This window comes from Gossypium arboreum, chromosome 11, assembly GCF_025698485.1.
Source record: "Gossypium arboreum isolate Shixiya-1 chromosome 11, ASM2569848v2, whole genome shotgun sequence".
In the NCBI taxonomy this organism is placed as follows: domain Eukaryota; kingdom Viridiplantae; phylum Streptophyta; class Magnoliopsida; order Malvales; family Malvaceae; genus Gossypium; species Gossypium arboreum.
Window position 1 is genome coordinate 72,554,656 of NC_069080.1, and position 72,089 is coordinate 72,626,744.

The following is a 72,089-nucleotide window of genomic DNA, read 5'->3' on the forward strand; positions in this document are numbered from 1 at the left end:
GGTGACATTCAAAGTGTATGTTTTTTGTTGGCACAATTTAGTATGTAATCATTTTTAAAGTGTTCTTAAGCATTAAAAGAAGATAATTTTGTATATAAAAGAAATTAGATATGATAAAAGGTTAATCTTTTCTTTTGGATAATATTACTGAAGAGAAAAAGAAAAGTTTTAAAGGTAAAATAGTTTATTTTTGTTTGCTTCAGGTTACATTTTAGTCATTTATATTTGAAATGTTACATTTTAGTCATTTACGTTAACGTATTGTAATATTTTAGCTATTGAGTCGTTAACTGCAATTAACGGTGTAACAGTAAGTTGGCGTGGCACGTTAAATAATCATTTCAAACAAAAATTTTAGGTTAAATTATACAATTGGTCCCTATAATTTTTCGTTTTGAGCAATTTAAATTTTTTTATTTTCTTTTAACTTTTCTTTTTTTTCTCTTTATTTCCTATTCTCTTATGCTTCTCCTTATGTTTTCCTTCATTCTCCATCTTTTTTAACATAAATTTTCTATATTTTTCATTTGTTAAAATTTTTTTATATTTATGAAAAAAGAGCAGGTGAAAACTGAAACCACAATAAACTTATTTTGTATATTCTCACCCCAAAATTACAAACCTTCATTGTCCATTATTGCTTTAACGAACCAATTTGGATATCTCAATGACCTAGTCCACAAGCTCGCCTCACTCGAAGACCTTGGTAGTCGTGACTTATAGCAGTCCACCCTCAACAAAGTTCTCAAGTTCATTCCCTTAACCTCCTAACCAACCCCCATGACCACCTTATCTATCTTACCTACAACATTCTTGCCCTCTAGAAACTACATTGTTTTACGGATTCTTTAAATGAACTCTACACTCTCAATGACTAAAGCGACTACCATTACGAAACTTACCCTCAACTTTAACCAAACCAATTTGGTTCCATGCTCCCTTTCTTTCTTGAGTTCATTCATGCTCAGCTTCCAATCAAGCTTGCTTGGAAATATCCAAGAGGTTTAGATCAAATTTATCGTTTATTTAATTTTATTTGTTAGAAAATAAAATAAAAGAAAAGGAATAATCTACACAGATTCGTAAAAGTTTGGAAATGGAAAAATATATGTTTTGAATATAAAAATTCAATTTATGTTTAGATTTATTTAAGGATATGAGTTCTTATATTGATTAGTTAGATCTAATTTTAGTTTCAAATTTAGGTTATATTCAAATCAATATTTGATTAAGAATGATTGATATTTGGTTTTATAGTGAAATTTAATTTAGGAATTATTTGAAAGAAACAAAGACTTTTTTTTTTTTTGGGCAAAGATTATGTTTCTGCAGTGGAAAATATGAGAAGAGAGAAAATAAAGGGAAGAAGAAAAGGAAAATAAATAAGTAAAAAGAAAAAAATAAATTTTTCAAAAAAAGTATAGGGACTAGTTTTAACAAATGGAAAACATAAAAAATCAATCTAAAAGTTCAAAGAACATAAAAGAAAAGAATTAAATTGCTCAAAATAAAAAAAATATAAGGACTAATTGTATAATTTAACCTAAAATTTTATTTGAAATGATAATTTAATGTGTCACGTCAGATTACTATTACAACGTTAATGTCAATTAATGCTTAGTGACTAAAATGTTACAACTCGATGACATAAATGATTAAAACGTAAAATTTTAAAAATAAGTGATTAAAATATAACCTGAGACAAGCAAAATTAAATATTTTAATAGTTTACCCAAGTTTTAAACATGTTGAACTTTATCGTTATCTTTCAAGGATTTGATCGACTTTAAATTTCTTGGAGATGAAGCTCTATTTCGAAGATTAATAGAACAATTTGTGAAGTAATCTTTCACTTTAAAGCTGATCCATTGAGGCATATAAATAAGCAATATCAACGCACAAGAGGGTGTGTTTTTGGAATGTTTTCTAGTCAACTAGTTGACTATCTTTGCTTTATATGTTAGGCATTCCTTGGATAATTTACGTAGATGGTAAAGTAAGGTTATTTAAAAAAGTGATTGTAATAATTTGAGTTTGATATTAGAAATGCAATTATTTATATTAGATTGAGCTTAAGCTAATAGTTATATAGAGTTAATTATTTTGTAAAATTATTTTTTGAGTGAAACTCTATAAAGTAGTATTAGTAGATCCTATTTGATCTTTATTATCTCATTACTTTGTTCCCTACTTCACTTTTGTAATAAATTATTTTGTTCCAACTATACTTTGCTCCAACAATGGTTGAAACATTGAGTTGGAACAACTACAAACAATGCTCTTTCAATTGGTATAAGAGTATTCTATGATCAATTTGTAACCATGAGATTTGTGAAGAAAAATAGTTTAATTACTTCCCATTACTACTCAATTTGTTAACCTAAAATTTTAAGATATTACTTTAAAAGAATACTCTTTAAAAGTTAATAAATGTCTAATTGAATGATAAAACAATTACTCTTATTAAAAAAAGAGTTTGAAGGTTAAAAAAAAACACTTTTCAAAAAACCATTTTTCAAAAATAAACTAGCCCATTCATTTTTCACAAATTATGGTGTCTCCTATTTGTTTCTTAAAAAAAGTTGAAGTTAGAGCCTTCAAAATTCAAACTTCAAACCCGATTTATACGGGTGCGTATTATTCTCACAAATCAAAAGCTAGCATATATCGCTTTTTAAAATTTATTATTATTAATTTTCATTTCGTTTGGTTCGTTACAGTTAACTGTTAATCACACATTTTTCACATTTCGCACTCTTTCCCGGAGATTGGGAACCTGGGAAGCTCACAGCGGTTGAAGGAAGGAGAAAATCCAAGGAATAGGAAATGGCGAAATCGAGCGCAGACGACGCGGAGCTAAGGCGAGCTTGCCAGGCCGCCATCGAAGACACCAAGCAGAAGGTCGTGATGTCGATTCGCGTCGTTAAAAGCCATGGGATGTGGGGAAAAACTAGTGTTAGTAGTGTTACTAGCAAATTGGGACCAATGGCAATGGGGCGCCAAAACATGGCTAAACCCAGAATCATTGCTATCTCCAGTACGCCCTCTCCTTAACCTGGATTTAGGATGTATTGAATATATATATTATTTTGCTTCTTCTCGATCGAGATTTCATTCATTATGCTGAATTACATAACGCGATAGTGGGCTACCGAACTAACCTTTACGATGGTGTCATTGTGCAAAACCGGTAGAACAATTCAAATTCACGAATATTAGCTGTGATTTGCAACGGTTCTTCAATTAAAATAATATCATTAGATCTGAAGTGAAATGTGTTTCCATATTCGTCTTCTGCGGGGCTCTTGTTTTGTTGGATGCTTGAAATGTTCTCATATTCGTGCAAGGCCCTTTATTGCTTGTCCTCATGAAAGCCTATGGCTTATGCAGCTAAAGCAAAAGGTCAGCGGACTAAAGCTTTTCTGCGAGTCTTGAAGTATTCTACTGGAGGCGTTATTGAGGTAATTGTCCTTATTATAGTCTTTTAAATTTAAGTTAACAGGTCTTAGGCAAATAAGAATTGCCTAGAAAGATTATCTTACGAGTTCATGGTTCTTTATTGAGTAAGCATTGCTACAGTGTTACACTTAGTAGCATACAAAAACTGAACTCGGAATTATAACGGTGGCCATCGCATGGTTGAATTTGCTTTACTGTGATAGATTGTGATCTCTGAAGCTGTGGTCCTCCATCATTTTTTTGCTAGGACTTGGTGGTACCGTTGCTTGTGTCTTTCGCTTTATTATGCTAACGTAGTTGAAAATTGTTGGTCATACAAGGTTGACATGCTACGAGAATAAATTATCAGCGTGTGATTTATTGTCTTTTCTGTGCGTTATTGCTGAATCAAAAATCATAAGATGGCCATGATAAGGTGGGATACAGCTTTGTTTATTGTTCTTATAGATCATATATTTCCCTGTTCTACTGAAATATGCTATTGATAAAAAGTAAAGAGTATTATTACATATAACAAAAATAGAGCTTAGCCATGTCTACCTTCTCATGTGAAACATACAAGCATTTATGAAATCACTTTTGCATTACTGAGTAGAGAATAATTGTAGAATAAAAAGAAAGCAAAATTCATTAATGTCCAACACAAAGTCAGGTAACCATTGGGTTAAAGATGAGATTCTTTAGTCTTAACTAATAGGTATTCTAGTGTGATTGATTGTTAGATATGACATATGAAGTTTTGAAATTGTACAGGCTGCTGAGTTATACAAACTGAAGCATCTTTCGAAGGTGGAGGTTCAATCTAATGATCCTAGTGGATGTACTTTTACATTGGTGAGCTCTTTCTTTGGTTCCTTTTCTTTTGGTTGTCTGAGTAACAATATTCTTTTGAGTGCTGTATGTTGTTCGATCTTTTTCTACTCCTGTAGGCCAAACACTGTTTAGTAACTAGGTGACTTGATGAAGCAATTGAGCAGAAGTAGAATGTATTTTTCCCTTAAACTTCTTTTCCATTCTCTCCCTTAGACATTGCAGTTGGGCAGTTTGAACGGGGTCATTTAGGCTTTCAGTCTTTTTGGGTTTGAGTCACTAGTGGGTTAAGCTCTTTGGGTTCTGGTCATTTTTGGATTTGGGGTTGTGTTCGGGCAAATTTTGTTCCATTTTTTTAGTTTATGTAAGATATAACCGTTCTTACATAATTTAAACGCTCAGTCTAGAAATAATTTACTGTTTCTTTGAATAGTCTTTTATATTATATGGCATTCTTTTGTTGTATTTGTATATTAACATCAATATTTTTAGCACCAAAAGTGATAAAATTTTCTTTGTTAATAATTGATTGTAAAAATACGATATATTATTTTTTGATATTTAAAACAATTGATTCAATGGATTCTAATATTCAACATGTAAATACATTATGATTTATATTGTGCACGCATTCTGTCTGCTTTGGATTTTTTCTTCAGCATATAACTAAACTTCTTATAGGGATTTGATAACCTTAGAAGTCAAAGTGTTACTCCACCTCAGTGGACTATGCGCAACAGTGACGACAGGTGGATTGAAATAGCTATGGACTGAAGATATCACCTTTTTTTTTTGGGATGTTTCTTTTTGCTCATTTTACGGTTCTTTAACAAAATTACACTTATCTTCTTTTCGTAATTGTTCTATTTACAGTTGGCTATTGTTGCCTATGATTATTTATTTCTATGTCCTTAAATGTTTTTGCAGGAACCGCCTGTTATTATGTATCTTAAACATTTGCAGAGATGTACTTGGTCGTATACCGAAAATTGTTGGTATAGATGTCGTGGAAATGGCCCTTTGGGCTAAGGTGAATTTGATGACTTTATTCTTCCTAAATCCTTCACTGTTGAGTGATACTAAATCATTTCTTTATGCAAGTTATAGATTACTTGAAACTCATAGAGAACAGAGCGTAAAATAAGCTTTCAGTTGCTGATGCCTAGTGGCCAAGATTAAGGATATTCTAAACTTCTGGTCCTTGTGGCTTGGTGGTCATTATTATAATTTCAATGTCAAATTATGATTTTGCTTGGAATTTTAAGTACATTAACATTAAATTCAAGAAATCTTATTTCAATTTTTCTCTTTTCGTTCATGGATTGGACTTGTATATTGTATCTAGGAACATACACCCTCGGTTACTACTCAAAAGAATCAGCAAGATGGTCCAGTTCCAAGTACAGTAATAGACGGTGACTTGGATGTGACTGTTGAAAAGGAACTTGTCTCTCAAGCCGAGGAAGAGGACATGGAGGCTCTTTTGGGCACGTATGTTGTTCCTTTGTACAGTTCTAAGGTTCTTCAGTGAAATTCAGATGTTCTTCACCCTTAATCGAGTATTCAGATACCTTTTTAAACTATGAAATGCTAAAATGCTAATGAAAATTGAGTGACATAAGGCATTGAGTGTTCAAATTATATATGTTGCATTTAGTTCTTTTAAAAAATAAAATTTCCAAGAATCATTTATCCAAAAAAAAAAAAAAAGAAAATTACATGTATCATCTGCCAAATTGCTGAGATGGTTAGATCACAGGTGAAGTCACAGTTCTATTCTTCATGGTGATATGTGTGTATGAGTGCGGTCTTTATCTTGGGAGTCATATCAATTATTTGAAAACAGAGCAAAAAGCTTGAAGATATGATTCTAGTCGTCATGGTTCCTTGATAGTCTATGATTCTTGAGCTCTTTTCCTTCATCGTCAGTTTCATTTGCATAACTGAAAAGTAATATACTGTTTATTTTATTTTTTTATTTCATATATATTTTTTGTGTTTGGTTTGTAAATGTTGAAGCACGTAATGCTATCCCAATGCGTTTGATCATAACATGGTACACAGTTATGTCATGGGCGTTTGTGAAGCAGAAGCATTTTCTGAGCGGTTGAAGCGAGAGCTTCTTGCTCTGGAAGCTGCAAATGTGCATGCTATTTTGGAAACTGAACCTCTAGTAGATGAGGTATTCTCTTCTATTTTCTGTTTTGATTGTGTTTTCCTCTAGTTTTGCTCTCAAATCTTACTGGTTCCATGTTGGTACTATTAAGAATTGAAGAAATCATTTTTGTTTCTTATTTCAAATGATTGCTATGTGCTTCTATTTAGACAAAGATACAAGAAAAATTCTAGGAATGAAATCAGGATCCTATCCCGAAAATCAGGCTATCCCTACAAATCTGGAACAATAATATATCTAAATAATAGGAGTTTACAGCAATTCAGTACTTATAACTAAATAATCCATGAGATTCTCCAACAGTTGCCCCCAAGCTGGTGAAAAGATGTTCTCCTTTCCCAGCTTGCTAGTAATCTCTTGAAATGAAGTATAAGCTAACCCCTTAGTTAATATGTCTACCAACTGCCCCCGTGTAGGAACATAGAGCATGGGAATTAATCTACTTTCTAACTTCTTCTTTATGAAGTATTGGTAATTGGATTGTGGGTGATATTAATAGTGTTGTTACAATACCTCATTGGCCCATTCCATTTAACCTTAAGATCTGGAAAACTAATCTTTATCCATAAGAGTTCACAAATGCCTTGGTCCATGGCCCTAAACTTTGCCTTTGCACTTGATCTTGCTACCATTGGCTGCTTTTTACTCTTACATGTCAATAAATTCCCACAAAGTAGAGTTCAACACCTGGTAGTCAATCTCCTGTTGGCGATAGAACCAGCCCAATCCACATCTGTATGGTCTTCATCAATTTGATTTGTATTCTTCCTAAATGTAATACCTTTTCCAGGAGTAGTTTTGAGATACTGAAATATCCCTAGGCAGCTTGAAGGTGAACAATTTTTCGATCGTGCATGAACTGACTTATCACACTTACAACATATATATATATATATATATCTTCCTTCTGGTATCTTTCCTTATCAAAACTTCGTCATATTTTGCTTCACTCAGTTTGTGGTTCTGTTCTATGGGTGTATAAATTGTCTTACATACCAACATTCTCGTTTCTCGAAGAAGGTCAAGATTATATTTTTGTTGAGTCATAAAAATTCCTTCTTTTGACCTAGCCACTTTAATTCCCAAGTAATATTTGAGTCTTCTAAGATCTTTAATCTCAAACTCTTGTGCTAATCTGTTTTTTAGTCTCAATTATGTTACTTACATACACAATCAATAGTATAACTATTCCCTCAATCGAGTGTTTGATAAAGAAGATATGGCCCCCTTGACTTCTTTTGTAATTTATTCTAACCATCATCTTTGTGAATCTTTCAGACCAAGTCTGAGGCGATTGTTTCAGCCATACAAAACTTTCTTTGGTTCGATGAACACTATTTCCTCTAGATTACCATGTAAGCATGCACTTTGCACATCAAATTCCTGCAAACACCTAGTTGCAATAGACAAGAGTATGCGTTTTGTATTCATTTTTGTGATAGGTGCAAATGTTTCTTGATAATCCACCCCATAAATTTGAGCGTATCCCTTAGCTACTAGTCCCACCTTATATCTTTCAAAGAGCTTTTAACCTTAAAATTTATTGAAAAACCCACTTGCATCAAATAAGTTTCTTCCTTTTTGAGTAATCTACTATTTCCTAAGCTTGGTTTTTATTTAACGCAATCATTTCCTCATTCATAGCATTTTCCAATTCTTATCTCTAAGTGCCTCTTGAAAGCTTTATGGTACAGAAATAAAGTTTATTTGAGTGAGAAACTCTTGTGTTTTGGTGAAATTTTGTTTAAACAAACAAAATGGAATATTGGCTGTTGAGTGCAACTTCGAGTTCCTTTTCTAATAGTTATGAGAACATTTAGGTCATCAAATAGGATAAAGATTTTGTATTTCCATACCTGCGTTTGGATTAGACTCTTGAACTTGCACCATTAAGGGATTGGACACTTTTCTTCATGAGTATGCTAAGAGTGGATTTTCAGTAGTTTTAATTGGCTTGTCAGGATATGCCTTGCTTCTGCTTGGCTCATGGTTTCTTGGTTAGGAACTTGTGTAACGCCCCCGTACTCGAGACTATCGCCGGAGTCGCGCACAAGGTGTTAACGGACTTAATTCATTAATTAAACAGCTCAAACAATTTATTTTAGAATTTCCAGACAAGCTGGCTAACTGCGTCACAGTCGCTAAAAAATTCATATCTCGAGTTATGAAACTTGAAATCCAATTCTGTAAATTTTTCAAGAAAATAGACTCATATATTTACTTACTAAATTTTTTTCTAGAATTTTTGGTTGGGCCAATTAGTACAATTTATTAGTTAAAATCTCCCCTGTTTCAAGGCTCGACTACTCTGACTCTTATGTATTACGGATCAGATATATCCCTGTCCAGAGTTTCAATGACTATGTCGTTTGTTTCTCATAAAATACTCAATAAGGATTTCATACATGTAAGATACAACTCCTAATTGTTTTTTTACAATTTATGGTGAATTTTTAACTTTAGAACAGGGGATTCAGAAATTGCTTTGACCCTGTTTCACCAAAACATAAATATTTCATAAAATACAACTCTTTTACCTATTTGGTTTCTTCCAAATGAAAATAGATTCAGTAATCTTCAATTCCATATTTTATTCTATCATCTAATTCTATCTCTACTATTTTTAGTGATTTTTCAAACTCACGTCACTGCTGCTGTGTGATTCTGTTTTATAGCAAATTTCACCATTTTATGGATTTCCATAGATTAGTTAGCACATAAAGCATACGTGTTATCAAATATAATCTCGATTAGCCACTCCAATAGCTAATCATTCTCAAACATTTCCATGCCATCCATGAGCTATATCATAAGATTATATACACAAAAGGATTATAATGCTATACATGCTATATTCCCAAAATATGCAAGCCATCATACCGAGATGGTTCGTTGATAGTGTGAGCGTGCCTCCGACCGTCCTGATTTCCAAACCGGCTTGTCAAAAATACAAGGAATGGAAGGGAGGGAGTAAGCATAAATGCTTAGTAAGTTCATATGCAAATAAAAAATAACTTAACAAAGCAATTATACCAACCAACATTAGCATAATATCACCAAAACATATATCACATTTCTATTCATCATTCATCGTCTTACTATATTATTGTTGTCGTATCAAGTCTCAACCCGAGGGTTAAGTACATACCTATCCAAAGTGCCCATTCCACAACACTTACTAATACGTCACTTGCATATTGAGTATTCTTCCATTTCATTAGAATTTTACCCGTTGAACACATCGGAATATAACTCGGATACTTGGAAAGTTTACACATAAGTGCCACATATGTAGCCAAGCTACCATGTAACCCGCCCATAAGCAAACTCGAACTCAACTCAACGAGCTCGGGCGTTCGCATCCATAAGTGAACTTGGACTCAACTCAACGAGTTCGGGCATTCGCATCCATAAGTGAACTCAGACTCAACTCAACGAGTTCAGATGCCCAAATATCCGAATCTATTCCTAAGGTTCAACGGGACTTTCCTCCTTCATACTTTTTTACCATTCTCCTGGGAATACTAATGACAATACTTCAATAGTCTTTCACATTTTTCACATAATTCATAAAATTTTTGCATGTTGTCCAACAATGACCACAAAACATAGAATTGCATGATAACAATCATAATATCGTATAAATAGCATTAAATGATTTAAAATAACGGTTATATTATAATATTTACATATGAACTTACCTCGATACAAAACAAGAATATTTATTTTTCCCCCGATCTCGACTCGAATCTCTTTTCTCTTGATCTATAATACCAAATTAATTTATTTAATACACACATTCATCAAAACAGCCCCTAGTACGAACTTTGGCAAAATTACTATTTTGCCCCTAAACTTTCACATATTTACACTTTTTCCCCAAGGCTTGTAAATTAAACCTCATCCTATTTTCTTATGTTTTATGACATGCTGATCATTTTTTTTTCTATAGCAACATCAAATTCACACTCTAACATGTACTTATGAATATTAGGTATTTTTATCGATTATGTCATTTTACTCGTTTTTACGAAAAATCGCTTAGCAAAAGTTGTTTAACACAATCTCAAACTTCATATTCTACCATAAAACATAAAAATTCAAACATATCATCCATGCATAAAATTTTAAATATAAACCCTAGCTCAAAATATTGGTAGAAATAGTTAAACCGAGCTACGAGGATTTCAAAAATGTAAAGTACATTAAAAATGGGCATAGAAATCACTTACAATCAAGGCTTAAAAGTGTTGAAACCCTAGATATGGTGGAGAGAAAAATTTGGCAGCAACTTATGGAGAAGATGATCATTTTTGTGTTATTTTTCCCATTTTATTTCATTTAATATTCAAATGACCAAAATACCCTTCCTTACTAAACTTTCAAAAATTCCATCCATGTCCAATTTTTCCCCATAAATTTAGAAATTGGTCAAATTGCTATTTAAGACCTCCTAATTAATATTTCAAAGAAATTTCATACTAGATACTTCTAGAATGCAAGTTTTGTAACTTATTCAATTTAGTCCCTAACTTTAAATTAACACTTTATGCATAGAATTTCTTTACGAAATTTTCACACAATCATGCAATCATATTATAGACCTCAAAATAATCATAAAATAATTATTTCTATATCGGATTTGTACTCCCGAAATCACTATTTCGATTAGGCCCTAATTCGGGATATCACAACTTGGTTGGAACTGAGTTTCTTTAGGTGATAAAATAGGAACTTGGCTGAAGTTAAGCCTCTTTTGGTAATATATAAGGCTATGAAGAAGGGACATCCAATATGATTATGATATGACATGAACACAGCGACACAACAAATTTAAAAATCAAGGACACGAATATGACAAGACACAACAGTAAAATAATTTCTTACATATTATATATTAAAATAATATTTTCATCTGTTCATATCTCTCATTTATTTCCTTCTCTGTCTTTTTCTTCACCCTAGAACTAGTGTTATCATTGCCACTGTTGGCCACCATTAATGGTGTTGGAGTAATTACAAAATACTCTCATTATATCCCTCTTAGTCTCCTAATTACATGCACAAGATTGAATTTTTTATAGTCTTGACAAAAAAAAAGTGTATATTTGCATTTCAAATAGAGGTTTACCACTTTTTGATGATTTCAGCCACCAAAATCCCGTGCTCACGTGTTTTGAGCATATCTGATCGTGTCCAGTTCTTTATTATATTTTTTTGTGCCCTGACATGTTTAATACGTATTTCGGCATGTTTGTGTCGGACACTGGGATGGTTCAAGTACGAGGGGCCCTTCAATGTGTCCATTCTTCACAGTATTTAGGGAACTTGGTCTGATGCAGTAGTTGGCAAAGGTGGTAGCAATAAAAAGTCATCATTATTATCTTCTTCCTTAATATTTTTCTCCCCTGAAGATAAGATTTAGGAGGAAAGAGTTTCCTTGTAACTAATGTTACATCAATAAAAACAAAAAGAAAATAGTGATGAAGGATGAAAACATTATTTATACCCTTTTATGTGGAGGAATAACCTACAAAGATGCATTTTAGGGTTCGTGGGTCAAATTTCCCTTTGTTGTGAATATAAACAAAACTAACTCACCCAAAAACTGTCGGAAGACGTTTGGCGGTTAGTGTCATGAAAATGGAATTTGAGTACTTTTGTAGGTCTCTTGAAACCTAGAACTTTTGAAGGATCCTATTTTGAAATTAGAAATAATAGAGCTCTTTAGACTTCAAGTAAATGTCAATTTTTGTGTTCAGCCACACTATTTTGCTAAGGAGTATCTACACATGAGGAGTAATGAATGAGCATTTCCCTTTTAAAGAAATGTGACAAGATTAGGTTAAAATAATGCCTTGCATTAGCAGTCCTTAAACCTTTAAATCTCACTTCGAATTGGTTTTTGATCATTTGAAAAAAGGAAAATAGTTCACTCAGTTATGCCAGAAGTTCTTGTACTTTTTGAAAATTAGGAATTTAGCTCCTGTACCTTTATTTCATGATTTTTTTTGTTAAATTCAAGTTAATTACAAAGTTTTTTTTTTAATTACATGGGTACCAAGTGAGTATTTTTTTAATTTAAAAAATGTCATAGCAACAAATTTAACAGTGTTACTAGTTGGACTTGAAATTTGAAATTTGAAAAGTATGACTAAATTTCATGAAATGGAAGTATAGGGACTAAATTCATAACATTATAAGAGTATAAAGTCTTATGACATATTTTTAACCAATTTATTTTTTCAAGAAAGACACGTCATCCTTGTGCAATCAACAATGAATACAACAAACCATTTTGCCTTTGTCAATGGTCCCCACATATCTAAGTGATTAATGAGAAAAGTAAAGATGATTTATTATTGCCTAAAGGAAAGGGAACAGATGGTGCTTAACCAACTTGGAAACATCACAAATTAAACTATCTATATAAATATATTTGAACAGCAAAGAGTTTTTTCAGTAAAGAAAATGGAGGTTGTCCTTGGTGATAATGGTATAGGCAAATCTTCTCTTTGTTTGAAGATATGTGTTTAGAAAATAGGAGGATGAAGGTTGGTTGCCACTTCCACTTTTGGCCTCTAAGATATAGTGGCAGTCCCTTTCCTTTAGCAAACCCAGTAAACCTCTTTTTGGCCAAATCCTAAAAGCACGAGTAAAATAGAAAATCACAAAGTAACTCAAATATTTGATTACTTTTCTAATAGACATAAGATTCATAAACAATTTGGGAACATGTAAGATATTTTTGGGATAATGATTGGGAACTCTTTGTCTTGGAATAAAGATAAATGATTCATCTATGATCAATAGCCCTTTAGTCTATGACCTAAGAGCTTTTGTTAAGAGTATTAGTGGCACAAAGAGCACAAGAATAAGGAAACATACTTGTTTGAGCTAATGCACATGATGCATTAGGTTTTTCGAGGCATCTAAGTAGATTTTATAACCTTTTAATCTCTTCTTTAAGGAGTTTTTCACTTACTCGCCCAATTTGGTTTGAATTTTCAACATCGGTAAAGAAAAACATGTTACCTCTGGCCTTATTTGTCTCAACCTACACCTAGAGGCTTCCTATTGTGTTTCCAGCATGTCTCTTAAGTTTGGTGACAGTTATTTACAATAAGTGCAGTAGATTCCTTCTCGATTCAACTCTTTCTCATTTTTCTTTTTTCCTTAGTGGATGAAGTGGGTGACCCTTCTACGGTTTGCGATTATAACATAACTGCCCTATGACTTCCCTCACTATGAATTATTGAGAAAACTTCATTTAGAGATGGTAAAGGCTCTTTTCCTAACATTTAAATGTGGATCTGATTCAAATTTAATAGTTCATTTGATTCACTATTTTTAAGAGGATTTGAGGAATTGCTTTGGATTCCAACCATTTAAGCATGACATTTAGTAATGAAGGCAGAACGATTTTTAGGTTAAAGTTTTAACAATGAAGGATGTAAGTGAATCTAGAATAGTTTTCTACAATACCTAGCTTTGATACCATGAAATCTTTTTTTGTTTTATTCCAAATGATAAGTATGCGCCTCTATCAATAGAAAAATACAATGGTTATTCTAGGAAAGAAATTAGGATCCTAAAAAAATTAGTCTAACCTTATAAACTAGTTTATGTCTACAAATTTGTCTATCCCTACAAATCTAGAACAATAACAGCTAAATTATAAGAGATTACAACACTACACAATATTTATAGCTAAATAATCTATGAGATTCTCCAACAAGAATCAATAGCCTACATTACTTAGTGCTTGGTTGGTCTAGTTCCATCCTTTATGCAATAGGTTATTTATACTAGTTACATACACATATGAAAGGTAACTTGATGAAATTAGAGATAAATACTCTAATGCATTGAGGAAAAAACTCTATCAAAGTATAAATTTTTTAAAAATATGTACAACTATATATACATGTAGGATTTAGCAACTAAGGAAATAATATCTCTTAATTAGAATCTCTAAAAAATATCAGTTGTAATCTCTAAAGGTACTATTTAATAATATCAAATAATCAAAGATTCTCAACACTCCCTCTCAAGTTGGTGTATAGATGTTTCACATGCCTAACTTGTAAAAAATATTATGATAAGTCTTACAGTTGAGCCCTTTAGTAAAAACATCAGTTTACTGTTTTTTCGGATGTTAGGTAAGATAGACTTACGAAACCACTGGCTACTTTTTCCTTGATAAAATGATGATCTATTTCGATGTGTTTGGTTCTATCGCGTTGTACTGGATTTTGAGCTATGCTGATGGCCACCTTGTTGTTATAGTACAAGGTTGATCCATATTTGTTCAACAACTTCAGCTCTTTCAATACTTTTTGTAGCCATAAAAGATCACACACTCCTTGAGCCATGGCCTTATACTCAGCCACTGCACCTGATCAAGCCACAACACTTTGTTTCTTGCTTCTCCAAGTGACTAAATTTCCTTTCAAAAGAGTACAATAACCTGTTGTAGACTTTATGTCATCAAGAGAGCCAGCCCAATCTGCATCTATAAATACTTCTATCTTGAGATGACTTTTTTTAAAAGAGAATACTTTTGCTTGGTGCAGACTTCAAATAGCACAAAATTCGCAATGTTGCTTGCATATGAGCTTCACGAGGATCATGCATAGTTTGGCTTACCAAACTAACAACATAGGCTATATCAGGTTGAGTATGAGTGAGATAAATCAAACATTCGACAAGCCTTTGATATCTCCCTTTATCTACTGTTTCATTGATCCTTGCTTTTAACTTGTGATTACTCTTAATAGGTGATTCGGCTGGTTTGCAACCTAACATGTCAGTCTCTATCAGAAGATTTAAAACATATTTTCTTTGGGAAATAAAAATTCCCTCTTTCGATCTGGCTACTTCTATTTCAAGAAAATATTGTAATTTTCCTAAGTCTTTTATTTCGAATTCTTGAGCCAATTGTTTCTTAAGCTGGGCCATTTCTTCCTTGTCATCTCCTGTCATAATTATGTCATCAACATAAATTATAAGAAGAGTAATCTTACTCTTGTGATGTTTTATAAAGAGGGTATGATCAGCATTACTTTGTCGATAGCCAAACAAAACCACGGCCTTAATAAATCTGTCAAACCAGGCTCTGGGAGATTATTTTAGTCCATATAGGGCCTTTTTCAATCAACATACCTTTCATTGAGTATTTTTATCCTCGAACCTTGAAGGAACTTTCTTATATACTTCTTCTTCTAGGTCTTATGTAAGAAGGAAGTCTTTACATCAAACTGCTGTAAGTCCCAGTCAAGAATTGCTACACATGATAAAATGATCCTAATCTGTTCAATTTAGCAACTGGAGCAAATGTTCTTAATAATCCACTCCATATGTCTCAGTGAATCCTTGCACTACTAATCTGGCTTTGAGTCTTTCAATTGAACCATCAGCATTATATTTGATAATAAACATCCATTTGCAGCCAACCATTTTTTGCCTATCAGGAGGATTAATTAGTTCTCACGTCTCATTTTTTGCTAAAGTCTTCATTTATTCAATCATAGCCTTCTTCTATCTTGAATCAGTGATAGCTTCTCTCCAATCTTGTGGAACATAGAGAACAAAGACAAAGCAAAAGTTCTATAGGATGGGGATAAGGAATCATAAGAGATAAAATCAGAGATAGAATATGAAGTGCAAGTTCTAACACCTTTTTATTAGGCTATTAGTAATTTCAAATCAGTAGCAATCGGAGGTAAAGGAGACTCACCTGACAGTGAACAGTCAGGGCATAAAGTAGATTGTATAATGACATCTTTATTGCCTTTTCTAGTGTCCTTAAATCAAGCTTATCTAACAACTGTCCACTAGTCTTCTCTTGAGCCAAAGTCTTTACTAGAACTAAATTCTCGCTCAGAAGAGTAACAGAATAATGTGTCATCTCTTCATTTTCAATAACCTCCACTTGAAATTGGTATGATGAAGAAAAGTAGGGTTCTTCCTCACGAAATGTTACATCTATACTTACATAATACTTTCTAGATTGCGGATGATATCATTTGTAACCCTTTTAAGTGGAAGAGTATCTAATGAAAACACACTTGACTGCTCGAGGATCCAGTTTGCTCCTATGTCGAAGATGAACGAAGAAAACACAACCAAAGATGTAACACCCCAAACCCGGCCCAGACGTTATGGCCGAATCTGACGTGCCACATTGAAGCGTTCAAAACATTCCGTATTACTTAGGTGGAAAACTTCGTTGGTGTTGTAGAAGACACTTTTAAAAGTAGGTTAAAGTGAATGGAAGCTGTGCACCAGGTAGGAAACCAGGAAGAAGAGGAGGTGAGTCATCGGACTGCTTAAGTACCAAGCTCCCTTCGGATCCAATCCTAGACATGCACACCGCCATTGCCACACTCCAACATCTCGTATAATTTTGAGAAAACCGTTTGATTATGACCATCTTAAGAAAATGATTAAGGTTGCAAAACGTTTGCTTAAAAATATTTATTTTCTTGGGAAAACATTTACTTTGCGGAAACTTTGCGCGTCATCGTGATTCTTTTTAAAAAAACAAGTAGATTTTAGAAAACGAACCCTAGTGCTAACCAGTTTAATAATTCCCAAAATAAAATCAATTAAAAGAGCGGCCTTATTACAACTTTAAGCATAATAAAATAATCCAAAATAAAAGCTAAACTTATTTAAAGTCGGCAATCACTCTTCATGGCCACTCTGAATCCCGCCCAGCTCCAAGTCCACCAATTCTAGGGCTCACCTGCAAGGATGGAAGAGGAAGGGGGTGAGTTTGGGAAAACTCAGTGTATACAGAAACCCATCCAAAGCCCAAATCAGCTCGAGCCCATTGGGCCTAAGCCCTATTCAGATATACAAGACACATGAGGTCAAGCCCTTTTGAATCACAATAGCAAGGCCTTAGCCCTTTTACATAACAATGTGGCCCATAGGCCCGTTCAAGAACATGAGTAACAACAGTAATAATGAATGCAAGCCCATCCGGGAGACTACTCAACCCACCAACCGCTACACCGCCTGCACCAACCCTACACACCATGTGGGAATATCTCAACCCACCCACCCTTTCACACACCACAGCTTGCAAAGAACGCACTCAAATTCGATCGATTGAGGCAAAGCCTCCGAAGACGTGGATGAACCACTTTCACTACTTCCTCCATTAATACCCCAATCCCATGCAATGATATTAATAAAAGCATATCATGTAAATGCAACATTAATCAATCATGCGTTCACCATTTTAAAACCCTAGGGGTATATCGGTAATTTTGCTCTTTAGGGTAATTTGGTAATTTTGCTCTTTAGGGTAATTTCGTGATCTACGCTACTACACAAGCTAATTCAGTAATTTTTATCAGTTTTATGCAATTTGATTCCACCATCTACCTAACAGCTAATTTAGCATCTCTTACCCATATTGGTCCGTAAGCCCATTGGGCCCGCTTTTGGCCCATCGAGCCCTTTTTCCGAAATATGCTAAAACGTCACACGAACTTGCTTACCACCTTGCGGTGCCAGATCTAACAATTACTCTATGCCTTGAGAGCATTCGCATACTCACATGACCATGAAATGCCAGAATTTCGGTATTTCGGCTTTTACCGAATTAAACTAAGAAAGGGTGTTCGGTACACACCTGATTTGCGACGACTGCTTCCGAGATCCCTTTCGATGTTCTACAATTTATTAGCACAGTTCTTATTTACAAACTATAATCACTAAACCCCCAAAACTTACTTATCCATGATCGAACCATATCCCTAAAACCTTTGAAACCTTACCTTTTGCCAAAATCGATAGTTAGCTCGAATCCGATTGCTCCAATGAACCACGCCTTAGATTCAACGCTAAGAAGACTCTAGTCACCGAAAGAAAACATCAGTTAAAGACCCTTAGAGCCATATGCCCAAATCGATGACCTCCCTAGATTTTAGGGACTTGACTTTTCGAAGTTGTAAAATAAGACTAGATCTGAAGTGATGAGCACTTACCACTTGTTCCTCTTTGATTTCTACGCAGATTTGATGCAGATTTATCCTCTAAATGATGGTAGAACTCGAATCTAGAAGATCTGAAGTTTCAGCTATAAGTCCCTAAATCTATGGTATTTCGACTTTTTAGGTGATGAAGAAGATGATGGTTTGAGGCTATAACCTTGGAGTAACGATGCCGACAGATATTAAGGGTTTAGAGAAGATGAATGTTGATCACAAGGAACAAAAATACTGAAGGATTTGGCTTTGGAGAAATCGGCACAAGTAGTGAGTTTTCGATTTCGGCCTTTTAATGGCGATTGGTGATGAAGGTTTAATGGAAGATGGGATCGACAAAGAAGGTGAATAAGATGGTCAGAAGGTTTCGGCTAGAAGGAGAAGCATAAAGGAAGAGAAAACATGGAGGAAAAGAGAAGAAGAAAATTCGGCACAATGAGAAATAGACTTGTGTTTTCGGCTTTTGTGAAAATTCGAAAAAGATGAAAGAAAGCTTTCAAGTGGCTAACCCTAATTCTCCAAGATAGAAAAGAAAAGAACCTAACCCTAATATTAAATTAGAGCAATCGCCCATCTCCCTAAGGCCCTTGTCGAAATTTACTTGTGTGATCACATGGCTAGTACATGCCTAAAAATTAAAAGAAAAACAATATGCCTACCTTACAACTTGAACCTGGACCTCCAATTCCTTCCCAGCGCCACTTTTTAGGAACTTAGTGGCGTCACCTTGCCACTTTACCAAGGCCTTATTTGTGTCATAACTTACGCAGTTCTTCTTAAAAGCCCACTTAACCAAATCTCCTATTCACTTAAAAATCCCACCTTGATATTTTACCGTGTTTAGCTTAGTCTTGGGCCTTCTAAAGGTCTACTAACACATTTAAACATAATTCTAATATTTAGAACATGAAAATTTCAAGATTTACTAAAATCACAAAACCCAAAAAAATCCGAAAATCGTGGTGTTACAACTAATATTTTTTTCCTTTCCAATAATAATAATAATTTTATAAATATATCTAATAATAAAATTTCAAATATCAATAATACAAGAAATAATAATAATTTTCATAAAATTTTCAAACATACATACAAGAATATTTTTCTAATAATAATAATTTTATCTCATAATACTAATTAAAATTTCATAAAAATTTAAAATATCCGTAATAATAAATACAGAGAAAATTTTCTAGTGGTAATTTAATAAAATAAAATTTTTCTCGAAACAATAATATTTAAAACTTCCTAATTATTCAGGTTTCCTTCTATTCGAATCCCAGACTCAAAACCCAACTCTTCTAGGCCCCAAATTCAGGATGTTACAACTCTACCCTCCTAAAAAAAAATTTCGTCCTCGAAATTTCAAACTATCAACTAACCGTATTACTCAAGTCAAACCACTATGCTTTCATCACAAGACTCGATTAAAAATAATTCTTAGTACGACCCGAACATCTAATTACCAAACAAAGAAACGTTTATCGTGCACGCATACAACTCGTAACATATATTTAAATAAAACAAACTTGGCAATCCCGAGCTCGATGCTCCTTGGACCCACATCTACGACATGCTCCTGTCTTCCTATGGCATTCACCGAATGACGTCCGTTGTAGTCTTTGCAGATTGGATAGTTTGGTCGTGCCTTAACATGTTTCACGAAGCGAGGCTTGGTTTTCGAGAACTAGAATCCTTCCTTTTCTTACACTCCAAGCACCCCGCTTGAAGCGCTTCCCTAATTTCCTTAATTTTGTATCCAATACTTCCTCTACCACTTTCCTTACTAACTCACCCAAGGCCTCAAGACCAAGCTCGAGTTACCGCTACCCAAAGTTGGCGACTTTGCTTACCCAGAATCCATATCAATGCTCTACATTACCAAGACACATATCAAATAACTACAAAGGTCTCAAATATTTTACTATTTATTCACATGTCTTATGCGAGATAGTATTTTCAAGTTTCTATTTTCACGTAATCATAGCCAAGCTACGGTCTCGGTATTCTAGAGTTTTTAGGGTTGCCCTAGTTATAATGTCATGATATGGTCTCAGTTCTATCTACAATAATATCTTAATACAAAGGTAATATGAGGAATGTAAATACTTACAGACTTGGTGCCGGGGATTCAGTGTGCCACTTCCTGATCAGTCCATAAAAACCCATGTTTTTGTTTTATCGAAAAAAAGATTTGATTTGAAAACACTTTTATTTTAAAACTATTGATTTAACCCCGTTTAACAAATAGAAAAACTTGAACATCTTCGAAAAATCTTCCCTTTCCAAAAATACCCTTCTTAGGCTCAAGTTTTTGAAAAGATTTTCGGACCCGATCCACAGTCGAGTTGTTGCAACCTAGGCTCTGATACCACTAAATGTAACACCCCAAACCCGGCCCAGACGTTATGGCCGAATCTGACGTGCCACATTGAAGCGTTCAAAACATTCCGTATTACTTAGGTGGAAAACTTCGTTGGTGTTGTAGAAGACACTTTTAAAAGTAGGTTAAAGTGAATGGAAGTCATGCACCGGTAGGAAACCAGAAGAAGAGGAGGTGAGTCATCGGACCGCTAAGTACCAAGCTCCTTCGGATCCAATCCTAGACATGCACACCGCCATTGCCACACTCCAACATCTCGTATAATTTTGAGAAAACCGTTTGATTATGACCATCTTAAGAAAATGATTAAGGTTGAAAACGTTTGCTTAAAAATATTTATTTTTTGGGAAAACATTTACTTTATGGAAACTTTACGCGTCATCGTAATTCTTTTAAAAAACAAGTAGATTTTAGAAAACGAACCCTAGTGCTAACCAGGTTTAATAATTCCCAAAATAAAATCAATTAAAAGAGCGGCCTTATTACAACTTTAAGCATAATAAAATAATCCAAAATAAAAGCTAAACTTATTTAAAGTCGGCAATCACTCTTCATGGCCACTCTGAATCCCGCCACTCCAAGTCCACCAATTCTAGGGCTCACCGCAAGGATGGAAGAGGAAGGGGTGAGTTTGGGAAAACTCAGTGTATCTGAAAACCCATCCAAAGCCCAAATCAGCTCGAGCCCATTGGGCCTAAGCCCTATTCAGATAACAAGATACGAGGGTCAAGCCCTTTTCAGAATACAGTAGCAAGGCCTTAGCCCCTTTTTACATAACAGTGTGGCCCATAGGCACAATGTAAATGACATACAATGTCCAATTATTTAAATAAGCACAAATCAAGCCGCTCCATCTATCAATTCAATCTCCAATCCATTTAGATTCATTTATCTCTATTTTATATCTTTGTTCAAATATATATATACTAATTGAGCCGATTACCTTTCTCTTCTTTCTCTCTTCCTAAGCATTATATATTAATATACAAATTAAAATCAAATCCCATGTCTAGTATCCATGCACATTTCATTACTCCCAATTTAATGTTTTAATGAATTTTCATTTGCACAAGTAATTCTCCACGATCGATATCGCACACTTAGTGCTCGATTTGAAAGTCCACACACATAGTGCTCTTACTTATTCGCACACATAGTGCCACGTTTTCTCGCACACATAGTACCAAGTAATCTCGCACACATAGTGCCACTTAGTTTTTGCACACATAGTGCCGCATAACCTTGCACACATAGTGCTAAAATTTCTTATCTATAGCTACCACAATATCATAGATAGGTCAATAATCTCACATTCGATTTTCAAAAACTCATACATACCATGGTTTCTTATCCAACTTATTTTGTGTCATTTATGTGCAATATTAACCGTAACTTAAATTACTTAAGAACTTACCTTTTTAGTCGGATGAACAACTCCGATCGGCTACTCAACCGCTTTCGCTTTCCCTTTGGCCGAACTTGGCTCCCTTTGATCTTGAGCTCCAACTAAGCAAATAAAATAACTCAATCATCGTAGCCCTAATTTATATTCATTCAAATACTAGCAAGCTCATATACTTCTAATCTCATGAGTTCAACATCTTAATACCCATTGTAATCACTTAAATAAATTTCTAATACATAAATTAAGTCACTCAAACAATCTTAATTTAAATTCGGCAAACACACATACCAAACTATTTTAGCCAAATTATCCATAGCACTTAAACTAAAATATGCACATTAAAACTTACTCAATTTTCATTATGCCTTTCACTCCTAAAACATAAAAAAATATAAATCTTATTCCTTCATCCATGTCTCGGTCAATTGCTCAAATTACCCCATAAACATGAATTTTGCACTTTAACTAATCTACCATGACTTATTCGGCCTTAACACTTATTTGAACCATTTTTCATACAAGAAAGTAAAAATAAAAATGAACATTCCATTTAAACCATATATGGCCGAATGCACAAAGTATTACCCAACTAACAATTCAACAAGATTAACCTCATTCTAACATTTACTTATTCAATTCAACATGAAAATAACCTTTAATTCTAACATCTTGATACACGGCCTAGTGCCCAAACCACCATAGAAATTTGATTTTCTTGACATGGCCAAGAAATGCATTTAACAATTAACTTAAACACATAAAAAGATTTCAAAATCACTTCAAAACTTATCTCCAACTAGCAAAAGTGGGTGCCGAATTGCCTTAGTGTAATTTCTCTTTTTCTTTTCCTTTGTTTCGATTTTTGCAAGAAGAAGAAGATGAACACTTATTTTTAATTTCTTCTTTTATTCCTATTTTTATTTTTTTATTCATATTATTTATGATATTATAATCACTTATCAATATAATATTATGATTAAATTAAGCTTAGTGGAGGAACATCATTACTTGGCCGGCCACTTAATGCATATTGGGCATTTTGCCATGCAAACCCAAACTTTCATACTTTGAAAATTATTTGGTCCTCACACATTTTCCTAACATATTTTCTAAGTTTCTCAACTAAGTCCTTTCAACTAAAATTCACATTTATATGACTAAATTAAAACATCAAATTTTTCACACATGCGCTATCACACATAGAAGATATAAAAATTAATTTTTTTAATAAATTTTATGACTCGATTTTGTGGTCCCGAAATCACATTCCGACTAGGGTCAAATTAGGGCTGTCACAACTCTTCCCCCACTTAGAAATTTTCGTCCTTTAAAATCTTACCAGCGAATAAACTCGGGTAACGTTCTTTCATAGAGTCTTCGAGCTCCCAAGTAGCTTCTTCTACTCCATGTTTGATCCAAAACACTTTTACTAAAGAAATCTTCTTATTCCGCAATTCTTTCACTTCCTGAGCTAAGATACGGATCGATTCTTCCTCATAGCTCAAATCCGATTGAATCTCAATTTCAGATGAATTAACCACATGTGAAGGATCAGATCTATATCATCTAAGCATCGATACATGGAACACATTATGAATCTTTGTGAGTTCAGGTGGCAGAACCAATCTATAAGCAGCCGGCCCTATCCGTTCTGCTATCTCGTGCGGTCCAATAAATCTTGGGCTCAATTTGCCCTTACGGCCAAATCGGAGTATTTTTTTCCAATGTGAGACCTTCAAAAATACTTTATCACCAATTTGATACTCAATATCTTTGCGTTTCAAATTTGCATATGATTTCTGACGATCCGATGCTGCTTTCAAACATCACTAAACACTTTCACTTTTTCTTCAGCTTCTCTGATCAAATCAACCCCGTATATCTTATTTTCACTGAGTTCAGTCCAATACAGTGGTGTGCGGCATTTATGATCGTATAAAGCCTCGTACGGTGCCATCTTGATACTTGATTGGAAGCTATTGTTGTATGCGAATTCAATCAAAGGTAAATATCATTTCGACGAACCACTGAACTCGAGAATGCAACATATCAACATATCAACATATCTTCGAGTATCTGAATAACTCGTTCAGATTGGCCATTTGTCTGGGGATGGAAAGCAGTGCTAAAATGTAACTTAGTACCCAACGCTTCATGTAATTTTCTCCAGAATCGGGATGTAAATCTGGGGTCTCTATCAGAAACAATAGAAGTAGGTACTCCATGTAGTCGAACAATATGAGAAACATATAATTCTGCCAATCTATCGAGTGAAAAATCCGTACGAACAGGGATAAAATGAGCGGACTTTGTCAATCCATCAACAATAACCCAGATTGAGTCTTTCTTGCTCTGCGTCAATGGTAAACCAGATACAAAGTCCATCGTTACTCGATCCCATTTCCACTCAGGTATCATGATCGGCTGTAGTAATCCTGAAGGCACCTGATGCTCCGCTTTCACTTGTTGACATATCAAACATTTAGAAACAAAGTCGGAAATGTCTCTTTTCATACCATGCCACCAATATTGTCTTTTTAGATCGTTGTACATTTTCGTGCTACCAGGATGGACCGATATTCGGCTACTATGGGCCTCACTCAAAATCATTGAAGTAAGTTCTAAATTTCTTGAGACACATAATCGACCTCTGAATCTTAAACAATCATTGTCATCAATTTGAAACTCTGAACCTGTATTAGAATCACATTGAGCTCGTTTAGCAACCAATTCGTCATCGATTTTCTGTGCTTCACAAATTTGCCGTATTAACATTGGTTCTGCTTTTAATTCCGCTACTAGTACATCATCAGCGGAAATACACAGATGTACATTCATTGCTCGAAGAACAAATAGAGATTTTCGACTTAGGGCATCAGCCACCACATTTGCCTTACCTGGATGATAATCAATGACAATTTCGTAATCCTTTAATAATTCAAGCCACCGTCGTTGTCTCAGATTCAAGTCTTTCTGAGTCATTAAATATTTTAGGCTTTTATGATCAGTATAAACATGGCATTTCTTTCCAAACAGGTAATGACGCCAAATTTTAAGAGCAAACACAATCTCAGCTAGCTCGATATCATGAGTTGGATAATTTTTCTCGTAAGGCTTTAGTTGTCTCGAAGTATACGCAACAACTCTACCCTCTTGCATCAACACACAACCCAAACCGTTCAAAGAAGCATCACTGTAGACTACGAACACTTTACCAGACTCTGGCTGAACTAACACAGGAGCCTCCGTCAAAAGGGTTTTCAGTTGGTCGAAACTTGTCTGACACTTCTCTGACCACTCAAACTTGATATCTTTCTGGAGTAGTTTCGTCAATGGTGTTGCGATCATCGAGAAACCCTTAACGAATCGTAGATAGTACCCAGCGAGTCCTAGAAAACTCTGAACTTCAGAAACATTCCTCAGAGGTTTCCAATCAAGAATGGCTAAAATTTTATTCGGATCAACTCTAATACCCGAAGCGGATACAACATGTCCCAGAAAGCTGACCTCCCTTAACCAGAATTCACATTTACTGAATTTTGCATACAATTGATTATCTCGCAAAATTTGAAGTACAAACCTCAAGTGTTCGGCGTGTTCGGACTCGTTGTGGGAATAAATCAGAATATCATCTATGAAGACCACTACAAATCGATCTAAATACTGTCTAAATACCTGATTCATCAGATCCATGAAAATCGCAAGGGCATTAGTGAGCCCAAACGGCATCACTAAAAACTCATAGTGTCCATATCTCGTTCTGAAAGCAGTCTTAGAAACGTCAGAATCTCTAACTCGCAACTGATAATAGCCAGATCACAAATTAATCTTTGAAAATACAGAAGCTCCTTTCAACTTGTCAAATAAGTCATCTATCCATGGCAACAGATATTTATTATTTATCGTCACTTTATTGAGCTGACGATAATCAATACACATTCGCATAGTTCCGTCTTTCTTTTTCACGAACAGAACTGGAGCACCCCAGGGTGAGAAGCTGGATCTCGCAAAACCTCTATCGGTCAACCTTGCAATAGAGCTTTCAATTCTTTTAACTCAGTCAGTGCCATACGATACGGAGCGATCGAAATTAGTGTCGTACTCGGAATCAATTCTATGCCGAACTCTACTTCTCTAACAGGTGGCAATCCTGGTAATTCCTCAGGAAACACTTCTAGATACTCACAAGCTACATGCACAGTCTCGAGCTTTTGTTCTGATACTTTGCTATCCAGTACGTATGCAAGATAAGCTTCATAACCCTTTCTCACATATTTCCGAGCTAACACAGAAGATATCACTGCCGGTAACCCACTCAGATCACTAGACTCAACTCAAATCATTTCACCACTCGAACATCGCAAGTCTATAGTCTTTCACTTGCAATTTACCACAGCGTCATGTTCGGTTAACCAGTCCATTCCTAGAATAATATCGAATTCGTCGAAAGGTAACAGCAACAGATTCGCCGGAAAACAGAAATGTTTAATTATCAATGAACATCTCTTGCATACCTTATCAACTAACACATACCGACCCAAAGGGTTTGACACTCGTATCACCAACTCAGTAGACTCAACAGGTAGAGTCTTACTGGACGCTAATGTTTCACATACGTAAGAATGAGTCGAATAAGGATCAATTAAAGCAAGCACACTAGTACTATAGAGAGTGAATGTACCAGTGATAACATTAGGGGAGGATGCCTCCTCTCATGCACGGATGGCATAAGCTCTGGCGGGGGCACGAGCCTCAGATCGAATAGCCGTATCAGAAGTCCCTCTCTGATTACCACTCCTACCTCCTGTATTTCTTGGTGGTCTACCTCTAGTTGTTGCACCACTCGATCTCGTACCTTGTACCTTATTTTTCTCATCAAGTTTCGTGCAATCTTGAATGTAATGATCCTGCGAATCGCATCTATAACAGGCTCTGTTAATAGACTTACCCCAACATTCACCTACATGTCGTCTTCCACATGGTGGACATTCGGGTTTTTCTTGCCGATTGTTGCCAACACTAGCAACTGAAGTAGCTCGAGAGTCAGTTGATGGTCACTCCTTAATAGAAATTCCTGCAGTCGTCTTTGATCTGTTAGTATCGTCCCTGAACTTTTTTGCAGCCGAGAAAAAAGTTTTACCCGCCGATCTTTTACGAAAGTCTCTAGTTTCAGATTCAGCTTTCTTTTTCTCCTTTCCAAGCTCTTCAGCCTTGCAAGCTCGTTCAACCAGTGTTAAGAATTCTTTTATTTCTAGAATACCCACCAGTAGCTTTAAATCTTCATTCAATCCCTCTTCAAATCTTTTACCCATGGCAACTTCATCAGCTACACACTCCCGAGCATATCGACTGAGTCTTACAAACTCACATTCATATTCGGATACCGTCAAACGGCCTTGTTTAAGCTCCAAAAATTTTTTGTGCTTTTGATCGATGAATCGTTAACTAATATACTTTTTACGAAACTCCGTCTGAAAGAAGTCCCAAGTAACTCGTTCCTTCGGAACAATCGAAATCAAGGTTCTCCACCTATAGTAGGCCGAATCTCGTAATATGGATATGGCACACTTTAGACACTCATCGGGTGTGCAAGATAGCTCATAAAAAACATGGATGGTATTATCAAGCCAAAACTCACCCTTTTCAATTGTCATCGATGAGTCGTGGCTCGAATTCTCTACCCCGCACTTCCTAATCAAATCAACAGGAGGTTTACTCAGCCTCAAAGGATCAGTAGTTGCTGGTATTATAGGCACTGGGGGAGGATTATTTAAATTCGGGAATTGTTGAGCAGCCGGGTTTGTTCGGGCATATTGTGCAACCCACTCATTCATCATGGTAAAGAAGGCTTGCTTAGCCCCATCATCTTGATTACTCGCAGATGGTTGAGGTTCAACAAGTGCTGTCCCTTGCGCGGGAGCAGGCGCTACACTCTCAACGTCATCCGCTAAGGCTCTCTCTGGAGTGGATTCCATTTACTAATCAAAACAATAATTTCAACCATCAGAAGTCATCACACTATCATATACTAGCATTATGGCATGTATAGCTAGACTCACACGCGCTACGGTAGTCCTAGAATCGAAAAAATCTTAGCTCTGATACCAAATAAAAATGTAATACCCAAATACCCGTGTCCATTGATGGAGTAGGGTCACATAACATAACCTGCTCAACTCCTCTATAGAACATTTCGCGTATATAAGAATCAGATTTGCACTTTTAAATTTCAATAATTTCAAATCCAATGTAATTAAATAATTATAACAGTAATAGCATGTTTCCATGAGTGATTTCTATAGTACGCGCATACAAAAGAGTAAAAGTGTAAAGTCTTTAGCTTAAATGAATAACATCATACAACTAAAACTTTTCTATTCATTTGGTGATTTTTCTCCTCTTGACCGAATACCCATACATAATATATATCTCAATTGCTTAATATGTTAGTTCAAGCATAACATAATTACACTCATATCACAAATATGAACTTATATGTCAAGTTGATTAACACTTTAAGATTTATATCTAAACCATTATCAAATCCATACATAGGACTTTAGTCATATTCGCATGGCTTTATATATACAATATTATCAAAATATCAACCTTCCAAAATATTATCCTATACATGCCATAATGTCTACTAGAGTTTTAAACAAAGGTACCAAAAAGGTTGTCAAAAGATGCGATGACTTCGTAACAGTTCCAAGCTTTCCTCGACAAGATGATCTATACAAAACCAATAAACACACCAAGTGAGTTATTAACTCAATAAGTCCTAAGAAATTTCAAGAATGTAATAATCCGATTATCTTAACGAAAATAAAATTTCAATCCAATACTACCCGAATTCAAACATTATATCACAAGGAAATCTTATGTCACATATGTGCATTATGAATTTGGTACATACTTACCCGAATTCACTATGTACTCCTATACCATTTAATCACAAATTGAAAATACCATGGTAAATGTCATATACAAATCATTGGTGTATATGTAAATAACATACAATGTCCAATTATTTAAATAAGCACAAATCAAGCCGCTCCATTTATCAATTCAATCTCCAATCCATTTAGATTCATTTATCTCTACTTTATATCTTTGTTCAAATATATATATACTAATTGAGCCGATTACCTTTCTCTTCTTTCTCTCTTCCTAAGCATTATATATTAATATACAAATTAAAATCAAATCCAATGTCTAATATCCATGCACATTTCATTACTCCCAATTTAATGTTTTAATGAATTTTCATTTGCATAAGTAATTCTCCACGATCGATATCACACACTTAGTGCTCGATTTGAAAGTCTGCACACATAGTGCTCTTACTTATTCGCATACATAGTGCCACATTTTCTCGCACACATAGTGCCATGTAATCTCGCACACATAGTGCCGCTTAGTTTTTGTACACATAGTGCCGCATAACCTTGCACACATAGTGCTGAAATTTCTTATCTATAGCTACCACAATATCATAGATATGTCAATAATCTCACATTCGATTTTCAAAAACTCATACATACCATGGTTTCTTATCCAACTTATTTTGTGTCATTTATGTGCAATATTAGCCGTAACTTAAATTACTTAAGAACTTACCTTTTTAGTCGGATGAACAACTCCGATCGGCTACTCAACCGCTTTCGCTTTCCCTTTGGCCGAACTTGGCTCCCTTTGATCTTGAGCTCCAACTAAGCAAATAAAATAACTCAATCATTGTAGCCCCAATTTATATTCATTCAAATACTGTCAAGCTCATATACTTCTAATCTCATGAGTTCAACATCTTAATGCCCATTGTAATCATTTAAATAAATTTCTAATACATAATTTAAGTCACTCAAACAATCTTAATTTAAATTCGGCAAACACACATACCAAACTATTTTAGCCAAATTATCCATAGCACTTAAACTAAAATATGCACATTAAAACTTACTCAATTTTCATTATGCCTTTCACTCCTAAAATATAAAAAAATATAAATCTTATTCCTTCATCCATGTCTCGGTCAATTGCTCAAATTACCCCATAAACATGAATTTTGCACTTTAACTAATCTACCATGACTTATTCGGCCTTAACACTTATTTGAACCATTTTTCATACAAGAAAGTAAAAATAAGAATGAACATTCCATTTAAACCACATATGGCCGAATGCACAAAGTATTACCCAACTAACAATTCAACAAGACTAACCTCATTCTAGCATCTACTTATTCAATTCAACATGAAAACAACCTCTAATTCTAACATCTTGATACACGGCCTAGTGCCCAAACCACCATAGAAATTTGATTTTCTTGACGTGGCCAAGAAATGCATTTAACAATTAACTTAAACACATAAAAAGATTTCAAAATCACTTCAAAACTTACCTCCAACTAGCAAAAGAGGGTGCCGAATTGCCTTAGTGTAATTTCTCTTTTTCTTTCCTTTTGTTTTGGTTTTTGCAAGAAGAAGAAGATTAACACTTATTTTTAATTTCTTCTTTTATTCCTATTTTTATTTTTTATTCATATTATTTATGATATTATAATCACTTATCAATATAATATTATGATTAAATTAAACTTAGTGAAGAAACATTATTACTTGGCCGGCCACTTAATGCATATTGGGCATTTTGCCATGCAAACCCAAACTTTCATACTTTGAAAATTATTTGGTCCTCACACATTTTCCTAACATATTTTCTAAGTTTCTCAACTAAGTCCTTTCAAGTGAAATTCACATTCATATAACTAAATTAAAACATCAAATTTCTCACACATGCACTATCACACATAGAAGATATAAAAATTAATTTTTTTCTAATAAATTTTATGACTCGGTTTTGTGGTCCCGAAACCACATTCCGACTAGGGTCAAATTAGGGCTGTCACACGTCAAAAGTAGGGTGTTTCGACTTTTCCAAATCTTATTTTTTTGCATTTCGGGTACACACTTGTTACGGTTTCGATGCGAAAATAGTCCCGAGCCACACAACACCTAAAAACGACATCAACACTCCTAAAGTCAGTTCCAAACCTTACTTTAATCGCAACAAAGAAATCGGCAATTGGCGAACTCGAGTGTTCAACACTTACCCAACAACACCAACGATTTCGCAAGAGAAGAGTCTCACTTCTCACGATTGGTCATTGCCAAAACCCAAATATCAATCTAACGTAAACAAAGAAGATAATTCATAACAATTGCCTTAAGAACGAGCGAAAATCCCTACCTTCACTTACCCCAAGACACGAAGAGTCAAAAGAACGAAAATCCACTACTTAAAAGAACATAATTTTAATAGAATAACAAGAAAGAAAAGAATTTTTTTGCAGGAGATGAAGTCATAAAAAAAAGTCAGAGATTCCTGAGAGGGAGAAAAACGAAATTGTTTTTGATAAATCACAAATAATATCAGATAACTACCCAAATCCCCCAAATTACTCTCCACTAATCCACTAACACCCAACTTCTTAGAATTTTAGCTCCACCGAAACACTGACAAAAACCCGAGTGAAAATAAATGCCCATGCTAGCACAGAGATTTGAACACAGGACCTCCAACACACCAACACCCTTGCCACTCGAACTAGCAAGCTTATTTTGATATGAAATTTCATGCAATTAAATATAAGCCCATTAAACAGAGATAAAACTTAATTCCTAAAATAACAAAATTTGCTAAAGATAAGGCTTAAACTTGGGAACTCACACACATTCCTAAAACACTTAACTACTGTAGCAGATACACATTATGTGTCAAAAATTTACAAAAGCAGGGATAAAAAGTTGGGGCGCTACATCATGCATATACTGACTTACCAAAATGACTGTCTATGCTATGTCAGGTCTAGTACATGAGAGATAAATTAGTCTACCAACCAGTCTTTGATATATTTTTTTATCCATTGACTCTCCTATTCCAGCTTGCAACTTATGATTGTTTTTTATAGGTGATTCTGCAAGTTTGCATCCCATCATACATATCTCAGTCAAGAGGTCTAAGATGTATTTTTCTTTGATATGAAGATTCCTTTCTTTAATCTGGCAACTTCAATTCCCAGGAAATATTGTAACTTCCCTAGATCTTTTATTTCAAATTCTCGAGCTAAACATTATTTTAGTCGAGTCGTTTCTTCCTTATCGTCTTGTGTCATCAATATGTCATTAACATATACAATAAGAAGAACGATCTTACCCTTGTAATGTTTTGTAAAAAGGGTATGATCAGCATTGCTTTTTTGATAACCAAAAGTGATCATAGCTTTGCAGAATCTGTCAAACCATACTTTGAGAGATTGTTTCAATCCAAACAAGACTTTCTTTAATCTACATACTTTCTCTTGTGTTTTTGCATCATCAAATCCAGGAGGAATCTCCATACATACTTCTTCTTCTAAGTCTTAATAGAAGAATGCATTCTTCACATCAAATTGTTGTAGGTTCCAGTCAAGGTTGGCTGCACAGGATAACAAAATTCTAGTGGTGTTCATGTTGGCAACAGGGGCAAATGTCTCTTAACAGTCTACTGTACAATCGAACTATAAGACTTGTGTTTCACAGTAAACACTATTTGTATCCCACCAAATTCTTATCTATTGGAGGAGTTACTAGCTCCAAGTCTCATTCTTTGTTAGTGCCTTTATTTCTTTCACCATGACTTCTTTCCACTTGGGATATTCAAATGCTTCACGCTAATCTTGTGGAATAGACATGAAGGATAAAGACAAGGTAAAAGCTTTATAAGGAAGGGGTAGTGAATTATAAGAGATAAAGTTACAGATAGGGTGTCTAGTTCATGATCTAACACCTTTTCTTTAGGTAATAGGTTTATCTAAATCATTAGGGGTTAACTCACCAGAAGAGGAAAATTTGGGTAACTTACCAAAAGAGAAAGATTTTTGGCACATAGTAAGTTGCATGATAGCTTCTTCTATTCTAAGCCTTCTTGAATACTTCTTTAAATCCGGTTTGTCCAAACGCCCAACAATCTCCTTTTGAACAATAGTCTCCCCTTGAGTAGTAGCTTCCCCTTGAACAATTGTGTTTTCTAGAATAAGGTTTTTAATAGTTACTGAGTCAAGTACCAATTCTTCTCTCTCATTGTTCTCCTGAAAAGGTGATTAAGTTGTACAATAGAAGGGTTTAGTTTCTTTGAATGTAACATCCATACTAACAAAATTTTTTCGTGAAGGAGGATGATAACTCTTGTAACTTTTTTGTGTTGGAAAATACCCAATGAACATGCATTAAGGGTTTGTGGATGTAATTTTCTTGCTTTCCTATCATGGACATAACAGACACATCCAAATATCCTGGGAGGAACAATATAATAATTTTCACCTTGTAAAGTTTCCAAGGGACTTTTGAAATTAAGGGTTTTAAGTGACATTCTATTAATGAGGTAGGCAGCTACAAGAATAAGAGATCTGGCAACTTCTAGCAAATGTTTGTTTTTCCTTTCAGTAACCCTATTCTGTGAACTAGTATCGGGACAAGTTGTTTGATGAATCATCCCATAAGACACTAAATAGGTATCAAAATTGTACTTTGTACCATTGTCAGCTCTAAAAAACTGCATCTTAGCAAATAGACTGGAAGCATGTAAACACATTATTTTTTTATTTTAGCAAATACACTAAAGTTATCCTAGTACAACAATCAATAAAAGTAACAAACCACTGACTACTAGATAATGACATATCTCGAGTTGGTCCCCAAACATCAGAATGAATAGTCATAAAAGGAGTATTACTTCTATTATTTCTCAAAGGATAAGAATTTTAGTGTATTTAGCAAACTCACAGGCTTCACAAAAGAATGAATCAAACCAATTTTTTGAAAATAATTTGGGATATAACTTTTTCATAACAAAAAATGATAGGTGTCCTAACCGCTTATGCCACTACATTATTTCTTAGTTGATAACCTTATTACTTCCAAAAAAAAGGCTTGAACAAATTCACTACTGCTCTCCAACATATATAAGCCATCATGCAATCTATCATTGTCAGTCTTCTTCCTTGTTTGAAGGTCTTGGAATACACAATGATCAGGAAAAAAAACTCAATTTTGCAATTTAAGGTATTTGTGATGGCATTAACAGATAAAAGTTAATCGAAAAACGAGAGACATGTAGTACAGAGGATAGTTTAATATTGTGTGTACAGTTGACAGAACCTAATCCAATTAAAGGAGTAAAAGACCCATCGACTATCTTAACAGTTTCTTTTGTTTCACTTGGAAAGTAGTTTAAAAAATTTGTAAAGGAACCTGTCATGTGTCTATTCACACCAGAATCAATAATCCATGAGTCAGTATTAATAAGTATTAAAGACATTACCTGACTTTACAAAATTGGATGTTGGATTCGAGGGGTTATTATAAATAATATATTATTTTCATTCTGCCATTTTATCTCTAAAAAAAAAGCATCACAAGAGTCAATAACAATAAGGAAGACCGGGGAAACACTAACAAAGCCAACGGTGGTGGTCAGAGAATTAAACTCGATGGATGTGAGTTGCACGCGCTGACGCGTGAAAGGGAATGCCGAAGCTGCGGGTGGTGCGTGAGAGTCACGCGCAGGGAATTTGGTCCTCGAATTTTGAGGTTTCATCGAAGATGAGACTGCGGCTTTGTTGAAGGGGTCAGTGAAAAAAATATAGGTTGAAAAATGCAGAGTACCAAATTTGATTTTCTAAGGTTTGGGAATTTCGAAAAAAATAGACTCCCTAAGTCTAGATTCTCAAGGTACCATGTTGATAATAGGTCATTTTCTCTTGTATATTCGAACAAAAAAATCTACATGGCTATTTATATTAAAAGAGTAGGCCTAACTAAAGAAACATAATCAATACATTACATATATAATCCTAATTTTAAGCTAATCTAATCCCTAAAAATCAATAATGAGATTAGTTGGGATAAAGTGTCTATAGTTAAACCTAACAAGTAGCCTAAGATCATAATAATTACACATCTATAGCTATTCATAATTTACAATCTGTAACAAGTATCAAGTTTATCAGATAGTCTATGCAGTCTTTGTTGTTCCCATTTTGGATATACTCAGGTTTAGCATTTCTCTACCTCTACTTGTGGCCTTTCCTCTCTAAGAGGTGCTTTATTATGTTTTTCAACTCCTAAATAGTTTGAACGAAGATGTTATTGTTGAAATATGTATATATTTTAAATTTATTTAGGTAGATAAATCTTATTTGGGTAGAAAAGTTTTATTCATATTCTAGAAATATTTTTATTTTATCTTTTAGTAGTTTACTAGAATAAGGGAACTATTTTCTTTTTATGTTTTAGTAGTTTATTAGAATAAGGAACTATTTTCCTAATTAGGATTAAGAATCTTTTCTCTATTTAAGTTCAATTCTTTAGTTAATAACATTAGTACAATTTTATTCAAAGCTCTCTTGAAATCTTTCATGGCATCTGAGCTAAGTTAAAATCTCTAGTAACATCATGGTTAAAACAACCTTCACTGGAGATTAGAGATCCAGCAATCAAACAGAGGAAGAAAGTTCTACAGTTGAAACAACTACTGAGAGTACAGTGACTCAAGGGACAGAGGCGTCTCACCTTTCTTTTCAACTGACATCTCACAAGTTGAACGGCAAGAATTATATGGAATGGTCGTAGTCCGTAAAATTAGCAATTGATGGGCGCGGCAAGTTAGGTCATTTAAATGGAGAAGTTGAGCAACCACAGGTGGGCGATCCAAAGATGAGCAAGTGGAGGTCATAAAATTCTATGATAATTGCGTAGCTTATTAATTCCATGGAAGCATCCGTAGGTAAACCTTTTCTTTTTCTCCCAACTGCTAAAGATGTTTGGGACGCTGTGAAAGACACCTATTCAGATTTAGAAAACGCTTCATAGATTTTTGAGTTAAAAATAAAACTGTGGAAAGCTAGACAAGGGGAAAAAGAAGTTGCTCTTTATTATAATGAGATGATGTCTCTTTGGCAAGAACTGGATCAGTGTTATAATGATAAATGGGAGTGTCCCGGAGATGGTGTAAAAGCTATGAAAAAAGAAGAGAATGAAAAAGCTTATTTGTTTCTGGCTGGTTTAAGTAAAGAATTTGATGAAGTGAGATCTCAGATCCTAGGGAAAAAATCGTTTCCAAAACTTCGTGAGATTTTTTTTGAGGTTAGAAGAGAGGAGACAAGGAGAAAAGTAATGTTAAAGCCAGGGCTTGAAGCTAATGATGATAATTCTGCTCTTGTAACTATTAAAAATAATGATGATAGTGAAAAAAAGAAAAAACCTTGGTGCGATCACTGCAAAAAATATTGGCACACTTGTGAAACGTGTTGGAAGCTTTATGGGAAACCGAAAAATGGAAGGAAAAAGAGTGGCAATGGTCGTGGTTCACAATCAAGGGATAGCAGAGCTTTCCAAACAACTAATGGAAATTATGAGGGCCAAAATTCTCCGGAAGGGTCTCCATTCACTAAGGAATAATTAGAGCATCTACACAAGTTTTTTCAATCACCACAATTTCGGATGAATTCTTCTATGCCTAACTCATCCAATAATCCTTCTTCCTCTTTTGCCCAATCAGGTACTGATTTTTCTATTTTTTTCAGTGTCAAGCCTTGTAAAACAAACACATGGATCGTTGATTTTGGAGCTAGTGACCACATGACTAGCAGTCATTTTCTTTTTTCAACTTACACACCTTGTGAGGAAACAAAAAAATTAAAATAGCAAATGGGTCTTTCTCGGCAATAGCCGGGAAAGGTACTGTTAAAATTTCATCTTGGTTTTACATGATGTTTTACATGTGCCAAATCTAGTTTGTAATCTCATATCGGTCAGTAAATTATCCCAGTCCTCAAATTGTCATGTTATATTTGACTCCTCTATGTGTAAGTTTCAGGACATGGTCTCGGGGAGGATGATTGGCAATGCTAAAGAATTTGGTGGAATTTACTTTCTTGAAAACGACTATCTAAGTCAACCAACAACTACTTTATATTTAAATTCTGTTTCTGATTTTGATAAGGTTATGATTTGGCATTATAGGCTTGGACATCCTAATTTTTATTATTTAAGATATTTGTTACCTAATCTATTTAAACATAAAAGTCCTTCTTCATATCATTGTGAATTTTGTGAATTGGCTAAACATCATCGGTCATTCTTTCCACCTCAAAAATATAAAGCCTCCAACCTTTTTTGTTAATTCATAGTGATGTTTGGGGACCTTCAAGAGTCTTGACTTTTTCAGGAAAATGTTGGTTTGTCACATTTATTGATGATCATACTCGACTTTGTTCGGCATTTTTATTAAAAGATAAGTCTGAAGTTAAAAATGTGTTTCAGTCTTTTTATGCTATGGTGAAAACACAATTTGGTGTGAAAATAGAAGTCTTTTGAACTGACAATTGTGGGGAATTTTTTAGTGACCAATTAGGTGTTTTCTTAACCAAACATGGAGTAGTCCACCAAAGTTCTTGTACAAGTACACCACAACAAAATGGGATTGCAGAAAGAAAAAACCGACATCTTTTGGAAGTAACTAGAGCCTTGATGTTCACTAGTCAAATACCACGTTATCTTTGGGGCGAAGCCTTGTTAACAGCTACATATCTTATTAATAGAATGCCCAGTAAAACTCTAAATTATAGAACTCCTTTTAGTCTCTTTAAAGATAACTTTCCAAACTCTAAATTGATTTCAGATTTATCCCTCCGAGTTTTTGGGTGTAGCGTTTTTGTTCATCTTCACAACCAAGGTAAACTAGATCCTAGAGAAAAAAAATGTGTCTTTGTTGGTTATGCTTCTAATAAAAAGGGTTACAAATGTTATGATCCAATTGATAGGAAGATTATAGTTACCATGGATGTCACATTCGTTGAAACACAATCTTATTTTGATTCTAATCTTCAGGGAGGGATTCTATAATTAATCAAGAAGAGACTAGGAATATACAACATAGGGATTCTAATAATGGGGAAGGCAAATTTATAATTAACACCAAAATTAATGATGTTAATGGTAATGAAAAGGAGGATGAAGGTGTAGAATCTGATCATGAAAATAAAGAACAAACAAAGGAGTTAATTGTTTATTCAAGAAGAAATCAAAATCAAGAAAGTGGAATCCACCAGATTCATCACCAAGAATCCGACCCGCAAGATCCTATCAAAAGTCCAGGTAAAGCTCATAATCCAGCCAATGAATTATCTGATTTAGATATTCCAATTGCCAAAAGAAAAGGTGTTAGAAATATTGTCAAATATCCCATGTCTAACTTTGTATCCTATAAAGCCTTATCTTCGACATTCTCAACCTTTGTTTCGTGTCTCGATACTGTACAAATACGCAAAAAAGTGAAAGATGCTTTACAGGTTCCTGAGTGGAAGGAGGCTATTTTAGAGGAGATGCGCGCTCTTGAAAAAACAGGTACATGGGAAACAATGGAATTACCTGTAGGGAAAAAAATAGTGGGCTGTAAATGGGTGTTCACAACCAATTTCAAACCAGATGGATCTTTAGATAGATACAAAGCCCGATTGGTAGCTAAAGGGTACACTCAAACATACGGGATAGATTATCTTGAAACCTTTGCTCCAGTGGCTAAATTAAATTCCGTCAGAGTTCTTTTATCAATTGCTGTTAATCTTAATTGGTCTTTACAGCAATTAGATGTGAAGAATGCTTTCCTAAATGGAAAACTTGAAGAAGTTTACATGGATCCTCCTCTAGGTTTTGAAGAAAAATTTGAAACTCGAGTATGTAAACTCAAGAAATCTTTATACGGTCTAAAGCAGTCTCCTCGAGCTTGGTTTGAACGATTCACTAAAGTTGTTAAAAAACAAGTTTACTTACAAGGGAAGCTGATCACACAATGTTCTATCGACATTCACAACAAGGTAGAATAGCTGTTATTATAGTTTTTGTCAATGATATCATTCTTACAGGAGATGATGTGGATGAAATAAGGCGTCTCAAGGAGCATCTAGCATTGGAGTTTGAGATCAAAGACTTGGGTCCTTTGAAATATTTTCTTGGAATGAAAGTTGCTCGATCAAAGAAGGGTCTTGTGGTCTTTCAGAAAAAAAATATGTGATTGATCTTTTAAAAGAGGCTGGGATGAGTGGTTGCCGCCCAGCTGACACACCAATTGATCCAAATGTAAAATTTGGAAATATAAAAGGTCGATTAGTCAATAAAGGGCAGTACTAAAGATTAGTTAGTAAGTTAAGTTACTTATCACATACAAGGCCAGACATAGCTTTTGCAGTGAGCTTAGTGAGTCAATTTATGCACTCCCTAATGGAGTAACATGAAGAAGCAGTGTTTCGAATTCTAAGATACTTAAAGAGTTCACCGGGAAAGGGCTTATTCTTCAAGAAATCCGAACAAAGAGGAATTGAAGCTTATACAGATGCAGATTGGGTAGGCTCAATAACAGGCAGAAGATCTACATCAGGATACTGTACATTTGTTTGGGGAAACCTTGTGACTTGGCGAAGCAAAAAACAAACTGTTGTAGCAAGAAGTAGTGCAGAGGCTGAGTTTAGATCAATGGCTCAAGGAATTTGTGAAATGATGTGGTTAAAAAGAATTATGGAAGAGCTGGGGAAACCAATAACTTCACCAATGAAGTTGTACTGTGATAGCAAAGCTGCCATTAGTATTGCTCACAACCCAGTCCAACATGGCAGAACTAAACATGTTGAGATTGATAGACACTTTATCAAGGAAAAGATTGAAGAAGGCCAAGTGTGCATGCCGTTTGTTCCTTCAAAACAACAGATTGCTGACATACTCACCAAAGGACTCTCTAAGACAAGTTTTGATTTTTTTGTAAGCAAGTTGGGCATGATTGATATATATGCACCAACTTGAGGGAGGGTGTTGAAATATGTATATATTTTAAATTTATTTAAGTAGATAAATCTTATTTAGGTAGATAAGTTTTATTCATATTCTAGAAATATTTTTATTTTATGTTTTAGTAGTTTACTAGAATAAGGGAACTATTTTCTTTTTATGTTTTAGTAGTTTATTAGAATAAGGGAACTATTTTCCTAATTAGGATTAGGACTCTTTTCTCTATTTAAGTTCAATTCTTTAGTTAATAAGATTAGTACAATTTTATTCAAAACTCTCTTGAAATCTTTCAGTTATGTGTGAGGAACTTCTGTTTATATTCTCTCTTTACTTGTAGCTATTACGATTGCTTTATGTCTTTAGGAGATTCTTTGTTTGTTTTTCATATGAAAATTCATAATCTTGGTGATGCTGATGTTCACCCCTTTTAGCAATACGCTTCTTATCCCCTAAGCTAATTGTTATATTCCTTGTTGTTCAGGTACTGCAAGGGCTTGAGGTAGCAACAAATTGTGTTGATGACATGGATGAATGGTTAGGCATCTTCAATGTTAAATTACGACATATGAGAGAAGATATTCAGTCGGTAGGGAACCTTCTTTTGACAGTCTGTTAATATGTAGGATCCTTTGTTTTCTTCCTGTCTAGCCTGTCGTCATTCCACAATCTACTTCAAGTTTGCTGCTAATTTTATCCTTCAAACTAAATAATGAAGATATGAACTATATATTAATGACTTCAACATGTGACATGGCTTCTTAGCAAGGAACTTATTTTCACAATATAACAGATAGAAACCCGCAACAACAAGTTAGAGGTACAATCTGTAAATAATAGAGCACTCATTGCAGAACTTGATAAGCTTGTTGAACGATTTCGTTTCCCTTCTGAGGTATGTCATCCATTGCTATAATTTTGTTTAGACTTTAGCAAAGGTATGTAGCCTGTATTCTCCTAACAATTTTATTGTTGGTTTGTAGTATGCATCATGTCTGACAGGAAGCCAGTTTGATGAGGCTAGCCTGCCTCAATATGTTGAAGCATGTGAATGGTTAACTAATGCTTTACATGGCCTTGAAGTACCTAATTTGGATTCTACTTTTGCAAACATACGAGCTGTATGGATTCCCCTCTCATTTCCCTCAGTTTCTACAGTTCTGTAGTTAGTCAAATTATACAGTGATTGTGTGGCACATGACTAGCTTAACACATGCTGCTTACTTTGATGTTCACTTAAACTTCGAGCTTTTTAGAACTTTTACTTTCAGTAACTTTCTAGGAGACTAGTATTGCCACTGGATCTGGATTTTTATGGTCCTTTAAGAAAAAAAGTAGCTTTCTGTTTGTTGTGCCTACATTTTAGGTTAGAGAGAAGCGGGCAGAACTTGGAATACTAAAAGCTACTTTTGTCCGTAAAGCTTCTGAGTTCTTGAGAATCTGCTTTGCCACTTTGGTGGATTTTATGATTAATGACAAAAACTATTTTTCTCAGGTATTTACTTCATGTTATTTCATCTTGATCATAACCATAAACAATTTCCTAAATGTTGTTCAACTGCTTGATTTTAACAGCGGGGACAGTTGAAGAAGCCTGATCATGCTGACTTGCGGTATAAGTGCAGGACATATTCCCGCCTTCTGCAACATTTAAAGGTCAAAATGCAGACCAAGTCTAAATCTCCATTATTGTGTCTCAGTCATTCTAATAATTTTGTCACTGCTCATTCTCAGATTCTTGATGGTAACTGCTTGGGTCCTTTGAGGAAAGCTTATTGTAGCTCCCTGAACTCACTTCTGCGCCGAGAGGTTGGAACTCAAAATGAAATATTCCATCATCTAGAAAAGAAGTGCCTCCTTATTTGATCTTTATGTTGGTTACAGTGCTTGATAATTAGTTAAATTCTGTTTAGGCTCATGAATTTGCCAATGAGCTTCGTGCTAGTACAAAAGTATCAAAAACTCCAAATACTTGGATGGAAACTTTCACAAGTGGCAATCAAAATGCGAATAATGCAGACACTTCTGCAGTTTCTGATGCTTATGCCAAAATGCTGACAATTTTTGTTCCACTACTTGTAGATGAGGTTATAGTCCATTCTACACTAATTATACACGAGATTACATGCATTCTTAAGTTTTAGATTTTTAAAATTTAATTCCTTCATGGCTCAAACTGCAGAGTTCTTTCTTTGCACATTTCATGTGCTTTGATGTTCCTGGGCTTGCTCCCCCAAGAAATGAGAGTGGATCATATGATGATGATGATGATTGTGATGGTGATGATGATGATGATGATGATGATGATGAGGATGATGATGATGATGATACCAATAATGTCCATCAGGGAAGTAAGCCCGTTCATGACAATGATAGCAAAGCTGGTAACTATTTCTCTTGTGCCTTCATAATTTGTGGTAATAAATCTCCTTCCCTATAGTTCAATTTCTGACCAATGGAAACTATTTTATTTTGCTAGGCAAAAATTCTCCAGATTTGCAAGCATTAAATGAAGCACTACAGGATTTGCTTGATGGAATTCAAGTATGTAATTATGTTGGAGCCTTTTGCAGATAGATTTGATGTTGCTTCTTGTTATGTTTGTTATTACTTTTCTGGAACCAGAATTATATTTTAAATTATGAATGTCTTCCGAACTTTTGGTACTTAAATTATTAATACTCATTGTTTTCAGTTCCTTGCATGATCTTATTTAGTTCATAGTGCTTGTTCTAGTTTCTGATTCCTTATGGTGTTGCTTGGTCGCACTCTGTTTACAATCTCAATTTCCAGTTTTTCTGTATTACAGGAAGACTTTTATGTTCTAGTTGATTGGGCTTACAAGATTGACCCTTTGCGTTGCATATCCTTGCATGGGGTAACAGAGCGCTATCTATCTGGCCAGAAATCTGATGCAGCAAGATTCGTGCGTGTCCTCCTTGGTGACCTGGAATCAAAAATTTCAATGCAGTTCAGCCGGGTAAATTATATGGGAACTGAAAAATTTCTCACCTTTTGCATTTAGTATGAATCTAACATGTTTAAGCTGCAATTAAATTTGTAGTTTGTTGATGAGGCTTGTCATCAAATTGAAAGAAGTGAGCGTAACGCACGACAGACGGGGGTCTTACCATACATCCCTCGGTAAAGTGAATGCCTTTGTGAGAATTCAGAGCGTGCTGCAAATTTGAGACCCTGATAAAACAGCAAAGGAGAAAAAAAACAAAATAAATGTAGTAGATTTCAGTTAATGGTTTGAAATGTTTCTATAAATTATCTGCATACTATAAATTTTATTTTCAAAACAGCTAGGTTTAGTATTCTTACATGATGCTTTATCATTTACTTGTATTGAGCATAAGGTTGTACTTCGGTTGGTTGTAAATAGTTCATATGTTCTTATGCACAGCTTTGCAACTCTAGCCACTCGCATGGAACAGTACATCCAGGGACAATCCAGGGACTTGGTTGATCTAGCATACACCAAATTTGTAAGTCCTGTTTTGAGCCTGATATCCTTTTTATTTTCTGACTAAGTTAATAATGTGGTTAAGTGAGCTTGTGATGAATAATACAGTTCTCTTAGCATCATGATAAGACTTACATGTACTAAAGTTTGGTTTTGCTACTATACAACAAACTTTTGCATGAAGTAGACTGATAAGTCACTCATGTATTCTTTTGAGCTACTTTTGAGGATGGGTAATAAGTACAATCACCTTCCCTGTATGGTCTATTTGGATCGTTTGTTATCCTTCCTTTTCCTTATAAGATAAATTTTTCATATTATGGTACCAAATCAGCTCATTTTTTTTTATTTTGTAAATTAATTATTTAGTATCTTTAGAATGTGTATATTTATTACTGAAAAAATATTTACAGTGGAAATACTGTTTTGCAGGTTAGCATTATGTTTGTGACTCTCGAAAGACTTTCACAAGTTGAACCAAAATATGCTGAAATATTTCTTTTAGAAAACTATGCCGCTTTTCAGAATAGGTCGGGATCTTCTTTTCTCATTTTATTCCTATGACCAACCGGATATAATATTTCTTTAGTTTCCTTGATGGCAATTCTTCTCCCTCTCCATTCATGTTACAGCTTATATGACCTGGCCAATGTTGTGCCCACTTTAGCCAAATTTTATCACCAAGCAAGTGAAGCATATGAACAAGCATGTCAACGTCATCTCAGCATGATAATATACTTTGTAAGTAATCCATCTTGGTGGCTTTTTCTTTGCTTTATTCATTACTGTTAAGGAGTGATGTTAAGTAGTTGAGGAGATACTGTTAAACTTTTTATGTTATGACTCGTCTTTAAAAATGTTTTCCCTTTGCAGCAATTTGAGCGACTTTTCCAGTTTGCTAAAAAGATTGAGGATTTAATGTTTACTATTTCACCTGAAGAGGTTAGCACGCTAATGATAGGATTTTTCTAATACTTAATTAAAGAACCGAGTTTCATCAAATAGAATCCAACTTTTGACTAAATATACAGAACAAGGCTTGACATGCATGGTATTCCCATCCAGTATTTGGACATAGCCCGAATCCCATGATAAAAAACCTGAATCATTTTTTTTAAATAATTAAATGAGTGCCAGCATTTATCTTCAGACATTTGTGAATTGTTAGCAAATGAATGATTTTGCCAACTGTACCCCACAAATTTCAGATTCCTTTCCAGCTTGGATTGTCTAAAATGGATCTCCGGAAGACATTAAAATCCAGTTTAACTGGGGTGAGTTGATCAACAATTTTATGAACATAATGGTCTTGGTTTCAAATGATGGAATCTATATCGGCTTGTCTTACAGGTTGACAAGTCTATTGCTGCAATGTATAAGAAGTTGCAGAAGAACTTAACATGTGAGGAGCTGTTACCCTCTTTGTGGGACAAGTGCAAGGTATGTTAACTTATATTTTAACTTCTATTTTCAAAAACAGCTCAAGGCTTTAGTATTTTTTGTCGAAGCGGTTAATGAAATGCGCTGAGAAAGAGCATTACAAGAACCCAGGTGGGTTGTCAGGGTGAAAGGAGGAAGTTTTAGGTTGCTTCAACTTGTTAGGTGCTGATTTGGTGATATATTACCAGTTTCTTACTAGTTTTACATCTTATAAAATTTGACAGAAGGAGTTTCTGGACAAATATGATAGCTTTGCCCAACTTTGTGCTAAAATTTACCCCACGGAAACAATCCCCTCAGTGACTGAAATGAGAGATCTTCTTGCTTCCATGTAAATGGAGAGAAATTTGCTCGGTATAATCTTCTTTTTTCTTTTTGGTTCTATTTGGAGTAAGAGCTGTAATTGTTTCGTGTTGTTACTGTTATAGACAAATTTCTTCCTATGTTTCAATTTATTGGAATTTATCCATTCATTTCATTCTTTGCCGGATAGAAGTTACTGTTGTACCATTGTCAATGTAAAATGTTGTTTGCCAGTCTGCTTTAACTTCCATGTTCTGTGCGGTTTGTAGCATTGTGAATGTGATAATTCTAAAGCTTATTTTTAAAATAAAAAAAGATAATTAGGAAGAAAATATTCCAACCATTAATTTTGGTATGGTACAAGTTGTGTGGTTCATCATGTTGGTACACAGTAATCCACAAACCGCTTGAATCAATAATCTTCCCCTATTAACATTTTTGATAAAACCTTCCTAACACTTCCCATGCAAGGCATACATTAAAGTTAAATGAAAACATCATCCTACGGAATGAACTTAAACTTTAAAGCATCAAACAAATCCAATAAAATGAATCAATCCGAGTCGGGAACATAATATAAAACCCCCTAGAGAATATGGAGAAATCTGACTTCAGCCTTACATATATATATGGTAGATGTTAAAGCAGAAGAAATGCTCTCCCCCTAGTTACACAAAACAATTTACTTATTTAAACCTGAATAATCTAAATTAAAAACTTTCCTTCTAAGTGTAAATGTAATGGTTGATTGCTTCGATTAATAATTAGTAACTAGGATTTTAGACAAGTTGATTAGGAATGATCGATTGTTTACCTTAGATCCCTAGTCCCTCAACTCGTTTCATACTCCAGAATTCGCCATTAAATCACAACTCTTACTTATTTGCCTAGCACACATTGAGTCTCAACTCTTACTACTTAGCGAGTTTGGTTGATTTAATCAACTAAGGCGACAATTTTCACTTAGCACTAAGCTATACCTATGATTGTAAAGCATAAGTATAATTAAGCACACCAAATCAAACTAACATTTCACATTCCATTATTAACCAATCTAACTCTTAATCACATAATTGTCAATCTAGTTAATCAACCACATGTGAATTTAGAACCTTTCTTGATTCACCCAGAACAACAAGCTTATTTATCAACTTTATTAAAGTACAGAAAATTCAGAGAATAAGATAAGAAATGCGTAATATAAAAGCTGAAATATATTTATCTTCATTTGAGAATACTTGCCTAATGAAGAATATTCTTTTTACTTAATCTTCGTTTCCAATTGAGATTGAAAGAAAGTAAATTACTAAGAAACTAACCTAAATCTAATTACAATGAAAATTCTATAATTATTAGTCTAAGAATTGCAAGAAAATAAAGAAAATGCTCTCTAAAATTAACTAAAGTAGCTAACTCTCCTAGCTTATCAAAAACTCTCTAGAAAAGCTCTAGATTTCGCTGAAAGTTCAGTATTTATATCTAAAAAAACGAACACTAAAATATCCTTAATGAAAATGTCAATTCAGCCTTTAGATCATGACGTTGGCTATTGGTTCCATAATTTTCCTTTGACCTAGGCTCGAGTAACTACTAGTCTAATTATCTACCCTTGATTGTCACGATGCAAAGTGTGACCATTACGACGTCCTCCATTGACTTGCACTATTAAACCCTTTTACATTGGGCATAAGCTTCAATGTTAAATGAAAGTTGCAACACTCTTTTTTTACTATTAAAGCGTTCATTACTGTAACTCTTGATTCTTCTTCTTTTAGCATATGCATGAAGTTTAAATTATCTCTAAACATGATTAACACTATAATAAACAAAATATGCTAAAATTACCGCCTATCCTAGACTATAAAACATAGTAATTTGACTTGAAATCAAGCTCAAAATTAAGGTGAAAGTGACCAAAAAGGTATAACAAATGTCTGTATAACAAATTCAGGTTGAACTACACAGGTGTTTCAGTCAACAAGGCTTTTAATCTATCAAAACTCTGCTGGCATTTATCAGACCACTGAAATTTTACATCTTTCTGCAACAATCGAGTCATCGGAGAAGCTATCATTGAGAACCCTTTAACAAACCTTCGATAATATCCTGCTAGTCCTAGAAAACTTCTGACTTCAGACACATTCTTCGATGGTTTCAAAGTAACAATTGTTGAAATTTTATTCGGATCCACCCGGATACCTTCTATAGATAATATATGTCTGAGAAAGCTAACATCCCGTAGCCAAAATTCACATTTACTAAATTTGGCATATAATTGTTTCTCATGCAGAGTTTGCAACACAATTCTCAGATGATCAGTATGTTCATTTTCATCTCGAGAATATACCAAGATATCATCAATAAATACCACCACAAACCTGTCTAGATACTATCTAAAAATTCTGTTCATCAAATCCATGAATACTGCAGGTGCATTTTTCAAGCCAAATGACATCACAAGAAACTTAAAGTGCCCATACCTGGTTCTAAAAGTTGTCTTTGGAACATATAAATCTTTTACCCATAGCTGATAATAACTGGAATGAAGATCAATCTTCAAAAATATAGTGGCGCCTTTCAGAGTTTCAAACATGTCATCAATACGCGGTAATGGATAATTATTCTTTATTGTGACTTTGTTCAATTGTCTATAATCTATACACAATCTCAATGATCCATCTTTCTTCTTTACAAACAGAACTGGTGCACCCCAAGGTGAAAAACTGGGTCCAGTAAAGCCTCTATTAATCAACTTTTGCAACTATGTTTTCAACTCTTTCAATTCGGTAAGAGCCATTCTGTAGGGTGCTATGGATATCAGTGTTGTCCCTGGAACAAGATCTATAGAGAACTCCACTTCTCTAACCGGTTGTAAACTAGGTAATTCCTCCAGAAATACATTAGGAAATTCACAAACAATCGGCACTGGTTGAATCTTCGACTCTGATACTTTAGCATCCAACACATATGCAAGATAAGCATCATACCCTTTACTGACATATTTATGTACTGATATAGCTGATTAGATAACTCATCCAACTTATCAGATTCAACATGGAGTAATTCACTATTCTGACATTTCCAAATAATGTATTTCTGTTTCTAATTCACCATTGCATCATGCTGAGTTAGCCAATCCATTTCCAAAATCACATCAAATTTATCAAAGGGAAACAACATTAGATTAGCCAAAAGGCAATATCCCTTTAAGATCAATGGGCAGTTTTTACAAATTTTATCCACCATAACATACTGGCCCAAGGGGTTTGAAACTTTAACCACAAATTCAGTGAATTCAACAAGTAAATTTTTAATAGACACTAATTTCGTGCATATGAATGAATGTGTTGAACCAAAATCAATCAAAGTAGTAATATCAGTATCAAGTAGAGAAAATATACCAGTAATGATGTATGGTGTAGAGGCATCCTCTCTTGCGCGTATAGCATATGTCCTTCCTGGTGCTTGTGACTCAAATTTAACTGTTGAATCTTTTGTAACACTTTGGCTACCACTGACATTTCCAGGGTATCGTGGTGGTCTACCTCTTGAACCAGGGTTGCTTGGCTTCAAAGTCTGATCAATATCTTTTTCATTCCTTTCCGGACAATATTTAAGAAAATGGTCAAGAGAACCACATCTATAACATGCTCCACTTCTCAAATGACATCCCCCAAAATGAAATTTATTACAATGTTTACACCTTAGTTTGGGATTGCCGACACGTCCCACACTTGTTACACATGGAGATGAAGATCTCAGGTTAGAACGTTGAGAGCCTCATTCTTTTCCGGAATATCCCATAGATGCAGTAAAATGATCATGGTACTTCTTTGATTTTTTTTTGAAGCAAATGATTGTGACTTGCCCATAAATCTTTTACCAGATACCTGAGCATCTCTCTCTGCTTGATTTTTTTATTTACTTAATTATTCAGCTTTGTGTGCTCGATCAGCCAATACCACAAAATTCCTTAATTCAATAATTTCTATCAATAATTTGATATATTCATTTAAGCATTTTTCAAAATGTTTACACTTATCAGCCTCGGTCGGAACCCATTCTCTGGCGTACTTGCTCAATCTAAAAAATTCTCGTTCGTATTCAGATACTGTCATGTTTCCCTATTTAAGCTCTAGAATTTTTTTCTTTTTTTGATCTAGAAATCTCTGACTAATGTACTTCTTTCTAAATTCTGTCTAGAAGAATTCCTATATTACATTTTCTCTTGGTACAACAGAAGTTATAGTATTCCACTATTGATAAGCTAAATCTTTTAACAATGATACGGTACATTTCAAACACTCAGCTAGTGTACATGATAATTCTTCTAAGACCCTCATAGTATTTTCCAACCAAAATTCAGCTCTTTCCAGGTTTTTTTTGGTAGTAGCCCTAAATTCTTCTACCTTATATTTTTGAATTTTATCTATCGGAAGCTTACCAGTTCTAACCAGTTTAATATTTTGTGGCATGTCAGGAATCGTTTGAGGAATAGGAGGGGGAGGTTGTTGTACAGTAGGATTTGTTCTAAAAAATTCTGTAAACCACTCGTTCATCATTTGAAAGAAGGCTTCTTTTTCCTCCTCACATCGGCCCTCAGGTATGAGCCTTCTACTACTACTAGATGCAGTTCTTTGAACTAAAGCTTGAGCAATGCTCTCAGCTCCTTGAATTCAAGTCTAGCTTGGTTGGATGACATTACTATATGAAAAACATGTTTAAAATGGTCAAGAGATATCACACTATACTTGTTATGTTAGTCTGAGAATCAGCTAAACCGTAGCTCTGATACCAATAAATGTAACACCCCTAACCCGTATCCGTCGCTAGAACAGGGTTATGGAGCATTACCGGAGTTTACAGTTCACTTACAGTTAATTTATGTTATTTACTATTCATTTTTGAAAATCAATCATAATCAATCTTAATGTCCCTTATATGGGTCTCCGAGGCCCAAAATACATATTAGAATTGAGGTAGGACTACACTAGAATCACAAAATTTTTTTCGTGAAATCTCTAAATTTTTTTTAAGTGCAAGGGACACATGCCTATGTGCTCAGCTGTTTGCCTCACATCGAATGCCCACATGGCCTGAGAGATGGGCGTGCTTTGGCCGTGTAAGCCACACGAGCATGTGTCCCCTACAATTAAGAAAAATTTTAAGATTTCGCAAAAAATTTTCTGTGATTCTGGTTTAGTCCCGACTCGATTCTAATATGTATTTTGGGCCTCGAAGACCCATATAAGGGACATTAAGATTTATAATGATTGATTTTCAGAAATGAATAGTAAATGACATGAATTAACTGTAATTAAACTACAAACTCTAGTAATGCTCCATAAACCTGTTCTGGCGATAGATATGGGTTAAGGGTGTTACATTAATATATTACCGTAGGACCATGGAATTGACTAACATGGAAGCAAATTAAATGTCACACATGAACAAGTCATATGGACAACTAGAGTATGATTGACTTTAGGAAATTTTACCTTGACCCAGTTGAAGTTGGTTGCTGAAAAAAATCTAATTGTGACTTAAATTGGGTCACAAAATCATCTATTAAGGGGAAGAGAAGCCCAAATTTGGCAAGCATCAAGAGTAGTCCAAAAATCATGTTTTGGGATAATTAAATTAATTTCATTATACTTGCAAAAAGATCACAAATTATCCCCAAAGTTCCACCACAAAAACCATCCAACCCATTCCATGAATCAGGGGAGAATTGATCAACAAATCAAAAACTTCCCAACCATGCATCCCACAATTCATGGCCAGCCATGCGAATGAGAAAATCAAGGGATCTTCATGCAATCTTCAACAACCTCTCAAGCCATCCATCCACTATAAATTCCAACTTTCACTTCACCTTTCAACATCCCTCATTCATATCTTTCACATTCTCTCCTCTCCTCTCCTCTCCTTTACACGATAAAACCATTCATTCTCCATATTCCCTTTAGCTTGAAATTCCTTGAGAAAATTCTCTTTTGGCTGGCCACCTTGAGAAGCATTTTGCAAAGAAACAATCATAAGGATCGGAGGAAGCCACCACGATTGGTTTAGAGAACTTAAAAAATCATCAAGAGTTCTTCTTCCTTAATCTTTAGTTTTTTTGCTCTTGTTATTCAACATATTTGCAATTTGTTTTTTCTTTTTCTTAGTAACAGTGATAGCTTTATGATGATCTGTGCCTCAATTGTTCATGCTCTCAATTAAACTTATGCATGTATTTCATTCATTAAAATGTGTTGAATGCATTAGAATTAGTTGATCAATTCTAGCTGGATGATGTTAATGGACACAATAATTGAAAGGTGCAAGCTTAATTTAGATCCTACCCCAATTAAATTAAAGGTTCGTAATAACTCGAGAGAGCTGTATTACCTTTCACAACTTTTAGATTTGTGTGATTAAATTGTTTCAAACCTAATCCGTCCCTGTTACTTCATGTAAATTCTAAGAAACCCTTAGTAAAATATGATCATGGTAATATGCATGTTTTTCTAGGTATAAGATTTCGAGAGGACTTATAATTGGTTTTGAGTTAATGAAAGATCGAGTTGCCATGGAATATTTTCTGGAACAATGTCAAACACGATGGAAGATGAATTTAGTCAAATGTTGTAACTGTTCTAACTCATTCATGTTATTATTGTTGAAGCTTAAGAATTTGCTTATAAGCCCATTTCATACATTTTAATCATTCATTGAATTTTGATTAATTAATTTTCATTTAGTTACTATTAATTTTATCCATCACATCACAATTATCGTGTTTTCTTACCAACTTGTAATATTTAATTTTGTAATTATTTGTTTAACATATATAGTCCCTATGGAGACGATAACTATTTTACTTACTTATTAATTTATAATGACTGTGTATACTTGCGCAAACCTATGCGTTATAGTGCACAACGAAAGAACTCCGAGGGGTTATGCGCTACCAAGTCTGGAGTTGGCTCAACGAAGTATAACAAGGTCAACCATCACAACTAATAATTTTTAGGTCAAACTAGTAATGATCCAGATGGTCCAGAACAATTTGTAGTTCAGAGGCACGACGACAGAGGACCCAAATCATCATTTAAAATGGTTCCTTCAACTTTATGCTACTTTTAAATATAACGGGGTCACCTATGATGCTATTTGTCTTTGGTTGTTTCCCTTCTCCTTAATAGTTAACGCTTTCTCTTGGTTAGACTTGCAAGCACCAAGATCTATCATGATATGGGATGAACTTGCAGGAAAATTCTTACAGAAGTGAAGTTCTTCCCTATCATTAAAATGATACAATTAAGGAGAGAAGTTGCAACGTTTAAACAATTAGAAGGGAAAAGTTTTCACAAAGCTTGGGATCATTTTAAAATGATAATTTAGAGATGCCCTCACCATGGATTACCCGAGTGGTTAATACTGCAAATGTTCTGCAACGGATTGGATGCAAATGCATGATCAAGACTAGATAGAGCTATAGGAGGAGCCCTAATGAATAGGGCATACGATGATGCGTATGAATTAATAGAGAGTATGGTAATAAATTCCTTCCAGTGGCCAACCAAACGCTACACATATGTCCTGTAACACCCCTAACCCGTATTCGTCGTTGGAACAAGGTTTTAGAGTATTACCAGAACATTCAAAACATTTTTCAATTAATTTACGTAAATTACTATTTATTTTCTAAGATCATACATATATCCCATATATGGACCCTCGAGGCCCAAAACGAGTGTTGGGATCAAATCGGGACTAAATCAGGAACTCAGGGAATTTTTCCTGAAATTCCAAAATTTTTCCTAGGTGTAGGGCTCACATGCCCATGTGGTCAGGCTGTGTACTACACACGTCCGTGTCCCTAACCATGTCACTCTTTGACTTGTAAAGCATGAAGAAATTGAAGTCACATGGCCAAGTCACACGTCCGTGTGCTAGGCCGTGTAGCGAATTTTTATTTTCAAAATTTAGGTGCAGTTTTCACATGGCCGTGTAACACGCCTGTGTTCAAGGACATGTTAACCACATGGCCGAGCCACACGCCCGTGCACCCAATTCTAAGCATTCTATTTCTCATTTTTAAGATGCAGGGGACATACGGCCGAACCACCTACCTATGGGACAGGTTGTGTGTCACACACGGCCAAGACACACGCCCGTGTGCCTGTAGACAAAAACAAGCCATTTCCTAGCCTCATTTGTCACCCAAATTTACCATGTTCCTGCACTAAACATACCAAAAACAATCCAACCATTTCAAGCATCCATCTCAAGCAAATTTCATCATTTACAAGGCATACTGTAACACCCCGAACCCGAGACCATCGCCGGTGTCGAACACGAGGGGTTAACAAGCCAAATCCACATATTTCACCCACCAATTTGACATTTCCAGACAGGCTGGAAATCTGCGTCACTGTCACCTTAAAAATCATATCTCGAGTTTCAAAACTCGGAAACTGATTCCGTAAATTTTCCCTGAATTTAGACTCATATATCCATCCATGGATTTAATTCTAGAATTTTTGGTTGGGCAAATTGGTACAGTTTATTAGTTAAAGTCACCCATGTTACAGGGATCGACTGCTCTGACCTTTGCGCGTTACAACATGAATATCTCTCTGTACAGGGCTTTAATACTGGTGCCGTTTGTTTCTAATGAAACTAGACTCAAAATGGAATCTGTAAATATAATGCATTACTCCTAATTATTTCTGGATAATTTATAATAAATTTTTAAATTTGCAACAGGGGACCCAGAAACTGTTTTGGCCCTATCTCACAATAGCTTTAATATCTCTTAATATGTAACTCCTATGACCGTTTTGTTTATTCCACATGAAAGTAGACTCATTAAGGTTCATTTACATAATTTATTCATTATTTAATACCATTCCTACAAATTTTGGTGATTTTTCAAAACCATACCACTGCTGCTGCCAGCATCTGTTTTCAAAGTAACCATTACCTATTTCATGATTTCCACGATTCAAATGGCCCTTTTTGCACCATAGCACAAAGTGTGATTATGATTAACCATTCCAATGGCTAATCCTTTCAGACAATTTCATACCCCATAATGATTATCATACAAACTATTATAGAATCATACTAAAACGATATAAGCCATTTTCGCATGGCTATCCAAGCTTACACAAAACCGAAAGGTACATGACCTTCAACATTAGGGTAGTCCTATACATGCCATTTCAAAGTTCAACCAAAATTATACCAAAATGGAGGCTTTGATAGTGTAGATGACTTCGACTTTAATGATCCCGAATCCGATCGCTAACGAGCAAAATCTATAAAACAGAGAGCCAAAGCAATGGGGTAAGCATTTTTATGCTTAGTAAGTCTCAAGGAATAAAATCAGCTTTAACTAAGGCATTACATTCACATAGCCAAATGAATCATTTCATTAATACACATTCACATAATCATACTTGCTTCACACTTCATCATTGTATACTTTCACAAGATATCAACCAATTCAATAGCTGAAAATTCGTTAGTCGATTGAACGAATGTTACTCAAACATATCGACTTTTCCAATGCACATATAAACATACCTTTTCCTTTGGGCTTTTCGAGCGTACTAATTAAATTTATTACAGCAACCAACGCTCACCTTCAGCCCAAGCTTCTTCGGAATACAACCGGATATAACCACATGCACGAATGCCCTCGGTCTTAGCCCGGATAGAACGACTTGCACGAATGCCTTGGTCTTAGCCGGATGTAGTCACTAGCACAATTGCCTTCGGTCTTAACCGGATATAATTTCAAGCATAAATGTCTTCGGACTTAGCCGGATATCATTCAATTGCTCATGCACACATATACATCAATAATCATTTCACATTCATATTTCATTTTCGTTACTAAGGCTCAAACACAAACATATCACTAGCATAATCGCCTTCGGGACTTAGCCCGGGTATCATTCAAATACTCATACACATATAAATCAATAATCATTACACATCCATATTTCATTTCACATAATTCAAGTAGGGTCATTTCTTGAGGACTTACATCGGATGCTGTCGAACGGCTTCAACGGCTATTCGATCACTTTTTCCTTCCCTTTATCGGATTTAGCTCCCCTTTGCTCTTGAGCTTAACGAATGCAAGTAGAAGTATTCAATATTTTCTCAATAATGTTTACTTGTTAATCACATTCAGCATCTCATATCAACTCATTTTATTATAAACTATCAATCGACTTTTAAACCAAAACGCCATTATAAGGCCGATTGTTCTTGGTTATACATACACGAAATCAAAAATAAATTCCAAGGTTTTCACATTATAAGGTACTAAGCGAATACACTTGCTAGGTTCACATACATTCTTCATCAATTTCTTCTTTAAACAAACACATTTAAGCATTCCTTTCAGATTATCAACTCCAACCACATTCATTACTCAAGTATAGTAATTTCACATTCGGCAATAGTATTACATACAATAGCCGATTCTTCTTACTTTGTATTTGTGCATCTATTTGATCATTAGTTTAGTTCAAACACCCATACACTAAGATTCATCAAGTTTAGCATGAAACACAAACCTTAATCCTCAATGACCACTATGGCCGAAAATCCTAGTCAACCCAAAATCACAATTTCTAGCATGGGTTACCTAGAGAACTTGGTAACTAGCTCAATTTCATCTAACGTTTCAAGAATTTCACATGAATTTCTCACTTTATTTATAGCTTAGAAACCGAATGGTTGCTCCCTTAGAATCGGCCAAGAAGAAACAAGAAACAAAAACTTGTTTCTTTCACCCATCCACCATTTCTCCTTAAAACACAAGACAACAATCATTTTCCTCCATTTCTTCCATGGCCGATTACCCACTATCACCACACAATCAAGATCTTGACAAGGCTAAGTAGAAAACTTAGTAACTAGCTTGATGTATGCTAATATTTCAAGAACTAACATGAAATCACTTACCTTGTTCCAAGCTTAAGGGTGACCGATTGGCTATCTCCCTTCTTCCTTTGAGGTTCGCCAAGCTAAGGAGGATGAACACTTTTCTTCCTTTCTTTTTTTTTTCTCTTTGTTTTTGTTTCTCTCATGTACGGCAAGGGGGAAGCATCCACACTCATTTTTTTTCATTCCTTTACCCATGCTCTTATTTTATTATTTCTAACATCCACCACTAGCAAAACATGTTTAAGACATGTTTTCTTTTGCCCATCTTCATTACCATGGCCGCCACTTCCTTTTCTTTGGGTAAATTGACATGCAAAACCATTCTTTTGCATGCATATACTATTAGACCATTGAAAGATTAGCCTATCACCTTTCAACAATGTTTCATATAAGTCCATTTTAATAAATTCACATAGAAATGATCAAATTAATGCATGCAACTTTCACACATGCATTTACTAACATCATAAACATAGAATATAACTTTTAATTACTTATAAGACTCGGTTTAGTGGTCCCGACACCACTTTCCGACTAAGGTCAAATTAGGGATGTCACAACTCTCCCCACTTAAGAAATTTTCGTCCCGAAAATCCTACCGTAAATAGGCTCGGTATCGCTCTTTCATAGAGTCCTCAAGCTCCCAAGTGGCTTCTTCAATTCGTGTTTATGCCACAACACCTTCACTAACGGGATTTTCTTATTGCGCAACTCTTTCGCTTCACGCATCATAATGCTAACTGGTTCCTCTTCATAGCTCAAATTAGGTGAATCTCAATCTCGGACGGAGCGATCACGTGCGATGGATCAGACCTATATCGTCAAGCATCGAGACATGAAAACGTTAGGATCCTTTGAAGCTCGGGGTAAAATTAATCGATATGCGATCGCCCAACTCGTTCGGATACTTCATATGGCCCGATGAACCTCGGACTCAATTTGCCTTTACTGAACAAATCTAAGCACCTTCTTCCAAGGTGAAACTTTGAGAAAGACCTTGTCTCCAACACGATATTCAATATCTTTTCTTTTCAAATCCGCATACGACTTTTAGCGATCCGGCGACTTTCAAACTATCACGAATTACTCGAACTTTTGCTCGGCATCCTTAACCAAATCAACCTCAAGATTTTTCCTTCACTAAGTTCACCAGAATAATGGGTACGGCATTTACGATCGTATAAAGCCTCATAGGGTGCCATCTTAATACTTGATTGAAAGCTATTGTTGTAAGCGAATTCAATCAACGGCAAATACCGTTCCCATGAACCACTAAACTCGAGGATGCAACATCTCAACATATCCTCAAGTATCTCAGATTATCCGCCGGATTGACCATCGGTTTGGGGGTGAAAGGCGGTCTGAAATGCAACTTGGTACCCAAAGCTTCTTGCAACTTTTTCCAAAATCGCGAGGTAAATCTCGGATCTCTATCCGACACGATGGAAATAGGCACCCCGTGCAATCTCACAATATGAGAAACGTACAGTTCGGCTAGTTTGTCCATTGGAAAGTCCATACGTATGGGGACAAAGTGAGCCGACTTAGTCAATCTATCTACAACGACCCAAATCGCGTCCTTCTTAATCACTGACAATGGCAGTCCGGATACAAAGTCCATTGTGACTCGATCCCATTTCCACTCGGGTATCGTGATCACCAAGCAATCTCAAGGCACTTGATGTTCCGCTTTCACTTGTTGACATATTAAACATCTCGAAACAAAGTCAGAGATGTCTCGTTTCATACCACGCCACCAAAACCGACGTTTCAAATCGTTGTACATCTTCGTACTCCCCGGGTGGATTGCCATTCGGCTACAATGGGCTTCGTTCAGAATTATCGAGATAAGTTCCGAATTCTTTGGAACACACAGACGATTTTTGAACCTCAAACAATCGTCATCGTCGATTTGAAACTCCGAGTCCTTGTTCGGAACACACTCAGCCCGTTTTGCAGCCAACTCGTCGTCGACTTTCTGAGCTTCACGAATTTGATGTATCAATAATGGTTTGGCTTTCAATTCAGCTACTAACTCACTGTTGGATCGAACAGACAAGTGCACATTCATTGCTCGTAAAGCGAATAATGATTTACGACTTAAGGCATCTGCAACCACATTCGCCTTTCCCGGTGATAGTCAATGACCAGCTCATAATCTTTTAACACTCGAGCCAACGTCTTTGTCTCGATTTAAGTCTCTTTGGGTCATCAAATATTTGAGACTTTTGTGATCCGAGTACACATGGCACCTCTCACCAAATAAGTAATGTCGCCAAATCTTTAAGGCGAATACGATGGCAGCCAATTCGAGATCATGGGTCGGATAATTTTTCTCATGTGGCTTTAATTGCCTCGACGCATAGGCCACAACTCGACCTTCTTGCATCAATACACAACCTAACCCAAGTAGGGAGGCGTCACTATAGATGACAAACTCTTTGCCGGATTCGGGTTGCACTAGAATTGGGGCTTCAGTCAAATAAGTTTTCAATTGATCGAAACTTTTCTGACATTTCTCCGTCCATTCGAACTTAACATCCTTTTGGAGTAGCTTCGTCATCGGCGTGGCTATCGTTGAGAAACCTTTTACAAATCGTCGGTAATAACCTAAGCAAGCCCCAAAAAGCTCGAACCTCGGTAATACTTCTCGAGGCTTCCAATTAAGTATGGCTGAAATTTTATTCGGTCGACTCGAATACCCGATGCGATACCACATGACCCAAGAAGCTAACCTCTCTTAACGTAACTCACACTTGCTGAACTTAGCATATAATTGCTTATCCCGTAAAATTTGCAGTACTAACCTCAGGTGTTCAGCATGTTCGGTCTCATTTCTTGAATAGACCAAGATGTCATCAATGAACACGACTACGAACCGATCCAAATATGGTCTGAAGATCCGATTCATTAAATCCATAAATACCGCAGGGGCATTAGTAAGCCCAAACGGCATCACTAGGAACTCATAGTGACCATATCTCATTCTGAAGGCAGTCTTGGGTACGTCCGAATCTCGAATTCGTAATTGATAATAGCCCGATCTCAAATCTATTTTCGAGAACACTGAGGCTCCCTTCAGTTGATCGAACAAGTCATCGATACGTGGTAACGGATATTTGTTCTTTATCGTCGCTTTATTAAGTTGACGATAGTCGATGTACAGCCTCATGGTTCCATCCTTCTTTTTCACAAACAACACTGGCGCACCCCAAGGCGAAAAACTCGGGCGAGCAAAACCTCTATCCACCAATTCTTGCAACTGAGCTTTCAACTCCTTTAATTCCGTTGGTGCCATACGATACGGAGCTATCGAAATTGGAGTGGTACCGGTACCAATTCGATGCCAAATTCTATTTCTGAGCAGTGGTAAACCCAAGCAACTCTTCAGGAAAACATCCGGTATTCACAAACCACCGCATCGATTCGGGTTTCTTTTCTGATTCCTTGTCCTCGAGCACATACGCAAGGTACGCTTCGCACCCTTTTCTTACATATTTTCGGGCCAACATTGCTGATATTACAGCTGGCAACCCTTTTAAGTCCGTAGACTCAACCCGAATTATCTCGTTATTCGCGACCTCAAATCGATAGTCTTGCTTTTGCAATTTACAACCGCATCGTGCATGGTCAACCAATCCAAACCAAGAATAACGTCGAATTCATCGAACGGCAAAAGCATCAAGTCCGCCGGAAAACAAGAACCTCGGAACACTAGGGGACTTTTCTTGCACACTTTGTTGACAAGCACGTAATGACCCAAGGGTTTGACACCGAATTACAAACTCGAGAGACTCAATAGGCAAAGTCTTCTTGGATGCTAAGGTTTCACATATATAAGAATGAGTAGAACCGGGGTCAATCAAAGCAATCACATTAGTATTGAAAAGAGTGAAAGTACCGTAATGACATCCGGAGAGGCAAGATCCTCGGCGTGCGCGTATGGCATAAGTCCTAGCAGAGCCCGAGCCTCGGATCGATGGTAGCATCTCTAGATCCTCTCGACCGCCACTAACATTGCCCATATTTCTAGGTGGCCTACCTCGGCGTGGTAGCACCGGGTTTCCACTCGACTTATATTTTGTTCAAGCAACCTCGGGCAATCCTTCATAAGGTGGTCGGCCGATCCACACTTATAGCGAGAGCGATCACGGAACCAACAGCTCCCGAATGCCATTTGCCACAATGCGGACATTCCGCCTCTCTCTCGATCATTTCCACCATCGGCGATCGAAGTGACTCGTGTGGTCACAGGGTCGATCGCGTCCTCGTCTAGAAAAGCCCGCGCCTCTAGACCGGCTCACATCATCTCGAAATCTCTTCGATGCTGTTGAAGAGACTTTCCGAGGACCTTTTTCGAATTCTCCGCCCCACATCAACTTTTGTTTCTCCTTTCTAAGCTCTTCGACTTTACAAGCTCGCTCAACAAGTACTACGAACTCTCGTATTTCGAGAATGCCAACGAACATCCTTATATCATCATTCAGCCCATCCTCGGCGTTTACACATAATAGCTTCGGACGAAATGCATTCTCGCGTGATCGGCTAAGCCTCACAAATTTTCGTTCGTAGTCGGTGGCGACATAGAACCTTGCTTAAGATCAAGAAATTCCTTCGCTTTTGGTCGATGAATCTCGATCGATATACTTTTTTCAAACTTCGGTTTGAAAGAATTCCCAAGTCACTTGCTCTCTAGGCACCACAGAAGTCAGAGTACTCCACCAATAATAGGCGGAATCGCGTAGCAAGGAGATGGTACACTTTAAGCACTCATCGGGTGTACAAGATAGCTCATCGAGCACCCGGATAGTGTTATCCAACCAAAATTCAGCTTGCTCGGCATCGTCGCTATCCGTAGCCTTGAATTCAGTGGCCCCATGTTTACGAATTCTGTCGACTGGGGGCTTACTTGACCTTATTTGGTCAGTTACCAGAGGTATTGTAGGTACGGGGGTTGCATTAGTCGGGAATGGAGATTGTGGAACAGCCATGTTAGTTCGAATGTATTGGTTGAACCAATCATTCATCACACTATAAAAGGCTTGCCTAGCCTCATCATTCGGATTGCTGGCCATAGGTTGAGAGTCCGCCGCTATCCCTTGCGCGAGCAGCGCCACACTCTCCACATCATCAGCTATTGCTCGGTTGGGATCGGGATCCATTGCTATAAACAAACACAAAGTCAAATTGTCAGAAATCACCACACTATCAATTCATCATTTAATGGCATGTATAGCTAGACCCCAAATATATCACGGTAGTCCTAGAATCGACTAAACCTTGGCTCTGATACCAATTAAATTGTAACACCCCGAACCCGAGACCATTGCCGGTGTCGGACACGAGGGGTTAACAAGCCAAATCCACATATTTCACCCACCAATTTGACATTTCCAGACAGGCTGGAAATCTGCGTCACTGTCACCTTAAAAATCATATCTCGAGTTTCAAAACTCGGAAACTGATTCCGTAAATTTTCCCTGAATTTAGACTCATATATCCATCCATGGATTTAATTCTAGAATTTTTGGTCGGGCAAATTGGTACAGTTTATTAGTTAAAGTCACCCATGTTACAGGGATCGACTGCTCTGACCTTCGCGTGTTACAACTTGAATATCTCTCTGTACAGGGCTTTAATACTGGTACCGTTTGTTTCTAATGAAACTAGACTCAAAATGGAATCTGTACATATAATGCAGGACTCCTAATTATTTCTGGATAATTTATAATAAATTTTTAAAGTTGCAACAGGGGACCCAGAAACCGTTCTGGCCCTATCTCACAATAGCTTTAATATCTCTTAATATGTAACTCCTATGACCGTTTCGTTTATTCCACATGAAAGTAGACTCATTAAGGTTCATTTACATAATTTATTCATTATTTAATACCATTCCTACAAATTTTGGTGATTTTTCAAAACCATACCACTGCTGCTGCCAGCATCTGTTTTCAAAGTAACCATTACCTATTTCATGATTTCCACGATTCAAATGGCCCTTTTGCACCATAGCACAAAGTGTGATTATGATTAACCATTCCAATGGCTAATCCTTTCAGACAATTTCATACCCCATAATGATTATCATACAAACTATTATAGAATCATACTAAAACGATATAAGCCATTTTGCATGGCTATCCAAGCTTACACAAAACCGAAAGGTACATGACCTTCAACATTAGGGTAGTCCTATACATGCCATTTCAAAGTTCAACCAAAATTATACCAAAATGGAGGCTTTGATAGTGTAGATGACTTCGACTTTAATGATCCTGAATCCGATCGCTAACGAGCAAAATCTATAAAACAGAGAGCCAAAGCAACGGGGTAAGCATTTTTATGCTTAGTAAGTCTCAAGGAATAAAATCAGCTTTAACTAAGGCATTACATTCACATAGCCAAATGAATCATTTCATTAATACACATTCACATAATCATACTTGCTTCACACTTCATCATTGTATACTTTCACAAGATATCAACCAATTCAATAGCTGAAAATTCGTTAGTCGATTGAACGAATGTTACTCAAACATATCGACTTTTCCAATGCACATATAAACATACCTTTTCCTTTGGGCTTTTCGAGCGTACTAATTAAATTTATTACAGCAACCAACGCTCACCTTCAGCCCAAGCTTCTTCGGAATACAACCGGATATAACCACATGCACGAATGCCCTCGGGTCTTAGCCCGGATAGAACGACTTGCACGAATGCCTTCGGGTCTTAGCCCGGATGTAGTCACTAGCACAATTGCCTTCGGGTCTTAACCCGGATATAATTTCCAGCATAAATGTCTTCGGGACTTAGCCCGGATATCATTCAATTGCTCATGCACACATATACATCAATAATCATTTCACATTCATATTTCATTTTCGTTACTAAGGCTCAAACACAAACATATCACTAGCATAATCGCCTTCGGGACTTAGCCCGGGTATCATTCAAATACTCATACACACATAAATCAATAATCATTACACATCCATATTTCATTTCACATAATTCAAGTAGGGTCATTTCTTGAGGACTTACATCGGATGTCATGTCGAACGGCTTCAACGGCTATTCGATCACTTTTTCCTTCCCTTTATCGGATTTAGCTCCCCTTTGCTCTTGAGCTTAACGAATGCAAGTAGAAGTATTCAATATTTTTCTCAATAATGTTTACTTGTTAATCACATTCAGCATCTCATATCAACTCATTTTATTATAAACTATCAATCGACTTTTAAACCAAAACGCCATTATAAGGCCGATTGTTCTTGGTCATACATACACGAAATCAAAAATAAATTCCAAGGTTTTCACATTATAAGGTACTAAGTCGAATACACTTGCTAGGTTCACATACATTCTTCATCAATTTCTTCTTTAAACAAACACATTTAAGCATTCCTTTCAGATTATCAACTCCAACCACATTCATTACTCAAGTATAGTAATTTCACATTCGGCAATAGTATTACATACAATAGCCGATTCTTCTTACTTTGTATTTGTGCATCTATTTGATCATTAGTTTAGTTCAAACACCCATACACTAAGATTCATCAAGTTTAGCATGAAACACAAACCTTAATCCTCAATGACCACTATGGCCGAAAATCCTAGTCAACCCAAAATCACAATTTCTAGCATGGGTTACCTAGAGAACTTGGTAACTAGCTCAATTTCATCTAACGCTTCAAGAATTTCACATGAATTTCTCACTTTATTTATAGCTTAGAAACCGAATGGTTGCTCCCTTAGAATCGCCAAGAAGAAACAAGAAACAAAAACTTGTTTCTTTCACCCATCCACCATTTCTCCTTAAAACACAAGACAACAATCATTTTCCTCCATTTCTTCCATGGCCGATTACCCACTATCACCACACAATCAAGATCTTGACAAGGCTAAGTAGAAAACTTAGTAACTAGCTTGATGTATGCTAATATTTCAAGAACTAACATGAAATCACTTACCTTGTTCCAAGCTTAAGGGTGACCGATTGGCTATCTCCCCTTCTTCCTTTGAGGTTTGGCCAAGCTAAGGAGGATGAACACTTTTCTTCCTTTCTTTTTTTTTTTTCTCTTTTGTTTTTGTTTCTCTCATGTACGGCAAAGGGGGGGAAAGCATCCACACTCATTTTTTTCATTCCTTTACCCATGCTCTTATTTTATTATTTCTAACATCCACCACTAGCAAAACATGTTTAAGACATGTTTTCTTTTGCCCATCTTCATTACCATGGCCGCCACTTCCTTTTCTTTGGGTAAATTGACATGCAAAACCATTCTTTTGCATGCATATACTATTAGACCATTGAAAGATTAGCCTATCACCTTTCAACAATGTTTCATATAAGTCCATTTTAATAAATTCACATAGAAATGATCAAATTAATGCATGCAACTTTCACACATGCATTTACTAACATCATAAACATAGAATATAACTTTTAATTACTTATAAGACTCGGTTTAGTGGTCCCGACACCACTTTCCGACTAAGGTCAAATTAGGGATGTCACACATACCACTACATGCATACATGTTCATACCTTTACCTTGGTTTAATCTATATGTTAGGCATACTAAAAACAACCACTTAATATATATATATATATATATATATATATATATATATATATATATATAAAGCTAGCATAGCATAACACTACAAGTATATTAAACAACCATTACTAGCCATTCCAATGGCTAGATTACAAACATCATCATCAAGCCATAATTGGCCAACTTAGTATATACATGCCATTATACCAAAATGATATTTCTATTTATACCAAAATGAGATAGTGGATAGTGTGATGACTGCTCTGACCGACTTCCAACCTTCGCGAGCTTTGAGCACTTTAAGACAGGGAAAATAAACGGAGTAAGCATTTTATGCTCAGTAAGTTCGTATAATGGAAAATAAACTTACCAGTCTTATTTGTTAAAACAAGCACACATAAATATATATTCCATCAATTTTGGGTAAGTTACCTAAACACATACACTTATTCAAACAAGTTAGTCACATAATCTCATATGAATATCAAGTAAACATAGATGAACTCATCACATTACAAGTTCCATAAAATTTTCACCTTTCCTTGTTTCAAGATTCCTTTTTCTGTTGAACTATTGAAATGCTGAGGGACATCTGGTTAGTATACTCAAATGTACCCGTTTGGGCACAAACTTGACAAGCACACTCTCAAGCCACATATTATGTTATAGGATTACCAGTCAAGGCTAAATCCTTTTTAGGACATATGCTCTAAAAACCTTAATTTGGATTGCCCGTCTGGGCTAAATCCAATCTATAGCATAGGCTCGAGCAGCTTATATCAAGATTACCCGTTTGGGCTAAATTCTTTTTACAACATGTGGAGTATTATTCTCGTTCAATTATATCACCTTAATCCATCGAATTTCAACATTCAACCGAAACATGGCAATTTGTCCACATTTCACAACTTATGATTATTTCATAATGTATGTTATCTCATTCACATCAACACAACCATACAATTAAATTCAAGCATTTAACATACATAGTTAAGTTACACGAACTTACCTTGAAAATGGTTCATTTTTGAATTTCAACGAATCCGAAAACTTTTGCTTTCCTCGATCTAGTTCCATAGTTGGTCTTTCCGAATCTATATGGATAAATTTGACTATTAATCTATCACATTTCATATACATTTGCATTCTATTGCATCCTAGGCAAAATTACCATTTTGCCCCTATCCTTTTAAAAAATTTTGATTTCAACCCTAGGCTCGGAAAATGAAATTCATGAAATTTTACCCTCTTTCCAAGCCTAGCAGAAATTTATAAACAACATTTACAGCACTCGTTTTTCACAAATTTCACAATTTTCCATGAGTTTTTACCATTTTTCATTTTAGTCCCTAAATCAAGTTTTCATCAAAAATTGCTTTGTAAAAATTGTTTATCTATGAACAAACTTTTATTTTCTACCATAAATTTTAAATTTTCAGCATATTCATCCATGACTCAAATTTCATACCCTGATAGCTTTTCAAATTAATCCCCTAATTAGAGAGATTAGACTATCCCAATTTCAAAAATATAAATATATTAAAAACGAGACTTGATTTCATACCTTTTCAAGCTTGGTAAGTTGTCTTCCTCTCTCCTAGGGTTTCCATGGAAATTTTGGGGAAGATGATATGAAATTAGATGAATATTTCTTTTTATTTAATTACCATATTTTAATTTTAGTGATTTCCAATTTAGTCCCTTGCCTTTTCTAATTTTTCCATGGATGAGTCATTAAAATATCTATTGATTGCCCTTCAATGGTCTAATCACCATATAAGGACCTTAAGTTTTGAATTCTATAGCTATTTGATACCTATAGCTACTAGAATCCAACTTTTACATTTTATGCAATTTAGTCATTTACCTAATTAACCACACAATTGATAAAATTTTCATATCAAAATCTTCATGTGACCTTCCTATCATGATGCCAACCATAAAATAAAATAAAATAATTTTTATTTTTAACTCGGATTTGTGGTCCTGAGCCCACTGTTCCGACCTCATCGAAATTGGGCTGTTACTTGTCCAGAAGCCATTCATAGTCAAAGCAATTCAAAAGGATGAAAGATACCAACAAATAGTGGATATTTTAAACTATATAGAATCCTTATCCAGTGCATCATTTATATATGGAGGAGATAAAAATCTCTTCTATTATATCAATATTCCTACCAATAATGTGAATTCCTACCAATAATGTGAATTTTATTAAAAGTAGGGGTGGGAATCCCTATTCAAATACTTAAAACCCTGGATAGGGAGATCACCTGAACTTGAGATGGGGCAGAAACAAGGGAGGAGGTAATAATTTTAACCAAGTTAAAAATGCTACTTATAAACCTCCTTATTTACAAAAGCCTTAAGAAAGGGCCAACCCAAATAATCATATTGTATGTGGTCAACGTTTGGATCGAATCAAGGGAGATGCAGTAAATGAGGACAGATGTGAAACAAGTGTAGTCTGAGTGCACTAATTCCACAAAAACATTAACTAAACTAGAAGATCAAATGAGCCAATTGATAAGTATGATGGGAGACAGTAAGAGACAAATTGGCACTAGCATCCTTAGTAACATTAAAGATAATCCTTGAAGGGAAGGAGAATGTGAAAGTAATTATATAACCTCCCAATCCTAGCCTAGACATTATGACTAGATTGAAAAGGCTACATTGGCCACAGAAATGGCTATGCTAACTTACGTTACTTTTGAAGACCTTAAATAAAATCATTTTAGAGAAAATCATAGTTTTACTTTGAGTTAGCGTAAAAGCATTCATTCATTAGGCCGTGTTTACTTAGGATTCATTTTATTTATTAATAATTTTGTTTTAGAAAAATCGTTTGCTTGTCACTCTTCTTTAAAACAAATTCAGTGTCAAACTAATGCAACAAAAAAACCATTTTTTTCAAGTCATTTGGAAACTTAGTTGCCTTATCGATTTGTTTTTCAAAAATGGTTCCTTTGCAATGAGGCAGAAACTAGGGAACAATATCAACTTTTACTTAAGCCTGATATCATGCATTATCCGGTTATTATGCTTAAGTAATCCATGCAAGAAAAATCCTAGAAGAAAAGTTACAAGTTATAGACTAGAAATAATTAAAATTACAAATAAAAACCAACAGAGACTAATTAATACTTATTAAAAATAATTTGAGGTCCAAGCAGATTCTTCGAATGCCGAGTTCGGTCCTATTTTCAGGGTTTACCTAAAAAGTTAAACACTATTGCGGGGTGAGCTTATGAAAAGCTCAGTGTGAGTGAAACAATTATTTAAACAAACAAAAACATTAAATATAGTGAAACATATTAGCATTAACAGAAGAAAACATAACCATCATAGGAATTTCTTATCATTACACAACCATTATCAAATTGATGCCAAATGGTGTATGAGCATGGGGCATCATTCATTTGAGTAACAATCATTAATTTTGATACAATTCAATACAACATAATACAACACATCATAAATCAATAACGTTCGAATATGTCATAAGCATGATGCAATGCAAAAGGGTTCCTACCTATACCAGCCGCTACACACAACGAGTTCCCTAGAGGTCGCCATCCAAACTCCAAAACATTTTGGGCTTAAGCCCGTTGTGGTTAAAACCACCGATAACAATATGCAAAAAATTCTTCCAGTAAAAATGCAGAAAAGCTGCTAGTAAAAATGTGATAAATCACCATTCCCCTCAATACTCTAGGTTCACTGCACTGACTACGAATAATACAGACTTAATATGTCGCTGGTACTCCACGGAACTCCTCCGTCAACCAAAAAATTCCAACCTAATGCATATGCAATATGTTACACAATCTCATACATAATCATATCTCAATACCTTTCACATTCATTTGACATGCTTGGCATGTCCTCAATAATCACATACTTTCAATAAATGGAAACAGTGTTCCAATCTTTCAAATTACCATTGCGTTGGTATGAATCAATATTGTTCAATTTCACATACTTTACGGATTTTCATTGTGCATAGATAACACCCTTTTCTACACAATATAAAAAATATCTCATGCATTTAAATCATACATAAGTTTAATATCTCAACACATTATATCATTAAGTCAAACATTCTCATATCTCATAACTCAAATATGCAATTACAAACTCAATCAAACATTCATACTATCAAACTAGCAATTTTGCCAACATGTCAATCTTTTAAGGCTTGAAACATACCTGGTTCAGCCACTCACAAAATCAATAATTTGGCCATTAAGCCAAAACAATCAAAAAGCTAATTTATCAAATATAACATTAAATATAACATTTTCAAACAATTTTATGAGTTTAGGACCCACGCTTTACTTTTCACTTCCTCGCAGCACACTAGCGAATCTTCTACTTTTCCTTAATAATTTCTTAAACCAACCTAAACAAAAATTCAATATAAATTCAATAAATTTACCATTAAACCAGCCCCCCAAAACCCACTTATGATTTCAAACCAATCGTTGAAACTATAACTATTTTACAAATCCAAACTAGTTAGATTCATTACACTGTATCGATGTGAATCATACATATAATCGTTCTTCGCCTTTACGAACGATTTGCGACGTTTGGGTCAACACTTAATTCAATAATATATTGGAAAATTAGTAGCCAATTAATGTTTAAATACATTCATTTAATTAATTAATAACCTTTGCCCAATAGCTATGTCGAAATAACAAACTAGTTATCCTTAATTGCACTTACGCTTCACGATTTGTGGGATCAGATTGGCTAATTGATCAAGAACGTCTCTCTCTAATTAACATGTGATTGAAGGCTGATTAGGAGGGTTTTAGAACACAATTTCAAATAATTGATGCATTGAATGTTTCTAATGTCAATACTTTTCAAGCGGTTTTGCTTTGCGCTTTTTTACAGAAGAAACAGATATATATCGGAACATGGATATTCCAAAATAAGAAATAATGTGTCAACGGCCAAAAATTGGGAGTCTTCTTTCCCCACTTAGTGACTGCTTTATGCAAAAGAACAAACATTTTGGTAATGTCCATTGAGTAGTCCATGAAACCATCCCAAAGCATAATTGGAGACACACTTGTGCGCAATACATAGAGCTTAGGGCAAAACAAATAAAGGAGTGGAACAACGCCATCAAGAGAAGACGGCTACTCCAGCTTCATATTAAAGGAAAGAAAAATTACAACTCAATAGGAAATTGATGAGAGCAGTCATCCAAAGTTGGATTGGATGATAAACTTGATGTAAGAATTAGGCCCAATTTTTCAAGAATTTGTATGGCAAAACAACATTCGAGTACCTAATTATACGCCGAACATGTTTAGGCCAACATATCCTGAGCAGGAAAAGGAGGAACATGGAAATGAAAAAGAAAGCGAAGAAGGAGAGGAAGATAAGGAGATGTACTTTGAGAATGATGATTGAACTTTTGTTTTTAAAGATTGTAACTATTGCGATAATTTGTTTTAATTTTTATTTGTACGAGTAGATGGTTTTTTCTTTATTTTTGTTTTAGGTTTTCTATGAAGGAACTCCACATGGAAGAAGCACAACAATTTGAAACTCCCAATGATCAAATGAGGAGACACCCACCAATAGTGTATGAAACTATCATGACCAATCAAGTAACTTCCTTCCTCATCTTTTCGAACTATACTTTGAGGACAATGTGTTATCTAAAGTGTGAGGGTAACATAGAAATTTTGTTTCAATTTTTGTTTTTCTTTTAAATTTGTATTATCAGTTGTGTGCTTGAGCTTGTAGAAATACAAGTGACTGATTAGGAGCATGGATATAGGTTGTTTGTGTTCACTATAAATTTGGCAGGATAGTAGATGATTTTAAAATTTTATAAGTTCTATATATTACATTGTAAATAGGTATTGAGTAATTGAATGTACCATGTGATATAGGAAATACAGGGAAACGAGCGTGCTTGTATGTATGATAAATTTTTGAATTTTTTATTGTTTGGTTGACTAAATTTGTGAATATTGAGATACCTCAGGATGACCTAAGGCATTTTTTGGTATACACCCAGAGCCAAAAAACTAACCCTATTTATTCATCCTTAGCACCTATATTTGAATGGACCATATGGATGAAAACTCCAAAAGACTCTTTTAAAACCATAATTTTATGAAAAACATAGTGGTTTACACATACTTGTGGTGATTCCAGAACACTCACCGATAAGCTGAGATTTTAAACAAGTTCCATTTTGCCTTTACCTTTGCTGGCTTTGCTGGTAGATGGTCCGAATGGTTCACACCATACATAAACACACACAAATTACTTAAACAAACAAAACTTATGGAATTCATACATGCAAGCGAACCTAGCTTTCTGGAAAACCAACCGTAATAGGTCTGAGACATACCCTGGCTGCTACAAACTTGATTCTAAACAGAGACTTGAAAACAATGTATTCGATGAGATAATTTTGATGGAATAAAGGTTGTATTTATAGGCACTAAGTGACTTGGTAATCTTAATATACCTATTTGACTTAAGAAAAGGGTTAATTGCATGAAAAGTATCATATATGCAAAATATCTTGATTTCCTAATTTAAGTTTAGAGAACCCCAGTTCACAAAAACCAACTGGCGAACCTTAGCTCACCAAACCAACTGGCGAACTCCAGCTCACAATGAAGGTGGCACACCTTCTATTGCATCTTTACTATTTCATTGTATTTCTGAAAAACTCATTGATCCTTTTTTGGTGAACCCCTAGCTTACCAAACCATTGGAGAACCCTCACTGTTGAACCCAAAACTTCCAGGATCTATCTCGAGATGTTACAAGTAAAGTCTAATATAAGAATATACGAATAGATGAGCTATGCGTGAACAAAGCTGATTAAGTAAATTATGGGTAAAACATTCTTTCTGATGCCTCTGGAAGGGAAAGTATAATGCTTGTAACCGCCCTAACCCAGCCTAGACATTATGGCAAAATTGTGAAGACCACATAGGCCACTGTTGTGACTAAATGACCTTACCATATATTGAAAACCTTAGTTACTCTATTTTAAGAAAAACCGCAGTTTGCTCTTGTGTCAATTTGAAAAATGTTCATTTTATAGGTAAACTATTATTAAGTCATTTTCTCAGAGATAACTAGGTTTTAGAAAACATGTTGCATGCCATTTCATAAAATAAAATTCTAACAACTTTTTTACAGTAGAAAACTTAGTTTATGACAAATTTTAGCTAAGTCAAGTATCATG

General features: G+C 35.2%; 1 protein-coding gene across 1 annotated transcript; it reads left to right on the top strand.

Annotated features, from left to right (window-relative positions):
- The first annotated feature begins 2,441 nt into the window (after window positions 1–2,441).
- On the top strand, window positions 2,442–45,567 carry LOC108471359 (exocyst complex component SEC3A-like). The gene is made up of 26 exons (XM_053022406.1): window positions 2,442–2,630; window positions 2,721–3,037; window positions 3,391–3,461; window positions 4,213–4,293; window positions 4,951–5,018; window positions 5,197–5,299; window positions 5,615–5,760; window positions 6,334–6,451; window positions 40,596–40,700; window positions 40,905–41,006; window positions 41,095–41,232; window positions 41,478–41,606; window positions 41,687–41,767; window positions 41,846–41,920; window positions 42,025–42,198; window positions 42,294–42,495; window positions 42,591–42,655; window positions 42,921–43,091; window positions 43,176–43,255; window positions 43,521–43,602; window positions 44,013–44,110; window positions 44,213–44,321; window positions 44,454–44,522; window positions 44,789–44,854; window positions 44,931–45,020; window positions 45,245–45,567. The coding sequence occupies exons 2-26, from the start codon at window positions 2,827–2,829 to the stop codon at window positions 45,353–45,355; spliced, it is 2,745 nt and encodes a 914-aa protein (XP_052878366.1). The 5' UTR covers window positions 2,442–2,630; window positions 2,721–2,826; the 3' UTR covers window positions 45,356–45,567.
- The last annotated feature ends 26,522 nt before the right edge of the window (window positions 45,568–72,089 follow it).

Bases quoted from the DNA above. Each gene is read 5' to 3' on its own strand.
- LOC108471359 (XM_053022406.1), top strand. From the start codon at position 2,827: ATGGCGAAATCGAGCGCAGACGACGCGGAGCTAAGGCGAGCTTGCCAG. The intron at 41,607-41,686 runs GTATTTACTTCA...TGATTTTAACAG, and splicing joins ACAAAAACTATTTTTCTCAG to CGGGGACAGTTGAAGAAGCC. The intron at 42,496-42,590 runs GTAACTATTTCT...TTATTTTGCTAG, and splicing joins TGACAATGATAGCAAAGCTG to GCAAAAATTCTCCAGATTTG.